The 69675-nt window shown below is 41.4% G+C and overlaps 3 protein-coding genes across 5 annotated transcripts; all 3 read left to right on the top strand.

Annotated features, from left to right (window-relative positions):
• The first annotated feature begins 30844 nt into the window (after nt 1-30844).
• CXH2orf80 (chromosome X C2orf80 homolog) lies at nt 30845-48645 on the top strand. Of its 2 annotated transcripts, none has more exons than XM_055122096.1 (8): nt 30845-30950; nt 34597-34678; nt 36941-37023; nt 38147-38234; nt 38940-39011; nt 45974-46061; nt 46352-46473; nt 48190-48645. In XM_055122096.1, exons 1-8 carry the CDS (start codon nt 30910-30912, stop codon nt 48196-48198), a joined length of 585 nt encoding a protein of 194 aa, XP_054978071.1. In that variant the 5' UTR covers nt 30845-30909; the 3' UTR covers nt 48199-48645. The 2 variants fall into 2 exon arrangements, with proteins under 2 accessions (XP_054978071.1, XP_054978070.1); XM_055122095.1 differs by lacking the exon at nt 30845-30950 and adding an exon at nt 31034-31257.
• Nucleotides 48646-51522: 2877 nt separating this feature from the next.
• On the top strand, nt 51523-53589 carry LOC101547110 (gamma-crystallin B). Its single transcript, XM_055121266.1, has 3 exons — nt 51523-51531; nt 51578-51868; nt 53314-53589. Exons 1-3 carry the CDS (start codon nt 51523-51525, stop codon nt 53587-53589), a joined length of 576 nt encoding a protein of 191 aa, XP_054977241.1.
• Nucleotides 53590-61337: 7748 nt separating this feature from the next.
• Nucleotides 61338-63955, top strand: LOC101559289 (gamma-crystallin C). Of its 2 annotated transcripts, none has more exons than XM_055122758.1 (3): nt 61338-61346; nt 61423-61665; nt 63683-63955. In XM_055122758.1, exons 1-3 carry the CDS (start codon nt 61338-61340, stop codon nt 63953-63955), a joined length of 525 nt encoding a protein of 174 aa, XP_054978733.1. The 2 variants fall into 2 exon arrangements, with proteins under 2 accessions (XP_054978733.1, XP_054978732.1); XM_055122757.1 differs by having other exon boundaries at nt 63680-63955.
• Nucleotides 63956-69675: the final 5720 nt, after the last annotated feature.

Genomic DNA, 69675 nt, shown 5'->3' with positions numbered 1-69675 from the left:
TAATCCTGAGTGCAGAGCCAGGAGTAACCTCTGACCATTGCCAGGTATGACTCAAAAAGCAAAGATGAAGCAAAAAAATCAAGGAAGGCTTAAAAGAGGGACATGATCATTATTTTATTTTTAAAAAGCAATCTGAGCAGCATTTATAATGAATTGTAGTAGAGAGAGCTGTGTGGTGTGCACAGTTAGAGAAAGAAGATTAGTACTTCAGTAGGAAAAGATAATGGGGCAATGACACTAAGAATAGACAAAGAATGGGTAGATCCTCCTGAGAAAAGAATATAGCCTGGATGAGATAGTCCAGGAGATGCCGTTCTGAAGAACAGGAACAAGTCAAAGAGGCTTCCAAATTCCTGACACTTTGCCAGAGAAAAGCTGGTTAGTATCCTAACTATGTATAATATAGGGAAGGAAACTGAGGCATGGAGGAGAGCTTTGATTACATAGCAATGGGGACATTGGCCTAAAAGCCAGGAGCAAGGGCTTACACCTACACATTTGCAGGTGTGGATAGAAAAAGAAAATGTTACTTGGAACAAAATAATGGTGTTAGGGGCCAACGCAATAGTACAGCAGGTAGGACCCTTGTCCCATGCACGGCCAACTGGGCTTTAATCCTCAGGATTCCATATCCCCTGCATCTGCCAGAGTTCCAGAGTGCAGAGACTGGAGGAAGTTCTGAGTACTGCTGGCTGTGGCCCCCAATCAAAGAGGGAATTAGATTGGACAGTTTTTTCTTTTTTTTGAAGTAAACATTGTATTTAGAGGGTTTTTTGAAGGGAAGGGGGAAAGGGAAAGTGAGAGAGAGTGCAGAGTAAGAGAGACAGAGCAACACACTCGAGAGAATTCTTCCAATGGTGAAGAGAGCCCCTACACATGCCCCAGCATTAGATAGGAAAGCATAAAAGTACACACCTCAAGAGGGGAAATGTGGGCGACACATGTGCCTGGGCTCTCGGGCACAAGCAGCACACAGCCTCGGGCAGCATATGCACCTAGATTGGACAGTTTGTCATTTGGAGAATGAATAAGTTAACAGCACTCTTTGGGTATAGGGCAGACTAAAAGAAGAAAGACAAGGAAAGTAGAAGGAAATCCTGAGAAAGTAGGGAGGAAAATTCCAGACAAGTTAGACTAGTTGGGGTATGTAGATGGAAATAGCCCAGGTACCTGGAGTCACAGTTCTTTCATTTTATGTACTTATGTTGTTTTAAAAAAAACAACTCTGCTAGCAATCAAAACTACATGCCGGAGGACTGGAGCAATAGTACAACGGGAGGGTGTTTGCCTTGCATGCAACCCACCCGGGTTCGATCCTCGACATCCCATATGGTCCCCTGAGCACCTCCAGGAGTAATTTCTGAGTGCTGAGCCAGGAGTAGCCCCTGACTATCACCGGTGTGACCCTGCAAAATATGCCAGGTATGTAGTCTGTCACTCAACCACATCTTTCATAACTAAACTTACAGGGGGCTGGACAATGGGTAGGGTATTTATCTTGCATGCAGTCAACCAGGTTTGATTGCCAGCACCCCATATGGTTCCCCCAAGCCCTACTAGGACTGATTCCTGGGCTTAGAGCACCAGGAATAATTCCTGAACACTGCAAGATGTGGTTCAAAAAAAAAAAAAAAAGACTGGATAGTACAGTGGGTAGGGTGTTTGCCTTGCACTCTACCAAGCCTGGTTTAATTGCTGGCATCCCATATAGAACTCAAAGCCCTACTAGGACTGATTCCTGAGCTTAGAGCATCAGGAATAAGCCGTGAGCACTGCCAGATGTACCTCATAGGCAAAAAAAAAAAAAAAGAAAAGTCAAAACTAGAGTTATGGAAAAACAAAAAGCAGTATACATATTGGTTCTAGGCAAAAGTAATGACCTGTGCTTTTTATGCTGACAGTTTGTGGTACTAGAGAATACACTGCTTTCTGGATATGTGGTTTTCGGTAAATAAGGTTAAACTTACACCAGGTTCAACTTGCAAGCTTGCAGTTAAACTTTGCTTCAAATATTTTGCTGTCAGTTGTTGGCACTAGAACACAAGTTCTTGCTGAAGCAATATATTCTGTTTTCATTTTCTAACGAGGATAAGGGTTGGTGGAACTTAAGTGTGACCCTTTTCTTTTTAATTCTTTTTTCCTTTAAAATTTTTTTTTGTTTTTTGGGCTACACCTGGTATTGCTCGTAGCTTACTTCTGGCTCTGCACTCACATTATTCCTAGTCTGTTTTTAAATTTTTGTCTTGTTTTTGTTTGGGGAGGGGCATACCTCAGGTGCTCAGGTTTACTTCTGGCTCTGCCTCAGGCAGGAGTCAGGGGGCCACATGGGATGCTGAGGATCAAACCTGAGCTGGCCACATGCAAGGCAAGTGCTGTACCTGCCTTACTTCTCTCCAGCCCCAAGTTGACAACCATTTTCACTGAATTCCCACTATAAGCTATCATAGCTTTTTAGATAGGAGGAAGCTGAGGCCCGGAGAATAAAAATGTTATGTCCAGGGTCTGCCAGTAAGTGGCAGATAGAAGCCAAACAGTTGTATTTTCAGTGCATTGAGACAAAAGTGGTTCTCAGTGTATGAACCAAGACTATTCAAATGAGAGGCATCTGGAATGAGCCAAATAATCAATTGGATATTCAAATATGAATTCCTGGCCTCTACCTACTAAATCATGTTCTGAACACAGGGCCCAGGAATCTCCAGGTTAACAAACTTGCAGATGCTTGACAAACTTACACATGCTTAACTTTGAGAACCATAGAAGGGTGCTAGGCCAAAGCTACCAGATGTAAGTTAATTTAAATTTTATTGACTAGGCTGGCATATAACTCAAAGGGATAGAGCACATACATGGAAACTCTGGGTTTAATCCCTGGCACAACATGGTACCTGGAGCACTGAATGCCTCCAATGTGCCCCCCCCCAAAATGCAGTTTATTACCACCTAAAAGAGGGTGGCACCTCACACTGGGGAGAATGGCATATATCAAAAAGACAGGATACAACCAGTGTTCGTGGGGCTGTGGTTAAAGGGAACTCACTTTCACTGTTGGTGAGAATGTCATCTGGTTCAACCTTTGAGGAAATTATGTATGAAGACTTCTCATAAAAGTAAAACTAGAGTTCCATATGGCCCAGTTATTATTCTTATTGACATCTACCTTAAAAACACAAAAATATTAATTTGGAAGATATATATGTATACACACACACACTCATGATCATTGCAGCACTTAGTACAGTAGTCAGAATATGGAAACAATTCAAACACCCAAAGATAGATCAATAAATGAAGAAGCAGTAGCATATATACACAATGGACTGTTATGCAGCTATAAGAAAAGAGGAAATCCTGCAATTTGCTGCAAGTTAGATAGAACTGGAGGGCATCATGTTAAGCTTTAAGTGATGGAGAAGAACAGATACCAGATGATCTCATTCATCTACAATATACAAATGAAACAAGAGAACAGACAAATGATGACAAAGTACTTTATTTTATTTTCCGATTTAAAAAAATTTCATCATCATAAAATTACAAACTCACTTATGATGGGGTTTCAAGCATACAATGTTTGAACATCAATCCCTTCACCAGTGTTCACTTCCAACCATTAATGTCCTCCTATCTCCATTTGCCTCCCACCCACCAGAAAAATGATGACATATTCTTGACCCTGGATTTCAAAATTGAGATTACCAAGCAAGGAGGAAGAGGTGTGCAGACTAAATGTCACATAAGGACTTTTGGCGTTATATCCAATAACAACAAAAGCACTTCACAGTGGTAGTGAGATGCAGTTAACTACATGATCATGATCTTGATCTTGATCTTTTTTTTTTTACCCACCCCCTTGATCTTGATCTTGATCTGATGTATATTGAGATAATAATCATTAACACTACCATAAACACATTACCTGAACTACACTAAAGAAAAAGAGGGGGGCTGGAGTGATAGATAGCACAGCAGATAGGGCATTTGCCTTGCATGCAGTCGACCTGGGTTTGATCCCCGGCATCCCGTATTGTCCCCCCAGCACCGCCAGGAGTAATTCCTGAGTGCAGAGCCAAGAACATTTTGGAATCCCCTGAGCATTGTGGGGTGTGACCCAAAAGGCAAAAATGAAAAAAAGGGATAATAATTATGGTTATAACTGCAAATAATCTCAAATGGATACAATTTAAGATATTTTGCCCCTTCCTAGTATCAGCATTTTTTTTTCCATATAGATTTTCTGGTAAAAAGTGTTGTTTACAGTTTCTTTCCTTTCTTCCATCTCTAAACCTGTAGATATTCTCAGGTAATGGTTCTGGGCTTTTGCCCTTGCCATTTCTTTAAGAACTCCCAATGGTGGGGCTGGAGCGATAGCACATCGGGTAGGGCATTTGCCTTGCACGCGGCCGACCCGGGTTCAAATCCCAGCATCCCATATGGTCCCCTGAGCACCGCCAGGAGTAATTCCTGAGTGCAGAGCCAGGAGTAACCCCTGTGCATCGCCAGGTGTGACCCAAAAAGAAAAAAAAAAAAAGAACTCCCAATGGTAGGGTCAGGAGAGTAGTAGTAGGGCTGGTGTGGGCCCCTTTGCAAAGCGGGATCATGTAAATCAGTAGTTCTTGGTCCCAAATCTCTTGGAATATTTGTCCTGCTTTTCAGAAAACTTTTCTATTAACTCCAGACTTATATGATAAAATGAATATGTGCATTCAGGACTACTTTGAATGTAAAAGATGCATAGATACAACCAGGACATATACTTCATAGCTTTGTCACAGCTGCTACAAAGATAGAATATGCTCAGTTATATTTTTAATGTCTTTCTTGTGACACCAAATAAAGAGCTTAAACATCCTGATAATGATGATGATGATGGAGTCGAATACTGTGTGTCTAACCTCCTAAATTTGTTTTCTCTGGAACCTCCTCATATTCCCATACCCCATACACTAACTTTCTCTCTTATTTATCTCTGTCTAGAGAAAGTAATATATTAATATGTGATGTATTGCATACAAGATTGACTGAGCTGAGTTAGCCAAAGTCAATCCAGATTTCAAGGTAACCTCCAAAAAAAAAAATACAGATCAGAGGCAAGGACCAGAACCTATGAGTTAATGATTTGGCATTTAAAATATCTGAACTAAGTAATTTTTCAAATGCTGGTTTCTATTGCAGCATAGTATTCTGCCCTGTCAGGCAGCTGGATTCCTCACTGGGGTGTGAGAAATGACCCCCCCTAAGATTTGGCTCAAGCACTAACCCTTAAGGCACTCTGTCTTTTTTTTTCTTCATAAAAGTAGTTCACAATAGTTCATTACAAATAATATTTAAACACCAATCCCAGCACCAAGCACTTTCCCAACACAAGAAGAGGGAGTATGTGAAGGTTGATGTATTTCATTCTGGAGCCATTTAAGCCCGAGTATAAGAGAATACATGCAAGTATGTTAAAATCAAACAAGTGTGTGCTACTTTTGATAAGTAAGTGAAGCAGAGTGTATGAGGTCGCAGTTCAGGCTGCACACTCCAGGAAGTTCTACGTCATTCTCTTCTGGGAGCCTTAGTTTATAGTTTCTGGGTCTTGGCTGTTGATGAGATTACATGGCCCCGGGTCACTTTGTGGGTGTGACTGCCAAGCTACTGGAAAACTGGGGAGCTGTGGGGGAGGAGGCCCAGTCCCAATCCAAGCGGGCTTGGAGATCTCAGTCACATGTTCCCACATAGCTGGGTTTTTCTGCCAGTCCGCTCTTGAGTGAGGTTCATCCCTTCTTGGGTGAGGCTTGTCCCCTCTTGAGTGAGGCTTGTCCCCTCTTGAGTGTGGTTGGGTTCTGGAGGTTTTTGGCTGACAGGGTTCTGCTTGGGGTGGGGAAGGAAACTCAATTTTCCCCACCTCCGAGATGCCCCGGTGAAGTCAGGACACTCTGCCCCTTAACCTCTGGTGGTCATCTCAGAATCCAGCCCGGACTCCTTCTAGTAAATTCTACCTCTCCTACCAATTCTTCCTTCCAAAGATTATCTGCTGGTTTTATTAAAAGGAACAATGACAATAATGACAAGGTTAGGAGGTAAAACTAGGATGGGAATAATAAACTAATTTGGGGGGGTCACACCCAGTGATGCTCAGGGGTTACTGACTGTTTTGCACTCAGAAATCCCTCCTGGTGGTGCTTGGGGATGCCAAGGATCGAACCCAGGTCAGCCATATGCAAGGCAAGCATCTGATTTTCTATACTATCTCTTTGGCCCACAATTTTAAAAAAATTAATGAGGTAGTAAAAATCAGGGAGGTTTAAGGATACTTTGAATTAGCACTTTGTGTACTGAAAAATAGCAAAGTCTGGTCTTTTATAATGCTATATATTACAAAACAGGCTTCCAAAATAGCTTGTGTTAGTTCAAGTAACTGATATTTTTCATAAAAGATCATTCTTTGATGCAAAAAGAAAATGATAAGATATGGAAGAACATGTCACTTCTTCTGTAGAGGGGAGATAACTTCCTAGAGCCATGCTTTATATTTAGAGTGTACATTTATCCCACAAGCGAACCAGAGGGTAGGGGTCATCTAAGGATATGCTCAAGATAGAAGCCACTCTTTTGCCAACTTCTGTGACTGGCTCTCCATCTCTGTGGATAAGAAAGAGACAAGTCACTTAGTATTATTTTGGACATGACCCAGAATGAAATAGGCTATTCTCTTCAGCTTGTTTGTTTTGTCTATTTGCTAGAGTTTACATACACAAATATGTACTTTACATATACAAATATATGACTATAGCTAACATTTATTAAACTTATACAAGCACTGCCCTAGATTTTTTTTAGATGATTCACCATTCCATGCTTGCACTCACCTCGTGGTTACTACCATTTTCTTCATTTCATTAATAAAACACTGTGACACGGAGGTGCCCAGGTCACAAGGGCAGTCTTCCAATCACCTTTCACCTTTTGCAGCCCAATGTACTATCTCAAAAACCATCAGTTTAGATCAGTGAGTATTCTATCATTGCTTCTAAAGGTTGACAGGGCTCAGCAAGGCAGTTCTCACTTACGAATCTCACTCCCATTACCAGTGCAGCTGGAGTTCAAACTGCAGTTCTCCCATTCCCTGCAATCAAGTGGCTGGAATCATCTTGAATAAATATTTTCTCACTTGTGTTGGCTAGAACCCTACTTGGGGGTGTCATCCATGGACTTCCTCATTGCATCATCACAGCTGGGCTGCAAAACATGCATCTCAAGAGGACAGATTGTACTCTGTTGTCTTTCAAAAACAAAGAAATAACCTTTGATTTTGAGCTAGTCATAAGCTAACATGAAGTCATAGAACCCCCCAAACCCTGCACTCAGCTTCCCCCAGTGATGAGGCTTATAATTGTGAACCAATGTCCTAGCCAGGAAGTTGACATTTGCACCACCAGACTGATGATTACCCAGACAATGGACTTCTGTCTTGCCAGTTCTCACATTCTCAGGTGTGTGAGTGTGTGTGTGTGTGTGCCTATTCTTTCTAACTTGATTTCATGCAAAGATGCATATAATCAGCACCACAATCAACATACAAATCTGCTCCACACAGAGACCCCCTTGTGCTATCACGATAGTCACACCCACCCTAGACCTGTGCCCTGGTTGCCATGCACTTGTTCTTCATCACCATGGTTTCACCATTTCAAGAATGTTCCATTAATGAGGTCCTAGACTATGAAACCTTTCAAGATTAGCTTATTGGCTGTCCATAAAGGCCCTTAGGTCCATTCAACCGTGCATAATTTATAGATCGTTCCTTTTATTGCTGAGTCAAACTCCATTTGGGTCTTTAAAACCTGGTCTTGAAGTCACATAGTTCAGTTTCTACAATAATTGCAGGGCTGCCAGATTTAAGGGATGGAAACACCACCCCCAATCTCAATGAGAGTGACATCAAGTATCTTTTTATAAGAAGAGCATGAGGAACTATTGGACCATTTTCTTATTTATTTATTTATAATGTATCACCATAAGGTATAGTTATAGACTTACACATTTTCCTGCTTACATTTCAGTCATACAATGATCAGTACCTATCCCTCCACCAGTGCCCATTCTCCACCACCAATGATCCCAGTATCTCTCCCCATCCCATCTCCCCCCAACACACACACCTCTGTTAGACACATTCCTTTTTGGTCTCTCTCTCCTTTTGGGTGTGGTGGTTTGCAATACAGTGGCCATCATATTGGATCTATAGTCCACTTTCAGCACACATCTCCCATCCTGAGCGGGCTCTCTAAGCATCCTTTACTTGGTGGTCCCTTCTCTATCTGAGCTGTCTTTTCCCTCAGCATGTGAGGCCAGCTTCCAAGCCGTGGAGCAATCCTCCTGCTGCTCAGGGCTCATACTCCCAGGAAAGCTCAGGTTTAGGCAGGGCTCAGGCGGCCAGATAGTGATTAAGTGCTAAGCACAGGAATCTTATCCATACACACGTGGTCAAGGCCGGAGACTGAGGAAAGCATATGAGACAGGACCTGGTCATCATTCACAGGAGATGAGTAGACTGCGTGGTATGAGACAGGGAAGTCATTCATGGGACCGGCAGTGTCAGGAACAGGTTTGATGATGTTGTTCACAGGTAGTAGAGAGGCCTGGACATCTGGGGAGGCACCCAGACCCATCTATTTTATCTGGAGAATAAACTAACTTTCAACCTTCCTACTTCTATGTGCGGATCTTTCATACAATTCTCAAGAATACACCAGCGCAGGAAAATCTGGTTTTGTGCTATCACTATGACCGCAGATAAATTAATTATCTCTGCACCCTAAAGCACTTTGTGTGAATTTTACAAAAAAGATCACCCATTCCTCTGGGCACATGCAACCTGGCACCAGATCTCGTGGCTTGGCTTTTGTGGTGTGAGATACTCAGTGGTGGTGTGGAAACTTCTGCCATAGGATGCTCATGTCCTGCCAAGCCCCGCAGGGCAACTGCCAAGCCACACGTGGAGTCTTCTTAATCATCACAACGTAGCAGCTGGGTTCCCCCACCCGAGTTCTTAAGAAGCTGTGGACTGGGGCTGGAAGGAAGAATTGCTCTTGAAAGAAAAAGGAAAGTTAGCCCTAACCCCTGCCCAGGTTTTCCTTGATTGTTGACTTTCCTTGCAGTAGAGAGTTTCAAGACAAGATGCCTAGTGAAGTCAAGTTTTTGTTCGAAGAAATATGAGGGGAAAGAGAGAGAGAACTGTGTTCAAGCTGAGAGGAAAGATCTTAGATTAAGACGAGGACACCTCCAAGATGTAGAATGTAAATCTCATTTGCCTTACACAGGTGGCTTTATAGTAGAACTGTTTTTCTGTATTGCCCTTGCCAAGTATGTAGTCTGGGCTTTATATATAATATGCTGCAAGGCATTGTTGATGGAAAGAGTCTAGAGCTTTTGATAGTAGTCTTCATTTCGTTATGGCCCTTCATTTCTCTTGGAGCATCACCTTTTCTTAGGGGGATCACACCTGGCTGGGTAGAGGCTCATTTTCTCCATTTCCAGGGAGCTCAGTGTTTGCATCTCAAGACAGTCTCTTTTCTGCTTCTGGGCAGCTCCAAGGAGAGTGACTCAGCAATTTCTTCTTGGTTTTTATCATTAACTTAAAAGCTAATTATTGAATGTGATCAAAGAGGAGAGAGAGTAAGGTTAAATCATCTGCTACATAGGCGAGGGGAGAGGTGAGATGGGGGTATACTGGGGTTCTTGGTGGTGGAGGGTGTGCACTGGTGAGGGGATGGGTGTTTGATCATTGTATGACCGAGACTTAGACTGGAAAGCTTTGTAACTGTTCTCACAGTTCGAGCGGGCACCAGTAACGTCTCTCATTGAGAGACTTATTGTTACTGTTTTTGGCATATCCAATAAGCACGGGTAGCTTGCCAGGCTCTGCCGAGCAGGCGCGATACTCTCGATAGCTTGCCCGGCTCTCCGAGAGGGGCGGAGGAATCGAATACGGGTTGGCCAAGTGAAAGGTGAAAGCCCAACCGCTGTGCTATCGCTCCAGCCCGTTCTCACAGTGATTCAATAAAAAACAAACAAACAAACAAAGCTAATTACCAGTGGGCCCCCATTCCCATCTACCTGCCTGCAACAGTGGCCCCAGGAATACTCCTGGCAATGTGGGGCATTGCCAGGGATGAAATTCATGGTCTCATATGTGCAAGGCAATCTCTCTCTACCAATTAGTCACATCCCAGACCCCCAGATTGTGTGTTGTTTTGGTTTGCTTAGGTATGCTTTGGTTTGTTTATGCTCAGAGCTTGCTCCAGGCTCTGAACTCAGGATCACTCCTGGTGAATTTGGTGGGACTAAATGAATGCTCTCTGGGGATTGAACTCAGGCTGACTGAATGTGGCAAACTCCCTCCTCACTGTACTATCTCCTGGACCTGTTTTTGTGCTTTCTTCTTCTTTTTTTAAATGGGAAAAGAAAGGGAAGATTAAGCAACTTTAAAGAAAACATTTGATTCTTGTTATATCTAATTCTTGGTTATACTTAGCTGGTCACTGAAACTCTACAAAGGAGAAAAAGTGAGCTAAATCAATTCTCAAACTAAAAACTGATAATCATCAGTTCTGATTTTTTGTTTGATTTGTTTCTTAAACAATCACTCCTGTCCCTGACCAAATGTCCTTAGTCAGCACTAAAAGAAGAAGAGCACATCTATTTAAGATGCAAATCCTGAGCTTTTTGGAGATGGAGAAACAAAGGCACTACCCACAAAAGGGTGAGACCCCTCAGAAAAGGAGAAGCTACAGGAGATTCTAAAGGTCTTATTAAGAATAGGATCATTGTATGACTGAAACGCAAGTCTATAAGTCTGTAACTGTACCTCACGCTGATTCACTAATAAAAATAATAATAAAAAAAAGAATAGAAAAGGCCTATCAGGCGTGCCAAGTTTCCCCTGTGACAATACTCAGATTAACTTTTAGGAATGCAGAGAATTTCAGATCAAGACAATTTGAAAACATTGTTTATAGCCTTCTCCCCGAAACAAGACAATTAAACATTGTTTATAGCCTTCTCTGCGAAATCATGCTCTGTAAACTGACACTTTCTACTTCCACTTCTTTCTGTACTGTTGTGTGGTCTTCTACAAACTTTTGGCTTAATGTTCTCTCAAAATTGAGGAATCTCAACTCCAACATTGTGGCCAGAGTGATAGTCCAGCAGAGAGGGCATTTGCCTCGCATGTTGAAAAGTCAGGTTGATTTCCCCTGGCATCCTAAAGGTCCCCTCAGTACCGTCAGGAGCAATTCCTGAACTTAGAGCCAGGAATAAACCCTGAGCACTGCCAAGTGTGGTCCAAAAAAGAAAAAAAAAAGAAACAAATGAAAAGCAAAGAAATTGCCATATTGGGACATTGTGTAGGAAAAAAATAGCATGCAAACTTGTTCCTTTTCATTTGTTTCTTCCAAGGTAAACTTCGGATTGTTAGCATATTCTTTTTTTTTTTCTTTTTGGGTCACACCTGGAGATGCACAGGGGTTACTCCTGGCTCTGCACTCAGGAATCACTCCTGGCAGTGCTCAGGGGACCATATGGGATGCTGGGAATCGAACTCGGGTCGGCCTCGTGCAAGGCAAACGCCCTACCCGCTGTGCTATTGCTCCAGCCCCTGTTAGCATATTCTTAAAAAAACAAAAGTGTTTGATTATAATAGATGCTGTCACTGTATCACTGTATCACTGTTGTCCCGTTGTTCATTGATTTGCTCGAGCAGGAGCCAGTAACATCTCCATTCGTCCCTGTCGCATTCAGGATCAAGGGAATGAGGCCCATTATTGTTACAAACTGCAGCATAGTTCAGAATATATACCTCATTTTACTTTTCCTTCCCATGGTGTTGATGTAGGATCCCTGTACATGCAAAATTAGCCTGTTAATTTGTCTACCGCTAATTTCATTATTTGAGCAGCCAGAGAAGAACTGAGCTGAGTGGGGAGAATTTTTTCCCCCTCATAACATGCCAATCACAAATTCTAAATTTTGTCATTTTAGATGGCAGATCTAATTCTGGAAGGTGTATAGATATGGGGGTGAAGAGAGTGTCTTTTTTTAAAAAAATACCATTGAATTCAGTCCTAGAACCTCGTTGTGTTTTGGATCTGCAGAAAGGATTTTGAGTTCCGCCTCTAAAGCAAGGCATAAAGTTTGCAAATCATGAGATCTTGGCATCTAAGATCCTACTGTTAATAAAGCTTCCCATAGATTGTAGAGATTCTAAGACTTCCAAGGGTTTCTTATCAATGGAAAATGCCATTGTCCTTCATAAAAAGTTTTCACCTAGATCAGAGCTTCTTTAGCTTTTCTACTGAAGACTCAAGAAATACAATAAAAAAAAATACAAAATAAAGGAATACACTCACGAAATACAGTGGTGCTCACAAAGGTGAGCACTGCCAGAAACACAGCAGATTTATTAAAAAGTTGATTTTGAATTAATTTTTGGTCATCATACATTCAGAAAACTTTCACTGTCACCAAATTTTACATGACCTACACATTTATTCCATGACCCCCCCACATGAGGTCAAGATCTAGAGTTTAAGAAGCTAGGTTCTAGAACCAGGTCAGAAAAGCATAGAGAAGCTACAACTACTCTGGATTATAGGCATGTCAAATACCAGCTTCCTGTTCTACAAGTTCTCTGAGTTTGGCCTTAAGGGCTGACAAAGTAGGTGGGCACTCTGAATTACAGCAACACTTCCAATTAATCCGAAGACAAAGTGAGGAGACATAGTTGTGGCCTTGGCAAAAACAGCCAGGAACAAACCTGACTGGGTGATTACAAGTTTCCTTTAATACTGAGGATAATGCTAAACAAAAAGGGCCTAGAGATGGTATAGCAGTAATGGCATCTGCTTATCACATGCCTAACCCAGGTTCAATATCTGGCGCTACTTTGTCTCCTGGGCATTACAGGGTATGGCCCTGGAGATCTCCAGCCCTGCTAGGGTGGCCCAGGTAAACCCTGGCACCACAGGGCCCAAGTAGCCTTGAACTACCAGCCTGGCCTTGGGAGGTCCTCTTCCCTCTCCCAATAAATACAGTTTCATTAACAATTGTGTTTGACATCCAAATTATGCTTCTGGCCTGACCAGATGGATCCACAACATCACCACATATATGCATTCAGAACTGCCACTTCACACATTCCCTTCTTGAGAAAGACAAATGCCACTGATCTCACTAACATGTGGGATTTATGGAGATAAAGCAAGAGGTAGACAATAGCCAGTGAATCCAAAACAAGTCCTACGTCTTTGACTACAGATATGAGGTTGCCAAGTGGGGATGGAGGGGCATGAAGGGGTTGGGAGGGAAGGAGAGGACTAGAAGTGACATTAAGGATCATAGTAGAAGATCTTTGGTCCATTGATGGAGGTAGATATACAGTAAAGTTATTCACCAAAAGCATAAACATTAACATTATTGTGCCACGATGATAAAAAAAATAGCAAAAATATTCTCCTCTTAATGAAGTACTAATGACATCAAACTTGATGGCCACAGATTTTTCTTACACAGTCTTTTTTTTTGGTGGGGGGAGGGGTACTCACCCAGCAATCTTTGGGGCTTATTACTGGCTTTGCACTCAAGAATTAATCTAGTCGTGCTTGGGTAACCATATAGGTGCCAGGGATTGAACTTGGGTCAGCTGCGTGCCAGGCAAGAACCCTACATACAGCAGTCTTGTTCCAGTCCCTGTTATCACACTTTATAAAGATAACATTTTCACATATATTTCTTTGCTTTTATAAAGACTTTATTCTCAAGGACAGGGTGATATATTGAATCCTTTTAATAATTTAAGAGGACCAAACAGCACTGCCTGGTACTAGCCATGAGGTTGCAGGTATAGCTTAATATACCTGGCAAAAGAAATTCACAATGGAATCATCTTTGGGCATAATTTCCCCACCTCTTGCACATCTTCTCTTCAGAACAGCTTTTGTAGCTCCCAGCTAAAATAGAAAAACTTTAATCCTAAAGAACATTTCCTTTGGATTATCTAATACAAAGATGAGCAATCTTTAATCTAGGTGTACAAAGAGTTTATGACAGAATTCATATAACTCTTACTCAACCAGTTGCCTTAGGAAACAAGCCAATGAAAACAGCCACATTCTCTTCTTGGAACAATTTCCAACCCCAGAGTCTATGACAGAATCTCACCAGCTCTGAGGCAGATTGTGTTGAACAAAACAGGGGGAAGATAGGAAGAAGGTGCAGAAGGGAAGACTGGAGAGAAACGAAAGAAATCTCTTTTCTCGGCATTGCCTAGCAAGTCCTATTGTCTGTCTATACACGATACTCCCACCTCTGGAAATCTGGGTGACTTCTCCAAGGAAACAGAGACGTGTTATGGCAAATGTGGCGTTTTAATGACCAGCAATAGGAAAAAGATGGAGAATCCTGAGACTGTGAAGGTGCTATCTGAGGAATAAGAGAGCACCACTTGAATTAGAGAACCAGCAGACACAGAACACTTGCTCTCCATTTACCCCTTGAACCCTGGGCAGTAATAGAGTTTTCATACCTGGAGATTGAGTCCAACAGAGCACTCTTGCTCCTTTGGTTCTGGGAAAGCCAAAGAGGGTGATTTAAGGTTGAAATATTGCCTCTGTTCTCTCTGAGGAAGAAAAGCGTTTCCTGAGCACAATATAGGGCAGATGTCTACAACTGACCTACTAACAGTTGTAATCAGACTATAAACAGAATACGAACTGCTGCTAAGGCTAAGAAATGTGCTTAGCAAGATTATTTATAATACAGAGCATTATGAAAGAAACCCAAAGGACATGACTAGAAACGCTTACTTCAGAAACCCCAAGTGCACAAAGCCAGTTTTCAATCTTTTTCCGGATCAGACTCTGCAGGGCCTTGAAGGATTGCTTCCAATAGAGAACACCACAGTCAGAAATATGTGCCAGGGGCCAGAGAGATAGCACAACACATAGGGCTTTTGCCTGTACACAGCCAACTAGTTTTGATTTCCATATAGGAATGTGGTCCCGAGAACATAATAATTCTTGAGGGCAGAGCCAGGAGTAACCCCTGAGTACCACCGGGTATGCTCCCCCACCCCCCAAAAAAAAACCATCTCAAAACAAAAATAAACACATGCTAATATCATGGCTCGGCTGCCCACACAAATTTCTGGTGTTCTCTGCCAGTCATACAGGGAATAGCCAAGGTTCTTGATATCCATTCAGGGAACCAAACAGAAGATAGTGGAGAAAGAGGCTATTATCACCTGTCAGGGAAGAGTTGTGGAAAAGAGTCATCATAATATTTCCAATCCAGATTTAAGTGCACCCACCCTGGGATTCAGCAATGATGCTATGAGAAACTTATGTTAAGGACATGCTCATTCAAAAAGTTAAATTTATATTTGCAGGAAAATGTGTCTATTGAATTACTTATTGCAGCAGTTACAAACAACACAAATTCTCTCCACAGAGGAATGTTGTCTATTATATAGTATTCGTATTTTGGAATAATATAGTGCTTTAGTGAGGAGGCATATTTACTTGTTCCAACAGAGACTTTTAGGAGAAATGTCATGAAATATCACTATAATTTCTTTAGATTAAAGAAGCAAATGCCATAGGTGTTTACATTTGGTTTAAAGCCATTTTTATGGTTTTTGAATAGTCATTTAGAATATTTTTTATTGAGGTACTTGGATTTACAATATTGCTAATCATACTTTAATATATCATTCCAAGACCACACCCACCACTGGAGAGCCTGCCTGTGCCCCTCCATAGGTGTTCCAAGGACGCCTTCAACCACCCCAGTGCCCCATGTAAACTCAGTCTATAGACAAAATCTTCAGTTCTTATGGCTTTGACCATTTGTTGTTCCCTTACTAGTTTTCTTTTTTATTTTACATCTGGGAGAAATCTCCTTTTTTTGTGACAGTGGTGACACCTACCCACATATAGGTGAATACAGGTAATCTTCTGGAATTCCAGAAAATTATGAATCAATGATCACTGTATCACTGTTATCCCATTGCTCATCGATTTGCTCGAGTGGGCACCAATAATGTCTCCACTCTGATACTTGTTGTTACTGTTTTGGGGTAGCTTGCCAGGCTCTGCCATGTGGGGGGGCAGGGGGGGATACTCTCGGTAGCTTGCTAGGCTCTCCGAGAGGGGCAGAGGAATCGAACCCGGGATGGCTGCATTCAAGGCAAATGTCCTAACCACCGTGCTATCTCTTCAGCAATGATAAATTGATAAATATTTTTTCATAAGCTATATTTTTTATGGGTGTATACATCTTAAGAATATTATGAATAAGTCTTTTTTATTTACATTAGAAAACTTACAAGAAGTAGATAAATCCTATAAATAAAAAGTTACAGAAGAGTGATGAGGATTCAGAAAAATTTAAAGGGAAAATCTAAATAAAAGATTAAAATTGAATAAAAGAGAATAAATAGAATAAAAGATTAAAATTAAAATGTAAAAGAATAACATTGTGTTTGATACTAAGAAGGAGAATATTGGCTTTGTGTTAAGAAATAAATTATAGATTCTGCTTAAGTGTCTATCAATAAATAAAAAATGACAATAAAAATCTCTGCAGATAAAAAAACATACTTAATCACACATAAAACATTTAATACACATGAAACATCAATTTATTACTGCAAATGCATAAAATTCCTTAGCAAGCTAGGAGTAAACATACCTTTCTTAATCTAGTAGAGGGTAACCATAAGCAACATGAGTAAACGCTTTACACAATGCCAAGTGCTGAGAAGTTTGTCTTTTCATATTTTTTATTTATTTTTCACTTTTTTGCTTTTTTGGGTCATACCTGGCGATGTACAGGGGTTATTCCTGGATTTGCACTCAGGAATTACTCCTGGCGGTGCTCAGGGGACCATATGGGATCCTGGGAATCAAACCTGGGTCGGCCGCGTGCAAGGCAAATGCCCTACCTGCTGTGCTATCTTTCCAGCCCCGATGTTTGTCTTTTTTAAAAAAAAAATTAATGAATCACCATGAGATACAGTTACAGACTTACAAACTTTCATGATTATATTTCAGTCATACAATGATCGAGTACCCATCCCTCTACCAGTGCCCATTCTCTACCACCAATGTTCCCAGTGTCCCTCCCGCCACCCACATCCCATTCCCTCCTGCCTCTGTGTCAGGCACATTCCCATTTATACTCTCTCTTCTTTGGGGTGTTATGGTTTGCAATACAGGTAATAGGTAGCCATCATGTTTTGGTCCATATTCTACTTTCAGCATGAATCTCCCATCCCAAGAGAGTCCTCCAAGCATCATTTACTTAGTGGTCCCTTCTTCATCCTGCTGCCTGTTCCTGTAGCATGTGAGGCCGGCTTCCAAGCCATGGAGTGATCCTCTTGACCCTTATCTCTACTATCCTTGGGTGTTAGACTCCCATTATGTTACTTTATATTCCACAAATGAGTGCAGTCATTCTATGCCTGTCCCTCTCTCTCTCTCTCTGACTCTTTTCACTTAGCATGATACTCTCCATGTCAATCCACTTATATGCAAATTTCATGATTTCATCTTTTCTAACAGCTGCATAGTATTCCATTGTGTAGATGTGCCAAAGTTTTTTTAATCAGTCATCTGTTCTTAGGCACTCAGTTTTTTTCAGGTTCTGGATATTGTAAATAGTGCTGCAATGAACATACAAGTGCAGATGTCATTTCTACCATATTTTTTTGCATCTTCAGTATATATTCCCAGAAGTGGTATTGCTGGGTCAAATGGGAGCTGAATTTCTAGTTTTTTGAGAAATGTCCGTCCATATTGTTTTCCAAAAAGGCTGAACCAGTCGGCATTCCTACCAGCAGTGTAAAAGAGTCCCCTTCTCCCCACATTCACGCCAATACCGGTTGCTTTTGTTTTTTGGATGTGGGCCAGTTGTCTGTGGTGTGAGATTGGTATCTCTTTGTTGTTTTGATCTGCATCTCCCTGATGATTAGTGATAAAGAGCACTTTTTCATGTGCCTTTTGACCATTCACATTTCTTCTTTGAGAAACTTTCTGTTCATTTAATCATCCATTTTTTTTCTTTTTTCTTTTCTTTTCTTTTTTTTTTTTTTTGCTTTTTAGATCACACCCGGTGATGCAAAGGGGTTACTCCTGGCTCATGCACTCAGAAAATTAACTCCTGGCGGTGCTCAGGAGACCATACGGGATGCTGGGAATCGAACCCGGGTCGGCCAGGTTCGAACGGGTAGGGTGCAAGGCAAACACCCTACCTGTTGTGCTATCGCTCCAGCCCCCTCATTACCCATTTTCTGATAGGATTGGATGTTTTCTTCTTGTATAGTTCAACCAGTGCCTTATATATCCTGATATTAACCCCTTATCAGAAGGGTATTGGGTGAATATCCTTTCCCATTCTGTAGATTGTCTTTGTGTTCTGGTCACTGTTTCTTTTCAAGTGTAGAAACTTCTTAGTTTAAGATAGTCCCATTTGTTCATTTGTTTCTACTTGCTTGGTCAGTGGTGTTTCACCTTTGAAGATACCTTTAGCTTCAATGTCGTGGAGGGTTTTGTTATAGATTCTCGTCTCATGTTGAGATCTTTAATCCATTTTGATCTGACTTTTGTGCATGGTGTTAGGTAGAGGTTTGAGCCCATTTTTTGGTATGTAGCTGTCCAATTTTGCCAGCACCAATTTGCCAGCAAGGAGGCTTTCCTTTCTCCACTTTATATTTCTTTCTTGCTCCCTTATCAAAGATTAGATTATTTTATATTTGAGTGTGTATAAGGATATTCAACCCTATTCCATTGATCTGAGGATCTGTCTTTGTTCTAATACCATGATGTTTTAATTATTATCGCTTTGTAGTGCAGTTTGAGGTTGAGGAAGGTGATGCCTCCCATATTTTCCCCCCAAGGATTGCTGTAGCTATTCATGGGAGCTTGTTTTTCCGTATGAATCTCAGGAGTGTTTGGTCAATTTCTTTGAAGAATGTCATGGGTAGCCTTAAAGGGATTCATTGAATCTGAAAATCTTTGAGGAGCATTGCCATTTTGACCATTTTAATTCTCCTGATCCATGCACAGGGGATGTGTTTCCATTTCCTCATATCCTTTTTATTTCTTGAAGTAGGGTTTTGTGGGTTTTTTTGTACAGGTCCTTTACCTCCTTCGTTAAGCTGATTCTGAGGTATTTGATTTTCTGAGGCATGATTGTGAACAGGATTGCTTTTTTCATATCACTTTCTCCTCTCTTATTATTTGCATATAGGAAAGCCATAAACTTTTGGGTCCATGATTGATTTTATGCCTGTGACTTTACCAAACAAGTGTATTGTTTCTTGAAGCTTCTTGGTAGAGGATTTGGGATTCTCTAAATATAGCATCATGACATCTGCAAATAGTGAGAGCTTGATTTCTTCCTTTACTATCTGGATTCCCTTAATATCTTTTTCTTGCCTAATTGCAATTGCAAGTACTTCCAGTATTGTGTTGAACAGAGTGGTGAGAGTGTGAATCCTTGTCTTGTCCCTGATCTTAGAAGGAAGGATTTTAATTTTTCCTTATTGAGAATAATGCTTCCCATGGGCTTGTGGTAGAAGGCCTTGACTATATTGAGGAAAGTTCAAAAGTCTATCTTTTAAAGAAGCTCCTTTAATGCTTGCAAGACTGATTTCAAGACTATGAAATCCACAGGTTTTTGCCTGTCTTTCAAGTTCTCTTGTTCCTTCAAATCTGAATAATAATCTAGCTGAATAGAGTATTCTTGGTAAGGAATTTTTTAATTGAGTTTTTATACTATATCCATCCCTCCATTCTCTTCTGTCCATTTGAATAGATTTGCTATGAATCATGCAGGCTTTTCTTTGTAAATTCCTTTTTTGATCTTGTTCCCTTCAGTATTTTATCTTCGGTTTTTGTCATTTTAAATTAAATGTGTCTTGGAATTTTCCATTTAAGTTTATTTTTACTGGGACCCTTTGGGCCTCCTGTATTTGCTGTGCCACCTCCCCAGTGCATTACTTGCAGTTAATCACTTTTTTTTTAAGTGTAAAATACTTTTACCTGCAGTTCCTTACTGTATGAAACAAGGAATCTGAGAGAAGGCATCTCAACTATAGGAAATTTGTGTTCATCTAGGATTGGAGCATATTTGCCCAGGACTCTGCCATATAATTTATTCTGGAATGGAGCAAACTCACAAAAGGAATCAACACCATATAAAGCCTCCCATACTTCACTCAAGGCTCTGTGACCCCATCTAAGATGAGAGAAGTGGCGTAAGCATATTTATGATGAAGAGGTCGTAGGATTATCCTCAAACACAAGGGTTTAGAGCAAAGTCTCACAGGAGGAGGTTGTTATCAGTGGTAGAATACTTGCCTGTAAGCTTGAGGTTGTTATCAGTGGTAGAATACTTGCCTGTAAGCTCTGGATTCAATTCCTGGTATGACAATAAAACAAACAAAACAACCATGGTCTTGCAGATAGAAGGCTTAAAACGCAGAACCCCAACCAACTGGCAAAATCAATATTATCAGATTTGTGAGTTACCAAGAGCATCAGACAGCAATAAATAAATTGTGACTTTCTTGGAGGTTGAGTTTGGATTTGGGGACCAAACCCAGTGGGACTTAGGGAGCTTCTGTCACTCTGACTAGTGTTTGGGGTACTATGTAATGCCAGGAATTGAACTGGAACAGCTACATGTAAGGCAAAGCTAAATGTCTTAGCACTGGACTCTTCTGCCTGAATTGTGAATCTGAAAGAGGAATAAATTTGGACTTGTTTGGGGGAAGATTTTTTCTTTTTTTTAAAATTTTTAAAAAAATTTATTGAATCACCATGAGATAGTTACAAGCTTTCATGTTTAGGTTACAATCTCACAATGATCAAACACCCATCCCTCCACCAGTGCACATTCCCCACCACCAATATCCCGGGTATACCCCCGATTTCCCACCCTCCCCCTGCCTCTATGACAGACAATATTCCCATACTCTCTCTCTACTTTTAGGCATTATAGCTTGCAACACATACACTGGGAGGTCATCATGTTTGGTCCATTACCTACTTTCAGCATGAATCTTCCATCCCAACTGGTTCCTCCAGCCATCATTTTCTTAGTGATCCCTTCTCTATTCCATCTGCCTGGGGGAAGATTTTTTCTACACCTGAGGCAGTGACTCTAGCATAAATCTTGTCCCATGGATTGGGGTTGACTTTATGATTGAGTCCTGAGAAGATTGAATCTTGGGCTGCATGGATTTAAGTGGTGGACAGGGTGCAAGTAGAAAGAAATGGTTGTGGTAAGTAGGGAAGCATGAAAGCAACTATAAAAGTGAAAAAATAAGAATAACAAAAACACCAGAAGGATCTTTCCAAGGTTTGGGGGAAGGGGTTGGGAAAAACTAAAGTTTCCTTGCCTCAATGATAAAGAACCAGATTATTAAAATTGCTCACTGTTATGATTAAATGGTTATAAGCTGCACAGCCTGATGTGGTTAAAGAAATGTAGGCTACATCTAAAAATGAAGTTACCTCAGAACTAACTACATTTCTGAATTCAGCTTCCTAAATTTAGCTTAGTGCTCATAGTTCAACTAGTACCTGATCAGGAAGAGGAGAGAGACTTATCCTCTGAAAAGATAAAATGTAGAATGATAGATAAGTGAGACAGAAAATTTAAAAGGGCTTCATTTTCTGGACTTCATGATTATGAGGTTAATTTCAGTTACTGTTCAACTAAATCTGAAGAAAATAAATTTTATCTACACGATTTATTAGATCAATCACTGAAAGGTAAGCAGAAAGTAGAAGCAGTAAAGCAAATATGAGATGTTCTATTGATAAAAGCAAATTCTGATTATTTTGTCTTTATTTGCGGAAAGTTGTAAGGATCTTGTTTTGATAACATCAGTATTTAAGGTAGGTGGCAAATAGTTCTGTTTAACAAAACAGGGAATGGTAACTCTAATATCAAATAAAACTTCCTAGTACTGGGCAGTTTGAACCAAGTGAAAGAAATGTTTACAATCAACTTTTTTTTTCTTTTTGGGTCACACCCAGTGATGCACAGGGGTTACTCCTAGCTCTGCACTCAGGAATTACTCCTGGCGGTGCTCAGGGGACCATATGGGATGCTGGGATTCGAACCCAGGTTGGCCGCGTGCAAGGTAAACGCCCTACCCACTGTGCTATCGCTCCAGCCCCTACAGTCAACTTTAACAAGCTTTTCAAAGGCCACAAAAGTATCTGTGTAATAGTAATGATAATAATAATAAACAACTTGACCTCAGAGTTACCATTCCTTGATAATAGGTTGACTGCTGGTCACATTTCTGGACAGTGTATTTAGTATGTGACAATAACAAGAGAGGGGAAAAAAACCTCCATTTCTTTGCTTTGTGGTTTTAAATTTGTTTGTTTTTTGAAAGTAAACTTTTCCTTAAACCAAAAGTTATTGAAACTGCAATTATGAAGCATTACCTAGGTTTTTTCTCAGTATTTTACGTGTCAGTGGCTTTCAATCTGATCTGCACCAGTGGAACCTCTAGGGCCTGACTCCTACACCCAGAGATTTCAAGTTAATTATTCTATGGGAATTTATAGCATCTACAGATAATTCTGAAGTGTATTCATGTGGAGAACTAATGGTGCAAATAGAATCCTGGTAACCTCACAACTCCTGTTCCCCAGACATCCTCAGATATGCTCAGACATGTCTAAATCCCACAATGCACACAATTATAGACCTGCTACCCTAGAATATTTGGTCTTTGGTTTTCATGAGTAAAAATCAAGTAGAAAAATGAAAAAATTATATGCTAATTTATACTGACTTATACTGACTTACCATATGTTCTGTATGTGCTAGAAAGATTCCCCCAAGACCTTATCTAAGGCAAATGTTCAAAACACTGCCATCTAGCCAATCCCTGCTAATTACTTGTTTATGGTCACTCAACCAATAAACTATTTCTACAAACAAATCCACATCAGCCAAGGTTATTATTTCCTTTGATGTGTTCAGAGCTATCAGGGCACAAAATATTTCCGATGTCAGATAAAATTGAGTGAATGCTTGATAAGCACAAAATATTATAGTGCATCATATTTAGAAGAACAAAGATTTTAAAAAATGATGTTTACACTTTAGGAGTTTATCATCAAAATAGATTAAACATAAACTCACTAAGAGAATACTTTTGAAGAGCAAAGATAAATAAACACACTCGAACAAACTGAAAACACCATAAAAGTATTAACTCCCATTTGTGAAAGACATAAATTTCTAGGCCACACACTCACACATGCATATGCACAGACACACAATAATTCTAAAATTTGGAACAGTCTATGAGTATAAAGTATATTGTCACTAAGGGCACACTATAAGAAAGGAAAGTAAGAAAAAGAATTTAACTCACTTACATCACATAGTTAAATAAAATGATGCAGAAGTTAAAAACCAGTTACTTCATATACTATATTGTACTGAGCCTTTTTTAATAACTATAATATAAATTTTGATGAAGATGAAAATTCTTATCAGTTTTCTACCTAAATGTAATTCTATAATATCAAGTCACTATATTATATTGCATATATCATGAATACTTTGGAAATTTTAACATATTTAATGGAGAAGAGTAAAATGTTTGGTGAAAATACAGTATCTAGAAAGTAAGAGAAATATTACTTTCTCCAGCAAAATATTCCCTTAAATCCCCTGCTTTCCTTATTTTTACATCTGCCTCAAAGATGTTATAAGAACTGAGAATTCCTTCCAGTGGAAAAGAAATGGTTTGGGCTGCTGTATTGTTTTGTCTTTTCATTGCAATGTCTTGAAATTAAGGCATATCAGGAGTGGGCTTCCTCTCACAGTTAAAGAAACATAGGTGGATGATTACCAATTTACTGGATTAAACTTTGGAGTATATGGGAAAGAGGCAGCCTGGGCAGTGTGGGTTGGAGTCACCTTCCATGCCCCAGTGGTGGTCCTGGCATTGTGATCACAGTGGTCATGGTAGCACACTCTTAGCATTACTTGCACCAATATTGAGTCTTCACAACAAGCAGTTCTTTAGGGCTCATTGTGCCCCTGGACCCCCGATTTTCCCCCAAGGACTGAGATGGGAAGTATGCACTGGACTGACAAATATTCAACTGACTCAGTTTGTTTATCTGTAGCAGTAAAAGCCTCTGCTAGGATGGTGGGGCTTGGGGTTGAGGGTGCCACAAGCGCCAAGGGATATTAGAGTTTTTGCCCGCTCGAGCAAATCGATGAACAATGGGATGACAGTGCTACAGTGCAATAATGCAATATGTTGTCATACCATACACTACTGCTGCTTTTTCTAACGATGTCCAGAATAAAGTCCTCTAGAGGTTTTCCCTGAGTTAGAAACATTCTAGCACAGAACATTATCGGGCAGCATTACCAACAAGGAGTTAGTAAGCTGAAAAACAACGTTGTTTATAATTAAAAGTAGATTGTAAACAGTCACATTCTCAAGGGAATACTGTTATTTTTCTAATCTCTTCACGGAGAGTAACATTACAAACTCCCATATTAAAAACTAGTAAAAGAGTAGCACCGTCGGCCCGTTGTTCATCGATTTGCTCGAGCGGGCATCAGTAACGTCTCCATTGTGAGACTTGTTACTGTTTTTGGCGTATCAAATACGCCGCAGGTAGCTTGCCAGGCTTTGCTATGTGGTCGGGATACTCTTAGTAGCTTGTCGGGCTCTCTGAGAGGGGCAGAGGAATCGAACCCAGGTCAGCTGCGTGCAAGGCAAAAAGTCCTACCCGCTGTGCTATCGCTCCAGCCCAATAAATTTAGGACCTGAAAGATGGTGAACTATGCCTGGGTAGGGAGAAGCCAGAGGAAACTCTAGTAGAGGTTTTTAGTGGTCCTGACTTGCAAATAGGTTGTCGGACCTGGGAATCGGGGCGAAAGACTAATCGAACCATCTAGTAGCTGGTTCCCTCCGAAATTTCCCTCAGGATAGCTGGTGCTCTCCCATGACCACCCACGCAGTTTTATCCGGTAAAGTGATTAAAAGAGCATTTAAGGAAAAAAAATAGTATATGTCAATTAGAAACAACAAATTAATAGTGTGATTTAAAAAATATTTTCATGTTGCTGTTATTTGCTAACTTTTAAAAATTTGTAGCTTGTGATAATGATTCTAAATAAACATTCAATTTTTTTATTCAAAATTTTTTGTTTTCTTTTGGGAGGGGAGGAGTTGGGCCAGACCAAGCAGTTCTCAGGGCTCTAAGCTTAAGTTACTCTTTGTGGTATCTGTGGGACCATATGCAGTGCCAGGGATTGAACCAAGGTGAACCATATGCAAAAATACATGTCCTAACTTCCAAACTACCTCTCCAATCCCTGCTCTCTTTTCCTTAAAGAGGATTTCCAAATTTCAAATACAGTGGGCTCACAAAACCTGCACTCCTCTGGGTACAGTCTAATTTTAATGTGAAGTGAACAATGCAGAGTCTATTAAAATTTAAATCTAGAGTTGTACTATCTTTAGTAAAATAAAAATCTTCAGTTTTACTATCTATATCTATCTTGGTGGCTCATGCCCAGCAATGCTCAGTGGGTATTCCGTGTTCTATACTCAGGAATGATCCTTGGTGGTGCTCCAGGGAACACATGCAGTGTCAGGGATTCGAATCAGGATTGGCTGCATGCAAGGCAAGTGCCGTAGCCCTGGTACTAGTTCTCTAGGCCTGAATTCTTGAGATATTCAGCAACTGAAAGACTAGGTAGGTGATGAAATGAAAATGGACACGAAAACTGGCTAGTATTGGTCATAGACTACCAGGCTTAGATTTGCCGGAACAAACTCTGCCTCTGTGCAGGGTCATGGAGGAAACTCATATGCCAAGGCTCAGGCGTCTAAACCTTATTCTAGTAGCTATAGGAAAACACCTGCAAGCTTCCAGCCAGGCAGAAAACGCTTAATATGAAGAGGCAAGTGTGCTCACAGGAGTGAGACAGGAGGACTTAGACAAAAGTGGTGGTCCTGTAGGACTTCCGATGCTCTCTTATCTGTATTCCCAAGGAGGATCACCCTAAGCGCCTAGGGGTTTTCAATATTTGTGAGGCTTCCCAGTAACCCCTCTTCAACCAGAGACTTTGAGTCTCCTATCAAGTGCTATTAAACAAAATAAAACAATAGCAAAGCAGCAACCCTGGGAAGATGGACCCCTCCCATCCTCTCGGCTTTCTGATGAATCATTTAGATGTGAAACTAAAGCCTACTCCAGTAAAAAGATACGTGAACTCTGGGTCAGGACCACAGTCCTCTTCCGAATCCATGACTTTGGTTTTTACTTATTTATTTTTCTCTCCAAGGTGTGTGTGGGTGTTTAAAACACATGATTTTCATGCAGTCACTGTTGCCAAGCAACCAACAGGAAAGAAAGCATCTGTTTTCCTACTGTCTGTGAGCTTCAGGCCCCTTGATGCTCAGATACGACTCCGGATCAGCGAGAGAGAAGAAAAACACTGGAATGGTGTCTGGTCGGTGAGAGATCCTGAAGGGGGATTTGTTAAGAGCCGGCACCTCATAAACCCCAGCCTGAGAAGCCAGCACCGATGAGGGGGCAGAGGGCTGCACTGTCTTCAAGGCATGATCTACGGGTTAAGAACTATGACTTTGGTGGGGCACACAGGGGTCTCTGAAGTAGTTTATGCCTGAGACAACTAACATCTTTCCAGCAGCTCATTTTTGTGCATTTCTAGCCAGACCCTTGTTTTCCTTAAAAGCTCTATAGATGGAAAAAAAATGGTGTCTGGCTGAATTCAAATTTTAAATCAATAAGTCCTGTCAATGATCCTCATTCAACCAGGAATTGCTACTGAATACATGCAAGTTTACGAGTTCCACAGACAGAAGGGTCCTCTCTGAACATTTAATACTTGTTATACACAAAAGCAAATTCACTTGTTTAATATAACACCGCTAAGTATGGTGTGACAGGATCTCCTTATCATTTAGGGGTAAGAGATGCTCAGATTTAAGATTTGTTTTAATTTTATTTTCCCCTTATACCTTATGTAAACAATGTGGTTTGTAAAGTTGTTTATGAATTGTTACAGACATTCAATATACCAACGCAAATCCCACCATCACTGCACCTTCCCGCCACCAATATCTCTAATTTTCCCAACCACCACTTAAGCCTGCTCCCATAGCGCAGGCCTGCAATAATTTATTTCATATTGCTTGTTATAATTTGCTAGAAGAATAATCAGAAAATGTTTCCTCAGAAAAAAGTTAGTGAAGATTGTATATCTCACCATGGAGCTATTAAGCTCTTGTATGTTGTTACAGATTATTCCTGCTGAGTTGATATTTTGTTAATCAAGATTTGATACTTTCTACATTACATCTCATCCAATCTGGTGTGTTACTCCTGAGGTAGTTTGGACTTTCTGGAGTGACATCTCAAATTGTACAACACTGATGACAATTTGAGATGTCACTCCATAAAGTCCAAAATTTTTAATCAGGTGATACAGCCGGAGTTAAATTGTTAAGCGGGTGACATTTTGGGGTGTGTGCATGATTGCCGGGGCTACTGGAAGTACAGGGAGATGGAAGTAGGTAGCCCATCCCCGGCTCCGTGAAAGCCTGGAGATTTCAGTCACAAAATCCATATACCTGAGTTTTTCAACAGATTCATTTCTGTATGAGACTCTTCCCGTGCAGTGGAGTCTAGCCAGGAGCATGGCAGCAATTGTGGAGTGTGGAATTTTTGGCTGCTGGGACTCTATTTGGGTGGGTACTGGGCTCATCCACCTCACTCCCGAGTCTGATGACTCAGCCTTTTGGGGGACAAGTAAAGAGAGGCTGCTAAAATCTCTCTCTGCATCTTGTTGATCTCTCTCAAGATTTATTTATTTCAGATTTAAAATTTATAGGACTGGAGTGATAGTGCAACGGGTAGGGCATTTGCCTTGCACAAAGTTGACCCAGGTTTGATTCCTCCATCCCTCTCGGAGAGTCTGGCAAGCTACCGAGAGTATCCCACCTGCACAGCAGAGCCTGGCAAGCTACCCGTGGCGTATTCAATATGCCACAAACAGTAACAACAAGTCTCACAATGGAGACGTTACTGGTGCCCGCTCAAGCAAATCGATGAACAATGGGGCGACAGTGCTACCGTGCAGTGCAGTTTAATCTCACATGCTGCTGAGTGGGGAGGTAGTTCTAAAAGAAATTATCTCAAAAACCAAGTGGCTGGATATTTTATAATGTGTAAGTCTGAAATTCACAAGGGTGACACAGAGTTACAAAATCAGAATGGGTTCCAGCAAACACTAAGTCTTGCTTTTGAGGAATCTAAGCTCAGGGAGTCTCCCAGATCTTGCCAAGGAATTAAGTAGGACAAATATTTAACCAACAAATGTTTCCCCCAAGTATTGCATGAGAAGAATAAACATAAACATAAAGGGCCAATCCTAAACTTCTTGGAACCATAGGTTAAGGGGAAAAAATAAAGCACTCTTGTGGCAATTAACCAGGCTCATCATTTGTTAGCTGATACCTGAGACTGGGGTGCAGAAGAGCCAAGAGAATTGGTCCAGGTGCCACCATGCACTGTTTATGCTGCTCTGGGCCAGAGGTCAGCCTCTTGTAATCAACTTCCCTGTAGAGAGAACATTACTATCTTTATGGTTAAACCATTTCCAGTAGGATATTCCTGCTTACTTTTCATTTTTAATTCATTGTTATATTTTTGGGAAAAAAAAAACGACTGGGTCTCCTCCACCCAGATCCCCCTTTTTCCAGTAGCTAGGAGTCACACCCACAAGCTGCCCCTGGTGCCGTGTAATCCCATCAACAGCCAAGATCCAGAGACTATAAAACAAACCTTTCAAACCTCTTATTGTCTAGTTCTCCCTCTCAGAGAACCCAACAAGCTACTGAGAGTATCCTGCCCACCTGGCAGAGCCTGGTAAGCTTTTCTGTGGCATATTCGATATGCCAAAACAGTAACAATGATTGCTCTCATTCTCCTGACCCTGAAAGAGCCTCCAAAACGGCACCATTGGGAAGGATAAGTAAAGAGAGGCTGCTAAAATCTCAGGGGTAGGACAAATGGAGATGTTACTAGCACCCACTTGAGCAAATCAATGAACAACAGGATGACAGTGATACAGTGATAGAGTTATATTTTTACTTTTTGGCTTATGGGGCACAGCTGGAAATGCTCAGGACTTATTTCTGACTCTGTGCTCAGGGATCACTTCTGGTGGTGCTCAAAGGGCCATATGTGGTGCCACGAACTTAACTTGGGTCAACTATGTGCCAGGTAAGTGCCTTACCCTCTATACTATCTCGCCAGTCCCTGGGGGCAATGATTTTTAAGAGTTCAGAAGGTAGTACAGTCACCATCCATGACTCTCTTCATGGATAAGTGACCGTAATATTCAGAGTCAATAAATGTCCAAAATTTCCCTTATGTTTGGGTATTGTAGTTCTTGAGAGAAATTGAGCATAGTTGTGTATTTGTACATAGAGATTTCACTATGTGTATATGTACCTAAAGATTAGCAAATGGGCTAATGTGCTTGTGGTTGCTTGGCTGAATCTAAAAGGATAGAGTGGCAGGCTGGAGATTCAAGGAACAGTTGCAATTTGAACTCCAAAGGAGTCTACTGATGAAACTCCTTCTTGCTGGGAGAGGTCAGTCTTGACTCTATTAAGGCCTTCAGCTGATTAAATGAAGCCCACCAACATAATGGAGGTTTAATTTGTTTCACACAAAGTCCACTGATACAAAGATTGTTTCATCCCAAAAATACCTTTACAGAAATAGCCAGAACAATACCTAACCAAATATCTAGACAAAGGGCCCACCAAATTGGCACATAAAATTAGCCATCACAATTTGCTTTAAATCTTTTAAATGAGGAGCCAGAGTAATAGTACAGTGGGTAGAGCACTTGCCTTCCCTGTGGCTGACCCAGGTTCAATCCCTGGCACTCCCATATGGTCCGCAGAGCCCTCCTCTGAGTGAACCCAGAGCACAGAGCCAGGAGTAAGCCTTGAACACCACTGGGTGTGCACCCTCCCCACAAATAAATCTTTTTTTAAATGAACAAAATATTGCAGATATAAACTTCCTTTGTATATATTTCCCTGGACACCCTGATTCAATAATGATAATTTTCTAAAAGGTAAACTCTTTTTCTTTTGTGACTTCAGAGCCCAATAGACCCCATCACCTAAATTCCCATTTCCGGTTCAGTTTTCACATCAGAGCTGAGCGTGAGTCTGTCTTAGGTTTGCCATAACCACATCTTCAGGGCCTCCAGACCATGGGAAGTTGTAACTGGGTTCCATAGAAAACTCCATAGTAAGCAGTTGTGCCTGAGTGGATTCATTGGAAATCACGGTGCTGATGTGCACAGCACACAAACATCTTGGCGATCATTCTAAACATATTCTGCCTAAATAGACTAATCCACTGTTTCATGAGCCATGTCTGCTCGACTTGCTGACTTACTGCAAAAATAATCACAAGGTGAATGTTGTGAACACTCTGAAGAAATAAGAATAAGATAAATTCAGGTTGCAACACAGCACCCCTCCTTTCCTCGCCCCCCACCCCCAGATTTTTAGCCAGAAAACGGCTGGAAACCTGCTGACTAAAAGCCCTGGGCAAGTGCATCCCCCTCAGATCCCTTCCAGAGCCTAGAACTCCATGACTGGTATTTGGAGTGATAGCATCCTTAACTCAAATTCTCTCTGATTTGCTGCTGTAGCCTGTAGGCTCAGAGAGGCTGGGTCTTCCCAGAGGATATCAGGGGCAGTGTAAGCTACAGCTACCTGCTCAGCTGGATGAGCCTTTAATCATGGAAAGAAGGCTCCTAAAGAAGGAAATTAAAAAACTCCTGTAAGTATGAAATGAGCATAACTTTCCTCTCATCCACTCGGCATTTGGCGGGTTTCATGACCTAGAGGGCCTGGGATTTGTAAGGGGAGAAGGGTAGTCGGGAAGCCTGAGAAGGAACCTATCACGGCGCTGTAGGAGAAAGCCAGCCGACAGCCTGGCCGCTGTCTCCCGCGTGGAGGGGCTCACATGTGGTGCAAAGCGGGATGCAGAGTCTCCTGGAGGATATTTCTGCGAGCTGCAAGCCGACCAGGGCATCTCCTTGCCAGAGCCTAAGAGCTGAGTCAATAGCCCAGCTAGTCTGTACTGGGTGAGCAGCTTTTGAATAAATTCATTGGCAAATGATAAAGGAGGGGTTTGGGGGGAGGGAGGGCAGAGGGGAGAAGTTCTTGAGGGACCAACATTTAAACTGCCTCTGCAATTGTTATCTTATTAACTAGATGGCTCATTTCCTTTTTCTTGGCATCAGTTGAACTTTCTTTTAACCATTTTTTCCCATTCTCCTTTTTTCATTTTGTGAGGGGAGAGAGGGTCATTCCAAGCAGTGTTCAGAGGGTCCTGAGGCCACTCCTGGGGCTGCAGTCAGTCTGCCAGCCGGCAGAACAGAGCCGGGGCTGTAGCTGTGGTACTGTTACTGCCCAGCAATGCTGGGGACCCCCAGGGCCATCTGAGTGGTGCCCATAGGATTGTTCTTGGTGATGCCAAGGTGGGATCCCAGGGCCATATGCAGAGATGTTCAGAGGTCACTGGGTTCCATGCCTGTAAAGCACCTCTACTGTCTCCCCAGTTCTTTCTTTTAATTTTTTTTTTTTTTGCCTTTTGGGTCACACCCAGCAATGCACAGGGGTTACTCCTGGCTCATGCACTCAGGAATTACTCCTGAGTAATTCAGTGCTCAAGGGACCATAGAAGATACTGCAAATTGAACCCGGATTGGCCACTTGCAAGGCAAACGCCCTGCCTGCTGTGCTATCGCTCCAGCACCTCTTTTTAATTTTTTTAATGAAGTAAATATCAAGTTTTCCCATAGGATTTTTTTTCCTTTTATAGTAGCTTTTCTTCAAGTTTGTATTTTGTTGAGAGGTTAATTTAAATCATGGTATATACAAAGGGATAGGGGAGAAAGATTGTGCCCTATTTTACTTATAGGTACAATTGTAATGATCTTTTATCAAAAAGCTATTTTAGATTTTGGAGCAATAGCACAGAGGGTAGGGTTTTTGCCTTGCACGTGGCCGACCCGGGTTCGATTCCCAGCATCCCATATGGTTCCCCAGCACCGCCAGGAGTAATTCCTGAGTGCAGAGCCAGGAGTAACCCCTTTGCACTGCTGGGTGTGGCCCAAAAAGAGAAAAAAAAATGCACTGTCTCTGCCGAGTAAGGAAATTATCTTTTTAACAAATCCTTCTTAAGTCCTGAAAGAAACCATTTTTGAATTCACATATGTTAGCAAGTATCTGTTTGAGGCTAACAAAGTCCAAATCAAAGCTTGCTCTGGAAAGGCAAACTTGCCTATTTAACTGAATTGGTGACTCCATCCTGGCTGTGTGCTCAGGGATCACTCCTGTGGTGGTCAGGGGGCGGTATGTGGTGCCTGGGATCAAACTCTGGCTGGCCACACACAAGGCAAGTACCTTACCCCCCATTCTATTTCTCCAGCCCCAGCTTATGAATATTATCGCAACCATAGAGAGCATCACAAAGGTCAAGAATAAGCCCTCCATAGTACTGGGATGTCAAAACTAACACATCTAATTTTATATCCAAAGAAAATATTCAGACGACTCTAAAAAATGTTTTAAAAATATTTTTTTATTGAATCACTGTGAGATAGACTCTTACAACCTGTTCATGATTAGATTTCAGTCATACAGTGTTCCAACACCCAGGCCTCCACCAGAGTACATTTCTCAGCACTAGTGATCTCTTCCATCACCCCCCACCAACACACCCCCAGCCTGCCTCTAGCAGGCATTTTCCTTGTCTCTGTCTCTGTTTCTCTTCCCCCTCCCCCCCACCGAGCTCCTCTTTGGACACTATGGTCTGCAATATTGATACTTCAAGATTATTGAGGATATCTTTTTACCTACTTTTAAAACTCAGATCTTGTCCAGTGTGATCATTCCAGCTATTATTGTCATACTGGAATTCAGACTACTTTAAATGAAATCTTTTTGAATCACAGAGTAAAATTGCAAGATTATTTTTTTAACACCAGAAAAACGTAATGACTCAGAAGAGCTGCTGGAAGCCGAAAATAAACTCATCACCCTACAATAAGTTGCCTAGTACACGACCTTGGCAACCACAACTGGCCTTACATAATTATGTACTTGCACACAAAACAGGTCCAGCTGGGAGACTCCAGAGTTCTTTTTCTTTTCTTCTTTTCTTCTTTTTTACTTTTTGGTCACACCCAGCAATGCTCAGGGCTTACTCCTGGCTCTGTGCCAGGCATCATTTCTGTTGGGGTTCAAGATTGTGCCAGGGACTGAACTGGGTTGACCATGCAAAGACAAACACCCTACCCACTATGCTATCACCTGGGCCCTCAGAATTCTTTGTCACTTCATTCTGACTTTCCTAAGTGAGCATCCATTGGCTTTCTCCCTGCCAGAGCTCTCTTTTGTCCTCTCCTTATTTAAAGTCCCTTTAGAAAAGGGGGTCTATAATCATAGAAAGATTGCACTCATCTGTGGAATATAACATAACAGAATAGGAGACTAACAACGAAGAATAGTAGAGATAAATACCAGGAGGTTGGCTTCAAGGCTTGGAAGCTGGCCCCACATGGAAGCTGGAGGAAGGGGCAGCTCAGATAGAGAATGGAACACCAGATAAAGTGTTTTGGGGACCCGCACAGGATGGGAGATGTGCGCTGAAAATAGACTACAGACCAAACAGGAGGGCCACTCAGTGTCTCTATTGCAAACCACAACACCCAAAAGGAGAGAGAGAACAAAAGGGAATGCCCTGCGAAAGAGGTGGAGTGGAGGGGATGGGGTGGGAGGTGGGAGGGATACTGGGAACATTGGTGGAGGAGAATGGGCACTGGTGAAGGGATGTGAACAAAACACAAACATGAAAGTTTATAAGTTTGTAACTGCTCCTCAAGGTGATTCACTAATAAAAAATTTAAAAAAGGTCTAATAAGGTATAAAAGTAGAATTTGTAATATATTTTTGTGCTTGATTTCTAAGGGTATTTGCATTCAAATGCATTGAAATGAAATCAAAAGCCTTAGAGCAAAATAATACATCTGTACAGATATATTGCTATAACTTGCCACTTTTGGAGTTTGAGTTTGAGTTAATTTGGGCCACAAAGGAATCTTTCAACAGTGGGCCTTAATCTTTTGCATTCTGTAAAACTTTTCCTTAATGTGGGAATCTGCCAGAATTTCCTGTAAAATCTGCTTCAAACATGTGAGTTAAATTTCCAGCTGTGTGATTTAATTTACTAATAGTCATATAGTTTAAAATGTCAGCCTTGCAGAATTCCATTTAAATCCGAATGAAACAAGAACTCAGCAGCCAGACATTTCTGGGTCTTCTTGGTGAAGGAGGGAGGGATCAGGGATGAGCAATTTTTTGCACATTAAATTCCCATGACATTCCCAGTGCTTCAATGCTGCTCTCTTGCTTTTAAGGGGAGATTATATTGGCATCAGACTTCGGGAAAATGAATTTGATCCAAAAGGAAGAAGGCAACTCACCTTTCTAGATGATATGGTAAAGAAAGGCGTGCTGATGGGGGTGGCATTTGTATCATTTGTGTATTAAGGGGGCAAATAAAGGACCTAGTATATAATAGAGAAGACTAATCATTGCCTCCCTCTCAGAATGTCCTCTTACTCATTTTCCATTCTAAGATCATACATGTGGTCTTCTCAATTCATTAAATCAAAGCAAAAAAAAAGAGAAATGAAATTTACGAGACTTTGGCTATTTGCTAGTAAAAAAATTAAATAAAAATGCAAGATTAAATGTTACATACATTTATACTAACGTTTATTTTAATTAGTTATCATGTGGTTTTGAAATGTTATACTTTCTACCTTTAGCATTGATGAAGGAAAGAATATTAATGAATTGAACAATCCTAAAGTTCTTTGTGTTTTTAGTCTTGTTGAAATTCAGGTTTGTGCTATGCAATGAAAGTTCACATCAATCAAAAACTGAATGTGAAATGTATGGGTCAAGAGAAATGAGTAACCTTTCCACTTTCATATGTTTACCTATTTGCCATTCTTGCACTAATAAGGAAGAAATTCTTCCTATCTCCCTCAGCTCAACTACTCCAGTCCCGTCTGATTTCCCTGGAGCCAAATAACCAGTTAAACCCTGGTACTCTAAAGTACTTCTCTGTGCAAGTATTAATTTGATTAGATAAGTGCTTCTCAAATTTTGATGAGGTCTTATTACTAGACTATTTTGATTTATGTGGTTTGGGGTAGGCCTGGAAATGTGCATTTCTGGTGAGCAAACTGATAATGACTGATGATGCTAGTATTGTAAACCCATGCATTAAATATCAAGTAAATTTCAATAACTGATCATGGATGGATCCTCTCTATCTCCTCTCATTTTCCTTTCTTCCCCCCCCACCCCACATCCCCCTTCTTTTTTGGATCACTCTTCAGTTTGGTTCAGTTCCCAGGAGAAAGAAATCATTATATTGTTTAGAAAATATTAGCATTACAACCTTACAATCCATGTAAAACCAGAAATATAAAACCACCCTTTTCTGGGATTAGGGGTAGGGAGGAGAGAAGGAATATTTTGATAGAGAAATAATGAATGTACTTGGAAATGAATAGGAAAGGTCAGTAGAAAAGGAATAAATATTCAAATTGGTCCACAGTTCTTGGCTGTAGACGAGATCCTGGGCATGTCACTTCGCCCCATGTCTACCCTAGTCCCATGATAAACCTGACCCCACGACCTTACCGAGGACAACCATCTCTACTCAAAGACATTTCCTCATTTTTCAAGTTCCAGCTCTGAGAAGGCCTCTTCGCTGAGGCTCCCAGGGTTCTCGGCAATTCCCTGTGTGGATATTTCTTTTCCCTGGACCCCCGGAAGAACACTGAAGTTCTACCCACGCTCCTGAAAGTGTTCCCTGCTTTCCTCTTCCCTCATTCTATTTTGAAATGTAGGGAAGCCGAGGCCAGTCACCTGAGAATATGCCGCCAGTTATTGAGGATTTCTAGATTTGGTCACAGATTTCTGATTCTCAGTTTAGGATTATTTCGAAGAATCTATTTTCACTTTTTTCATCCACATATATTTTCTTAAACCTGTTATTGTAGAAGGTAAAAATATAAAGCCTGAGGTCCCTAAGTCCCCTGCCTGATCATCAGGTTATTAGACATACTCACCAATGTGGACAGGACAAAATAGTAGATTAGGTTTAGCAATGCCATTGCTGTTGGGTCCCACTTAGAACAATGGTCTATCCATGGCTTCGAGGCTGGCCTCACATTCCGGGGAAAGGGCAACTCAGAGAAGTGATCACCAACTACATTGTAGTCGAAGGCCATGTGGGGGAAGGGAGTTGCGGGCTGAATGAGGGCTAGAGACTGAGCACAGCGGCCACTCAACACCTTTATTGCAAACCACAACAGCTAATTAGAGAGAGAGAACAGAAGGGAATGCCCTGCCACAGTGGCAGGGTGGGGTGGGGGGAGATGGGTTTGGGGAGGATGGGAGGGAGGCTGGGTTTACTGGTGGTGGAGAATGGGCACTGGTGAAGGGATGGGTTCCCGAACTTTGTATGAGGGAAGTATAAGCACAAAAGTGTATAAATCTGTAACTGTAAAAAAAAAAAAGGGATAAATATATAAACTATAGAAATAACTCAGACAAATTAATGTAAAAAACTGTTAAAAACCTAATTAAATAATAAATAAAAGGTGATACATGGTCCAGGCAAGAAAAAAAAAAAAAAAGAACAATGGTCTAAACAGGTTCCTTTGCTCTGCCTGCTTCCAGGCACACTATGACTTAGCCCTCAGTGTTGCTTTGCAATGGCTGGATTGTTCTGAAGACTTAACTTGGCTGGAGTGGGAGAAAGTGTAAGTAGAAATAGTTACTATTTTTTTTTGTAATATCTGACTATGAGAATGGCAAAGATAGAAGAAATCCTATCTGGTGCCTCTCATGCAACGGCACTTTGATATGAAACTGTGACAGGGTGAGTAACTCCCTCTAACTGAAAACCTGAAAGAAAAAAATAGTTTTCTATGTAAACAGAAATTATATTACTGTTTACATACTTCACATCTCTGTAATTGGGTTTCTGTCAAACAAAAGTCCTTCTTGAATAGAACGGTTTGCTTCAGAAATAGGATGGTGTGTTATTACATATATGTCCTGTTATTTCAAAGGTTAATTTTGTGGGGAAGGCCTATACCCTTCCTGGACACAATTAAATAAGCATTTATCTATACACCTAAACTGAGCTGTCTAAGTCACAGTTATTAGAATCCTTTCCAGGATGAGTGTCATTTTTTGCAATGTGTGTGAGCCAGACTTACCCAAATGGTATGAAGATAAAAACTGATGTGACAAGAGTTGAATATTTTATTCCAGAAATCAGTTATTTCTTCTGTTCCATGGCTCTAGAACACGATTTGGTCCTGGGTGGTTGAATAGTTAAGATATGCTTATAATAAGTTGAAAATCTAGTCTGAGCAGACTCAAGCTAAGGCAAAAAGGAGGAGGATATTGTCTTCATATCTGAAAAGCCCCTGATTGTACTGTTAGCATGATTTCATTTAAAACTCAAACCCTGTCACCAAGACATATATTCATGATCGGGTACGCATCCCTCCACCAGTGCCCATTCTCCACCATCAATGTTCCCAGTATCCCTCCTGCCGCTCCCATCCCCACCCCTCACCCCCTATTCCCCACCCCCGCTTCTGCGACAGGCACATTCTTTTATTCTCTCTCTCTGCTGCTGATGTTTGCTAGTTGCAAAAACATGGATAAATAAGAGTCATCACTGTTGGAAATTTTAAAATCTGAAGTGTGAACTTTACTGAGGAGAGATCAATCACATCAAGTTTGTAAAGACGTGGCTAGCACACATCTCTAGTCATTACAGATTGTGGATAGACTGATACTGTAACCTTAGGCGGTGTCAACAGAATAAAAATGCATCTTTATTCTTATTTATTCATATTCCTCTCTCAGGAGAATGCTACTTTGTGGCAAAACTATATACCCAAACCACAGAGAACGAGAAGCAATGATTTTATCATCTTATGCTGGAATCTTAATGGTAAGAAAAAGGAAACTTTACCAAAATTTGATATATACTATGAACATTTTTGTTTCAATAGACATTTCTTTTTTCAATAAATGTTTAAGATTTACTAATATAGTTTGCTTCTTTTTTAAATTAAATCACTGTGAGATAGACGTTGCAAAGCTGTTTTAGTCATACAGTATTCCAACACCCATCCCTCCACCAGTGTCCATTTCCCAGCACCAGTGTCCCCAGGTTCCCTCCCATCACCGCTTCCCACCACCCATCCAGCCTGCCTTTATGGCAGGGGCTTAAAAATTTTGTTTCTTTTTAAAGACACAATAAAAAGAATTCTCCATTGTATTGTATCTAAGGGTAATTAAATGAAATATAAATACCTGGAGTCTGGGTACTCTGATTTTATCTATTTATCAAAAGCTATTTAGTGTCCACCACTATACAGACATTATACTAGATTCATTGAAGCTATGTGCTCCCTTTCATAACTAAAAAATAAAAGTACAATATAAGAATACATGTTTGGTTTTGAGCTACACCTGGTAGTGTTCAGGGTTTATTTCTGCTTCTGCATTCAGAAATTACTCCTGATGGAGCTTAGGGGACATATAGGATGCTAGGAATCTAATCTAAGTCAGCTGCATGTGAGACAAGCACCCTACCCACTGTACCGTCTCTCCAGCCCCAATAATAATATATTTTTGTTGCTGTTGATAACAGAACAGCATCCCAATTGAAGAAGTTTTTAAAATTTATGGAGCTGATTCTTCTGCCAGTTCTGGTGCAACTAAGGTAAGAGTAGCTGAGACTACTAATATAGTTTTGGTTTTTTCTAGTAGATAACTTAATTAAAAACTTTATAATTTACTTTCAGGCATAAAATGATGTGGGTTTTTTTTTTTGGGGGGGGGGTTGTTTGCTTTTGGTGCTCATGGGAAGTTTGAGCCACACTGTTCATGGGTTGTTCCTGGCTTTGTGCTCAGGAGTGACCCCTGGACATACTCAAGGGAACATGTATGATGCTGGGGTCAAAATGAAGTCATTGATGTGTAGGCAAGAACCTTATCTTCTGTACTATCTCTCCAGCCCCATGGAATTACTTTTATATCAAAGACAACACCAAATGTAGCCATATCTTACTTTGACAATAGATAAGTGTTAAATGTTCTCCTTAACTAGACATCTATTTTTTTCTTTTTCATAGCAACCTTTATCATTTTATTTTATGTCTTGTTATTTTCTCTTTAACCTTTATTATTATTATTATTTTTTAATAAGAATTTTATTTTATTGAATCACCATGTGGAAAATTACAATGCTTTCAGGCTTAAGTCTTAGTCATACAATGCTGAAACAACCATCCCTTCACCAGTGCCCATATCCCACCACCACCAAAAAAAACCCACAGTACACCTACCATCCCGCCCACCCCCGCACCCCCCCACCCCTCCTTGTAACTGATAAATTTCACTTTACTTTCTATTTACTTTGGTTACATTCAATATTTCAACACAAACCTCACCATTATTGTTAGGAGCACCCCACTAGAGTCAGACCTGTTGTGAAGAGAAATGAGGTCGCGCGGTTTTGGATTTCTGTACTTTAACAACTAAGTCCAGGGAGATTTCTTCCGGATATTGGATCATTGCAAGCTTGTAAACCCCATCTGTGGTCGTCATAATATGGCGTTCCCCACGCCCTTCATCCCCGCAAAGGGAGAGGCGAGGGAGAGAAATACCTTTCCCCTCCTGGGCGGGCATGGTGTCGCGGCTAAATTCTCAGGCTGGAGACATTCTGCAAGTAGCTGCCCATGTCGAAAGTGGTTTAGCTGGGTCTGGATTCACGCTCGTGCAGCTGCGGAGGGGCCGCACATGCATGCGGCCCCCAGGATCACATCTCGGCAGCGGCAGGAGGGGCCGGTGCCTCCCACCTTCCCAAGAGCACCCTCGCGTCCTTTTGCTGCAGTTTTTGTCATAAAATACCATCTGTGGTCGTCATAATATGGCGTTCCCCATGCCCTTCATCCCCGGAAAGGGAAAGGCAAGAGAGAGAAATACTTTCCCCTCCTGGGCGGGCATGGGTCTAGACATCTATTTTATACAACAAATATATGTTGTGTAAGACTGTGTAGAGTGAATAGAGCCCAAATTTAGGGTTTAGGTTCTGTGTCTGTGGCAACCCTCCTTTGATGATGTACTGTAGCAGTAAGAACTAGGGCAAGATCTGCAATGCTCACTCTCATGATAAATCTTCTATTTTACTGAGCCCAGAGACAAGACTTTGAGTTCTGACTCCACTTCTGTGAAGCTGATGAAGGAAACTCTCTCAAGAGCTTTCATTCAGCACTTTCTCAGTTCAGTTACCTAAAGTCCCCATTCTTATCAGTGACCAATGATCCAAATCCCAGATAGACTATCAGACCATGTAATGACCAGCTCTGAAGAGAAATAGATAAGATTCTTATAGGGGAACTTTCCTTGGAGACCTACATTTGCTTTATCATCACAGGATAAGAGCGTTGGCTCATTGGTTGGTTTTAATATGCAAAGTAGTTTTGTGTGTAAGAGTTGAGCACAAGGATTCTAAAGCCAGACAATCTGGGCTTGGATCCCAACTCCATCAACAACAAACAATAATTCTGGGCAATTCTTTCAACTTCTCCCAATCTCAATTCATTTGTTTAAAAAAATGGCCCCAAGACAAGTTATTGTTGAAAAGTAAAGGGAATTGGTTCCATTAAAGCCCTCAGTGATGTTGGTAAGATGATTAATACCATAATGGGATCCAAGTACAAAATAAAATTTGATGCAATATATTTTAGATTCCAGAGTTGAAAACTTGTTGTTGTAAATAAGGATATAATAATATAAACATTTTATTATATTGTACTAAAAATTTTTTTTAAGAAGAAGCTCTTTATTTATTTGCTTTTTGGGGTCACACCCAGCGATGCTCAAGGATTACTCCTGGCTCCGTACTCAGGAATAACTCCTGGTGGTGCTGGGGGGACCATATGGGATGCCGGGGATTGAATCCAGGTTGGCCGAGTGCAAGGCGAACATCCTACCCACTGTACAATTTTACTCCAGCTCCATATTAAGTGGTTTTAATTTCCTTATTTACATAGGTTAAAGTCATATAGCAATCAGAAACTGGCTTTTACTGATTTTTTTTCAGTTATTCTACTTGCCATTTCTTTAAGTTTTGTTGGAGCAAGCAATATAAAGTAAATTTGGTATGTGTCTAAGGGGGCAGGTTGGGGTTGGGAGGGAAACTGGGAACACGGGTGGAAGGAAGGTCACTCTGGTGGTGGGGGAACACTAAGTGACAAAAGAGTTGTATTATGAACAACTTTTTAAATCACAGTGTTCTAATAAAAATAAAAAAAATAATAGAGCACTTAGTGCCTGGCACACAGGAACCTCAATTTAAAGTTCTAGTAATCAGACTTTCTCCACCTTCTCTAAATCAGGGTTTCTAAGATGTTGATCTTAGACCAGGCCAGTCTTCATGTGCAGGGATCGGGTCAAGCTATCCCGTGAATCGTGAATCGTGGGATGTTTAGCCACGTTCCTGGCCTATAGGGCCTCACAGTTGTGACAACCAGAGTCTCTAGACCACAAGTTTTTCTAGGATGCAAAATCACAGATGACTGAGAACCATTGTTATAAATAGTCCAGAATCAAACCGAAGAAGGTCAGAGTGATAGTACAGCAGGTGGGGCCCTCGATGTGCACATGGCCAAGCTGGGTTTGATTCCCACTATCACATATGTTCCCCAAGTCTCCACCAGAAGGGATCCCTGAGCACAGAGCCAGGAATAAACCGTAAGCAGCACTGAATGTGACCAAAACAAAACAACAACAAAAAAGAGCTCTGGAATCTCCATGGCAGATCTCCCAGGGGGATCAAAATCAAATAGCTCATCAAGCATCTCTGTGGATAACAAACACAATATGAATTTTTCATGATAGCACAGTGGGTAGGGCATTTGCCTTGCACACGGCCAACCCGGGTTCGATTCTTCCATCCCTCTCAGAGAGCTCGGCAAGCTACCGAGAGTATCCTGCCTGCACGGCAGAGCCTGGCAAGCTACCCGTGGCATATTCAATATGACAAAAACAGTAACAACAAGTCTCACAATAGAGGTGTTACTGGTGCCCGCTCAAGCACATTGATGAACAACAGGACGACAGTGCTACAGCAGTGCTTTTTGGGTCACACTCGGTGATGCACAGGGGTTACTTCTGGCTCTGCACTCACGAATTACTCCTGGTGGTGCTCAGGGAATCATATGGGATGCTGAGAATCGAACCCGGGTCAGCCACATGAAAGGCAAATGCCCTACCACTGTATTATCGCTCCAGCCCCAAATTTTTCACATTTTAGATTAGGGCTTTTTGAACTTTTCACTCATGAGCCTTTTTACTTCATCTTAGATATATAGTTATATAAAACAGGTCTACAAACATTGAGAATAAATAATAAAGTAAATTTATTATTCCTTATAACATTTTCATTGGGCTGGAGCAATAGCTCAGCGGGTAGGGCATTCACCTTGCACGCAGCCGACTCAGGTTCGATTCCTCCGCCCCTCTCTGAGAGCTCGGCAAACTACCGAGAGTATCTCATCCGCACGACAGAGCCTGGCAAGCTACCATTGCCATATTCGATATGCCAAAAACAGTAATAACAAGTTTCACAATGAAGATGTTACTGGTGCCCGCTCGAGCAAATCGATGAGCAATGGGATGATAATGATAGTGAATATTTTCATTAAATTTTTTTTTTTGCTTTTTGGGTCACACCTGGTGTTGCACAGGGGTTCCTCCTGGCTCTGCACTCAGGAATTACTCCTGGCGGTGCTCAGGGGAACATATGGGAGGCTAGGAATTGAACCCGGGTCAGCCGCGTGCAAGGCAAACGCCCTACCTGCTGTACTATCTCTCCAGTCCCTCATTAAAATATTTTTAAAAATTGAAACAATTTTTGAAACAATCTGCACATTCCCCTTCCCCTCCACCACCACCACATTCAGTCAACATAATCCACATGGGTTTGTGACCTACAATTTAAGGATTTGGGATTACGACAGTGTGAAGATTAGGACAACCAGTTATGACCAAGAGGCATGACATGACTTGAGCTACAGATCTAAGAACCTGGGGATCATTTATTTCTTTGGGCCTCACAAACCCCACCCCGAACTCCAGTCCTTCTTCTGAGGATACACTTTAGCTCAGCTCAGAGAGAACTTATTTTTCTGATAGGAGAAAAGGCACCTCTCAACAGAATCATGGCAGTTCGAAAACTATATTGAACACCTGAGTTTAAAACTATCCTTTGCGGGTAGACATCATTTCAAAAGAATGGATTTAACTAGAAGATGGGGGTGTTAAAAAAAAAACAGGAACGGTTATTCCTAATGGTCTTTTCTAAATGGCCATGTAAATCGGAATGACCTTTGATTCCTCAGGAAAAAATATTTCCTTAGCAACAGCTAAAATCCTTCCGTAGCAGCAGTTTAAAGCCTGTTGAGTACTAATCAGATAATGCGGACTCTGGCCACTGGAATCTCCATCTGCTACAACACAGGCTATCTTCTGGGCTATTTGCTGCCACCTGGTGACAGAGAGATCCCAAGCCCCAGGACTGCCCACTGAGCCCGGTTAACCTCAGTTCTACCCCAACAGGAAAAGCTGTTGCTGACAGAGTTTTCTGCTGACAATCACAAACCCACAGAAAGAACCCAACCTTGCACAAGTGAGCGTTTCTTTCCTAGTTAACTTCAGATAAATATTAAATGTCCTCCTCAATTTTTATTTTTAGTTAAGTATGATAAATATTTTTAATTTGTTATTTCCTTTGTATTTAATATCCTAGTTCACTAATCTTTGCATACGTCCATTCTGGTATAAACTCTGCCTAATTAATTCCTTTTTGAAACTTTTATTATTATTTTAATTGTTTTATTTGTTTGTTTGTTTTTTGCTTTTTGGGTCACACCCGGCGATGCACAGGGGTTACTCCTGGCTCATGCACTCAGGAATTACTCCTGGCAGTGCTCGGGGGACCATATGGGATGCTGGGAATCAAACCCGGAACAGCCGCATGCAAGGCAAACGCCCTACCTGCTGTGCTATCTCTCCAGCCCCCTTTAATTGTTTTAAAAAGACATCATGAATTACAGAGGTACACGTGACTGAGTTTCAGGCACACAATGTTTCAACACCAATTCCATCACCAGCATCAACTTTCCTTTACCAGTGTCCCCAGTTTCCCTCCAAACCCCCCACCCTCAGTCCCTACGACTGTGTTTTTAAGGTGCTGTGGTTTACAATACTGTTACTGATAGGGTTTCATGCTTGACACGGTCCATCTTGGCACCCTCCCACAGAGTGACCACCTCTCTCCACTGTTGTCTCAGTGTCCTCCTCTTCGTCCTCCCCCCACCCCCTGCCTTGTTTCCCCTGTGGTCTGCATCCTACTGGAGGCGAATTTTCAGTTTCTGTTGCTTTTGGGTAATTGCTATTTCTCTACGATGTTTTTGTTATGTTCCTCATATGAGAGAGATGATTCTGGGTTCTTCCCCGTCCTTCTGACTCACGTAACTCAACATGACACTCTTTCTGCAACATATAAAACAAGCCTGACAGAGAAATTGGGGATCGGTCGTGTGGAGATGGAAAAAGAATCAATAAAAGTTTGGTGCTGTAGAGGGAAGAAAAATAACTGGGAGGGGAGACTAAATTTTAGAACTTCTGCTTTTCTAGCCTTCCGGTTCATCTATCTATATACCTGGAACAACTCTCTCCAGCTCTTCTGATAGCTGTGATCCCACAAGTCTCCACGAAACCATTACTTCCTTCTAAAGGCTTTCTCTGTTCATTCTATTTGAAGTGGTTGTTGCTCAGTAATGCCCTGGAGAAGATCTTGTTTTGTTCTCCGGGGAATTTAATGAGTTTAAAACTTATTAAAGTATATAGTTGCCCTTGTCATGTAATAATTTATTATTTGTCTCTTCTTAGCCCCAGAAAGGCAGGAATCTTTGTCTGCCTTTCTAACCACAGCACTTAAAACTAGAGTGGCCTTGAAGTCTTGGCCTTGAAGAAGTTTCCACTGTAATGAAGCAGACAGCTGATATAACTAACTATAATACATAGCTCTACATGACAACATGGTTAGAGTTCCAGATCAAAAAGTTCATAGTTTATGTGTGGTAATGGGACAGGGGAAAGAGGGGGGGGAGAGAGAGAGAGGGAGAGTGGGAGATAGAGAGATAGATAGATAGATAGATAGATAGATAGATAGATAGATAGATAGATAGATAGATAGATAGACAGAGAGAGATTTGGGAGTGCCAGCAAGGAATAATAGAAGTGGAAAGACAAAAGAGAAAATTTTCTCAGAAAAAAATGAAATCTCATCTATAACTCGAAGGAAAATGGGGAAGATTTGGACAGAAAATAGAAGAGCTTCTTCCAGGTAAAGAGAACTATGTGAAGAGTATTCTGGAGTAAAAGTGAGTCTTACTCCAGAGAGGAGAGGAGCCCAGCATGGGAACAAGAGCAGGGTGTGAAAGTTCAGGATATGGAACTTTCTAAAAGTTCAGGTTGTGCAACATGAGCTTTATTGGTAGTCTGTTAGTCCTGTATAAGGGTGACGGTTGGTTCAATAGACCAAGTTCTACAATTCATAAATGTAATAGCCCAAAGGGTGTGCAGCTTTTAAAATTAGGACTGTTTTCCTTTCAGGTTCCCCGAACTCCACCTTTCCGCCTTTCTTTGCATCCTTTTGCAATGTTAACAGCACCCAAGGCAGCAGAATATGCCCGTAAACAGAGTAAGCCTATATATTTCCTTCCACTTAGAGGAATTGAAATAAAACCAGGAGAGAAATTTGCAAATAAGGTCAAAGGTTTTATTATAATCAGCTATTTCTGATAGAATTCAAAAAAGTACCATGACTTGATTAATGACTTGATTCTCTCCAATCTTGAACTCAGGGATTTCTTACATCTCAAACTCTTTGGTGATGAGAGCAAAGTCCTCTAGAAGGAAAGGATCTAAGACTATGGGTTGGTTCATTTTATTTTCAATTGATCTACAGATGTAGACTTATATGTATTATAGGTGTCAAGTTAAGGAGAGGAACAATGAATAAAAATGCCACCAGCAACTCTACACGGGAAGCTCATGCCATGAAGTGGAAATCATCAAAAAAATTATCTTTGGACATGCAACTGAAGAACAAAGTAGGTCTAAAACACAAAATGAACTGATACCAGGTGTTTGGGGAATAGATTGCTTCTATGGCGGCTGAAAGTCTAGTCCTAAAGTTAGTAGGTCAGATTTTGAATCTAAGCTTCACTACTTATTGGACAAGCCACATAACTTCTCTGTATCTTAATATTCTCTGCAAATAGGAAGCATAATGATACCTATCTCTTCAAGCTGTTCAGATCATTCACTGAGAGTATGCATGTTGAGAGGTTAGAACAGAGCTGACACACAGTAAACCTTAACTAAAATCAGCTTACTGCCTTTTAATTTTTTCCCTTTGAAAATCTTTGTTTTATTCATTTGATTATTTTTGGTTTGGGAGCCACACCCACCAAGGCTCAGGGCTTAATACTGGCTCTCTGGTGGTCTTGGGGTTTGAAAGTATGTGGTGCCAGGGACCAAACCAGGGATGTGCAAGGCAAGCACCTTAACTTCTGTATTATCTCTCAGTTCCTCTGAATGAAAATTTTTGTAACAAAACTACAAAAAAAAAATACAGACATTGTCAGACTGGATCAAAAGAGCAAGACTTATTACATGCTTACTACAAGAAACCCACTTTCATCATAATAGCTGTACAGATAATATAGATAGATTTAAAATAAATGGGGGTTGGGGATGTTGGTCTGTCTTAGAGTACCTGTGAAGCTTATTTGATGCCTTGGATTCACTCATTCAATTTCTCTCTCTCTCTCTCTCTCTCTCTCTCTCTCTCTCTCTCTCTCTCTCTCACACACACACACACACACACACACACACACGGATTGAGAAAAAAATATACCAGGCTAACAACAATCAAAATAAAGCAGAACTAAGGGCAGTTATCAGGAATAAAGAGTATTACGTAACAATAAGTGGTTTGATTCCTTAAGAGAATAATAATTCTTAACATTTATGTACTGAACAATGTTTCAAAATATTTGAGATAAACATTTAACAAACTTCAAGGAAAAACAGATTAATTCACATTCATAGTTGGAGACTTCAAACTGCCTTTTTCGGATATGGAAAAGGAGTAATTAAATTAAAACCAGTATATAATTCAGGTTAACATACTACAGGTATAATAAGGACTGGGCAAAGAAATTATTAGCTTTGTATATATTTACTCAAAAAGGATATTACTTTTATTATTTATTATTATTTAAATATTTATGGCTTAACATTTTGAAAAAATATAGAGAATTCTCATAGAACTTTCAGATCCAACAATTATTGATATTCACTTTGCCCACCTCTCTCTCCATTTAGCTAAAAATTTTTCTGAGTCATTGAGGTTACTTACACAATTTTATTTTGCCTTTATATAGTACAGTATGTATTTTCTAAGCACACTTGTTCTCTTAAATGACCACTCCAGAAAATCTAATATAGCTATTTTTATCTCATGTAATCTATGACAACTCATTTTTCACCGAATCCAATAATTTCCTTTTAAAACATTTCTATTTCTGCCCAGGATCCAATATGAACTCATAGACTACATTTAACTGAGAAAATAATTAAATTTCCAAATGTCTCAGACTAGGTTCATGAAACTCTTTTTTATTTACATTAGTTTTAATCCATTTTTGTTAGTAAATTATACTTGAAATTTGAGCTTAACTCCCCATAGACTGAAATTTAATTTGTATGTGTCCAGATTAAATTGATGTGCTTGATACCAAAATCATCTTTTTATTTTGCAGGTCACATAGAAAGCAAGAACTGTAGTGCGGAAGTTTATAATAAAGTTTCTGGGAGAGTAATAGAGACATCTTCAAACTACAAGTATGGACAGCATATATTTTTCTTTTCAGTTAGCTTCTAATGCAAGATCATTGAAATGTTAATTGGGGTACTGAGCTTTTATTCATAGAAGTATATGTATGGGCACATTCTAATTTTTTTAAAAGTGCATATCATATGATATTTCATTGTGACCATAAAATTGCTGATTGTAGAATTTCAAGAACAAATGATATCTCTGTCATAGCAGGCCTGTGAAGCACTTTACAAATGTTTACCACTGAATACTATAAAGTGGTAGCATGAGAGGTAGTTTTCCAAAGTCTAAAATCCAAAATAAAATTAATCTGTCATGAATTGCCTTAACTCTGTTATAATATGGAAACATTTACAAAAACATTTTAATAAAGCATTAATAAAAAAAATGTGTGTAAGTTTTCTTCAGTAGACTATAGTGGCTATTATGAAAAGAAAATGTCCCAGGCTTTCAGTACCTTTCCAAAAATCCTGTTAGGCATTTGTTTTGCTTTCAGTTAGAGGAGTTTGGGGTTTGTCATAATTTGCTTGCCTCTTAGCCCATCAAATCCTTCTAGAATGCATAGGATTATCAGGACTTAGCCCAATGGAACCCCAACCTCATCTTAGCAGTGTCAATAGGTGTACATTATGAGATGCTGGGCACAAAATGTATTTCTGGAGTTGCATAGGATGAGAGGCTCACCTTCCATCTCCAAGATCCTCACTGACTTCAAATCCTTTCACAAGCACTTGTGAGGAAACTTGGAGAGCCAGTGAGAATGTGAGGCCCCTGCCCACTATCCAGTATCTATATTAAATTAAGGAGAGAACATAGAAATCCTTTCAAGTACTACCCCCCAATTTTTTTGTGTGTGTTGTTCTTGCCAACACAGCAGAGTACATACCAGCTGTCACTCTTGTCCCCATTACACTGGAAGCTGATCATCCAAAAGCCAAGGATAGAACCCAGGTAGGTTGTGTGCAAAAAGCAAGCACACTCCACGTCCTAAGAGCTCTCTGGCCCTGAATGATAATATTTTTTACTATTTGGTATTGGGCTGGAGCGATAGCACAGCGGTGGGGCATTAGCCTTTCACGAGGCTGACCCGTGTTTGATTGCTCCGTCCCTCTCGGAGAGCCCGGCAAGCTACCGAGAGTATCGCGCCCACACGCCAGAGCCTGGCAAGCTACCCATGGCATATTCGATAAGCCAAAAACAGTAACAAAGTCTCACAATTTGAGACGTTACTGGTGCCCAATCGAACAAATCGATGAGCAACGGGATAACAGTGACAGTGACTATTTGGTGTTACTTCAGAGTTTACCATATGCTTCCAAACCTGTTATGCTTTGAGATTTTTCGTTGCCATTCTTATTTTATAAAGGAGAAACAGGTATGGGGATTTTAAGTCACTTTCCAGAAACTGCAGAAGTGAGGTGGGTGTGTATAACCATTGTTCCTGGAATGGGTTCTCTACAAGACGTATCTACTCAAAAATTTTATGGTGCTTGGTAGCACTGTGGAGGAAAACACGAGGAAGCAGTGTGAGCACCAGGCCCACGTTAGCTGGTCTGGGTAGTGTTGTATGCAAGTATTTGCTCTTCATCCAAGCAATGGTGCAGGCTACAAGAGCACCAGTTACCCCTCTCCCCCTTCCTCCAGCTCCCAATCAAACCTAGGTCTCTGTTGTCTTAACATAAGCAAAGGACTGGTCAACTGGGAGAACTTGATTCTAGGACTATGATTTAAGGCCCAGATAGGCTTTGTTATTACTTTGGAATCAACAAATAAGGCTCATTCTCACCAAACACTTGAGTCAATGTCTTATTTTTAGATATTTTATCTGATCCATAATATGTCTCAACATAAATATTTGCCTCGGAGTTCTTTTAGGACTGCCGCTGGTTTTGTAAGAGGTTGAAGATGAATTCTACAATGTCACATAGTACAAAGAATTAAACTGGACCCAGACTTTTATAACCACTCCACCATACTCTATCACTTGGAAAGTGATGCTATGACCTTGGCCTCCACCAGATACTGTGTTGATTCTATTCCAATTAGGTTTTCCCTTGTATAGGAAGAACCTTGGACTATAAGTCTATTATAGTCTCAGCACCTTTTTTTTATGAATGATGGCCAATGATTTTCAATGCAATGATTTTCAAGGCAATAGAAGTTAATGGCATTGCTATATATTTTTTTATAAATCTCTTTAATCATTCAACTTCTGTTAAAACTCCACTGTATACTCATGAAGAATATGGACATAAAAATTATATCTTGGTGTTGTTATGGAAACTGCTTTGTTTCTAAACCTCCTGACAATATCTCAGCAACCCCAGCAGTCTCCACACCTGTCGTAAGATCCACATATGAAGAGGCTGTGTTTGATACTATCTAAAATCTCAAAGTCTGAAGTCATGGGCTGTGTGGAACTGAAAGGAACTCTACTTCATTTCTTCCCTGAATTCAAATCGCCCTTAACAGGAGTTTTCTCGCTGAAGAGGGAAGAAAAAACTCAGACATCTGAAGAAAGGCAAAGAGTAGACAAGACCAAAGAGGAGCGAGCACTCAGAACAGGCACACACAGAAGGTAGACGTTAGGTTCCAAGAGGCGAGAAAGGGAGGAAGGTCACAGTATTTGCCACCTTCTCCCAGGTCAAAGCCACGTCATAGGACCTGCTGTGTGCCAACCATGGACTTTGAGGCCCAGAGGTAGACGGCACACATGAGAAATCTCACCCTCCAGCAGCTGACACATACCCACACAAGTGTCAACTCTTCTCAAGAAAAGCCTGAAATAACAACTATGGCACAATCACTGATTTGAACTAAGCTTTTTTTTTTTTCAAATCATTTTCACAGATAACTTCATTACAATTCCTAATCACAGCTAATCACAGCCCCTGGAAAGAACACATTGTTCAGAATTTGTTACCTTTGAGAAATCATGCGGCGTACACTAGAGAAGTGTGGATTTTTCTTATCCTTTTGCTCAATCAACAAAAACTTCATTTTGGTGGCAACAGCTAACAACGAGAATTAGAACCGCCGAATCTCCCAGAAAGAATGAGAGTAAACCATTCAACTCACTCTGATGAGTAGGGGTGGGGTGGGGGAAGAGGGAGCCTACAAATCCCCTTACTCACCAAAACCCAGGCTCTTTTGTGTGATTTCCTGCGGAGGCAGCAGTCAGGGCTGCTATATATACAGGGGCGCTCCCCCTTGCCCCCACATCCCCTGCTAGCTGCTCTCGCTCACTCGCTCCAAAATGGGAAAGGTAAGTGCTGGGCATTCCCCTCCTTTGCCCTGTCGCGGCCTCTTAGGGAGGAGGGAGAGTCATTGCGTGCAACCGCCCAAATTTCATTTCACAGATCACCTTCTACGAGGACCGCGCCTTCCAAGGCCGCTGCTATGAGTGCAGCAGTGACCACTCCAACCTGCAGTCCTACTTCAGCCGCTGCAACTCCATCCGCGTGGACAGCGGCTGCTGGATGCTCTACGAGCGCCCCAACTACCAGGGCCACCAGTACTTCCTGCGGCGCGGGGACTACCCCGACTTCCAGCAGTGGATGGGCCTCAGTGACTCCATCCGCTCCTGCCGCCTGGTCCCGCAGGTGAGTGGGCTCAGTCTCTGTTCTCAGTCTCTTTGGAAATGACAGACATCACTCACGGATATCACTAGTCAGCCTCGTTAAGAGTGGAGGGAGGTTGAGGACTGTCCTTGGCTCAATAGACATGGCTTGGAATGGCTCAGGTGGAAAGCAATTTACCCTGAACTACGTGGTGTTTATGGAATCAATGACCTGTTCCCAGATTTTTTTCATTTAATTCCAATAAAAACCAAAAGACTGATCAATGAAATAGAGGAGAGTTTGCCTAGTGGGTAGGGCGCTTACCTTGCATACTGCAGACCTGGGCTCAGTCTCCTCAATCCTCGCCAGGAGTAATTTCTGAGCAAAGTCAGAAGTAACCTCTGAGTTGTGCCCTTTGCCCCCAAACATAGATGCAATTTTTTGTTTTGGTCAGACCCACACGTCGTGGTGCTTGGGGTTATCCCTGGTTCTGCTCTCAGGGATCACTCCTGGTGGGCTCCAAGGACCATATGGGGTGCCAGGGATCTACCCCAGGTCAGGGGGGACCTCCAACAAGGAAAAATGCCTTACCTGCTGTACAATGGCTCTGGCCCCAGGTATAAATTTCTGTAGTTATTTCAAGATATACAGTTCAGGAATCCAAAAATATCAAGATTTGTAAAATCTCGCTGTTTAAATAACAGAGATACTTTTGCTTGCTTTGACTTACTTTTCTAATTTGATTATCCTTTCTGAGGCTGATGTTACTGTTTTCAGCTTTCTTTCTAACTTAGTGATCAATATAGGTCTAATTTAGGAAATATAAATTAGAAGAAAAGCCAACTTTCCAAAATTAAGTTTGTGATTCAGTATTTTAAAAATACCCATTTAACATGAGGAACACAGCAAATGAGATTTAGTTTTCCAAGGACTCTCACATTTCTCTTTTGAGAAAAACCCTCTCTAATGAGAAGGACTAACGTGATCTACCTTCTTGTAGGTAAGCCTTAATTCCCAAGAACCAGAGACTGGTGGAGTCTGACTTTCATGCGAGCTTTTCCCAAAAAATAATCAGTCAGGAAAGCATTTGAACTCTGTACCATGGCTCTTCTGGAAGCAAACTTAGATTCAGAGAGCTTTGGAGCAGGAGTAACGAATAGGTCACTGTCACTGTCACTGTCATCCCATTGCTCATTGATTTGCTCAAGCAGATGCCAGTAACGTCTCCATTATGAGACTTGTTGTTACTGTTTTTGGCATACTGAATATGCCACGGGTAGCTTGCCAGGCTCTGCAGTCCAGGCGGGATACTCTTGGTAGCTTGCCGGGCTCTCCGAGAGGGGCAGAGAAATCGAACCTGGATCGGCCAGGTGCAGGGCAAACGCCCTACCCCCTGTGCTATCACTCCAACTCGACAAATAGGTATAGGGCTATAATTTTTATTTCTATTCGTGTTTGCTTATATTGCTTTTCTGCCTGCCTCCTAGCACTCAGGTACTTACAGAATGAAGATCTATGAGAGAGATGACTTCAGAGGACAAATGTCCGAGATCACAGATGATTGTATCTCGCTTCAGGATCGCTTCCACCTCAATGAAATCCACTCTGTCAATGTTCTGGAAGGCTCCTGGGTCCTTTATGAGATGCCCAATTACAGGGGAAGGCAGTACCTGCTGAGGCCGGGGGAATACAGGAGATACCTTGACTGGGGGGCTGTGAATGCCAAAGTTGGCTCTCTCAGAAGAGTCACGGATCTTTGCTGAATGTTTACTTTCTCCACCTTTCTCCTTTAGAATCTAATAAAATATTTAGTTTGTGTTTCTGGCACTTACAAAGTTCTGCTTTTCTTTCAGACGCCTATGTCCTCATAAGCAATAACGGTACTTGGCCAAACATAATGACAGTTTCAAAAAGAAAAATGATACCTCTATAAAGGGGAAAAAGTAGAGAATGTTATTGCCAGCATTCTTAAAAGAGTAAACAATGTAGATGCAGAGAAGTTAAGTTATTTTAGGCTAAGGCCATTGTGGTTGGTCTTACAAGGATACATTTGATGGTGATGAGGATGAATTAGTCCTTATTAAGACATTCTAAGTTTTCTCTCCAGATTATGGCCCTCATCTTCTGGGTGTTGTCCCAGTCTTGATTGATGAGGAAGATCTTTCTCATCATCTAGACTCACCACAAACTAGTTACACTCACATACTAACTCCTTATTCTTCTAACAGCTACCATCTCCTTTATCTCAATCCTATTTCCAAAATTCATTCTCATGAGATTTATAATCCAAATATAATTCACTCTCCTTAGAGTATGTAGAAAGGTTTTAGGATTTTTAGGGGTGGGTGTTTGTTTTGGGGCCATCTTGGCAATATTCAGAGGTTACTCTCGGCCTTCAGCTTTCAGGAATTACTCCTGGCTGTGCTCAAGGGCCATATGTGGTGCTGGAGATTGATCCCAGGGGGGCTGCATGCAAGGCAAATGCCCTACCTGCTGTACTATTGTCTGGCCTCAGATTCCAGGACTTTTATTATATGTGATGTCAAAGTAAGCACAGATTTCAGGACTCTTAAGCAAGCTACTTATTCACAGGAAACAGCCTCCTGTCATTTTAATAAGAAATATATTATCATAACTCTACAGAGAGGATGGAAAAGGGGGGGAAGGAAGATAATAGTAAGTGGAGAGTAAGAAATCAAAATTTTCTCAAGAAGTTCATTGACTGTATATTTGTTTCCTTTACTCTTTAAAAATAGATGAAGATTTCAAATAAAAAAGCTACAAAGAATAAATTAAAGCACCTAAAGATAGGTGGATGAAGAAGTCAGATCAGAGGAAAAACAAGAGCAAGAGAGTGAGACAGGGAGAGAGTGAGAGAAGGAGTCAGGAGCAAACTTCAAGTCCAGATCACTGGCTACAAGGTGCTTTGATGAGTAGAGAGGTCCAGATTTGGACCAAGAAACTTAGAATCCCAGGCAGAGAAGGGAACAAAATTAGTTTTCACTCACATAACTTAAAATATAAGTAAGTTCAAGACAGATCTAATCAGTCCCAGTATTATCATCTAAAACAAAGTTTTCAGGTTTTATTGATCTGATAAAGAGGTCATTGGATTAACATTTTCAATAACATATTTTCAATAACATTTCAATATCATATTTCCTGCAGTAAATATGATTCTTAGATCTGTTTCTTACTAAGTTCTTCAGAGAAGCAAATGTTCTTAGGTCAAACTTCATCAGAAGAACTTTGATTTGTTAATGAAATAGTTCAGTCTATCTAAAAGGAAGCTTATCTGCCTATTTTCTTCAACATATTTATACCCATCAGCTTGCCTCATGATATAAAAACACAAAACAATGGAACAGAAAAAAATAAAACCAAAAAAAAAAACCCTTGGGTTTTTATTGCAGAACTGAAGTTATCATTGAAAAAGTCAAAGGGAGATCAACAGATAAAGGTTGTCCACTAAACTATGCAAATGGGTTACCATTACGTTTGTGGTGGATATGGTTTGGTAGCACCTATTTGAAGAAGTTTAAAACTATAAACTCTTAAAATGAATTCAGCACTGTAAACTGTTACTACAGCAAAACAAGAGAATAAATTAATAGAGATTAATTATATATTTCTGTTTATACTTATTAGAATACTCACTGCTGCTTCTCCTGGAAGGGAGCATAAAATGAGGCCCTCCATAACCATGCCACCAGACTCCGCATCAGGGTTGCCTCAGAGGGGGGCGGGTGAGAGTCCTTCCCACCTCAAGGGACTCAGCCCTGGCAGCTGACCTCCACTACCCCACTGCTGCCACACTCCAGGCTGCTTTCCACACACTCGGGCCAAGCCTCACGCACGAGTGAACGTATTCCTGGACCACGCGGCCGCAAAGGGAAGTCATCATAAAGGGAAATATATATATATGTGTGTGTGTATATATATGTATACACATACATACATACATATATATGTATATATATGCCTCTTGGAGAGCCTAGCAAGCTACTGAGAGTATCCCACCCACACGAAAAAACCTGGGCAAGCTCCCTGTGGCATTATTCAACATGCCCAATACAGTAACAATAACAGGTCTCATTCCCCTGACACCTGACTCTAAAAGATCTTCCAGTCATTGGGAAAAACAAGTAAGGAGAGCTGCTAAAATCTCAGGGCTGGGTTAAATGGAGATGTCACTGGTGCCCGCTCAAGTAAATGGATGACCAACAGGATGACAGTGATACAGTGATACTTATTAGAATAAGCATGTAACCTAATTTAAAACTCCTGGAAATAAAATTTAAAGGGTAATTTTAGGAAGGCATAATCTCAATTTGTATTTGACTAATGTTACTCATCTTTTATAGAAGGGCTTAACGGCTCCTGGGTGAAATACAACAATCTTCACACACTTCCAATCTTCACAAATTTCACAGACCTTTTCAAATCTATTTTAGCAGATTATTTATAACAAGCAATACAAAATGAATTATTTGGGTTCTGCTTTGGGGGCAGGGCTTAGGGTTCTGGATGGAAACATCAGAAATATGGTGGTGGGGAGGTGTAATGGTGGTGGAATTGGTGCTCTAATATTAAATGTAATCAATATTGTGGAAAACTTTATAAAAATAAAAGTTTTTAAAAGTCCTCTTTAATCCGTGCTTGAGAACGAGTATGGAAACTATTTTTCTAGTAATTCATAGCTCTGTTCTTTCACAATGAATTAGCTTTAATGTCCTAAATACTATTAAAAGATCATTAAAATTGGTTTGTTTCTCTCCAAAACCTTGATACACCCAATGAATTATAACAATATAAATAAAGCTCATTAAAATATAAATGATCTTTTTGCTAACGTTAACACTATTGTTAATTTTATTCTAATTTTTTTTTTTTTTTTTGCTTTTTGGGTCACACCTGGCGATGCACAGGGGTTACTCCTGGCTCTGCACTCAGGAATCACCCCTGGCCGTGCTCAGGGGACCATATGGGATGCTGGGATTCGAACCCGGGTTGGCCGCGTGCAAGGCAAACGCCCTACCCGCTGTGCTATCACTCCAGCCCCAATTTTATTCTAATTTTTTACTAGATTTTTAGTTCAAGGAGGCAGGAATTATTCCTTCCCTCTTTTTGCTCTTTTCAGTATATTGCAATAATAGATCTGATATCTATGGGTTGAATGTTCCCTCAGGCAGCATCTATTTGTAGTAGTCTAGCCTGACTTAGCACTTCTCCAAACACTTTCATTTTACTTACTCTTCAAAATATTAGTATAATTGAAGATGTGCTTGAGATTTCATTAAGCTAATATACAGAAAGTATATCCATTTGCAATATGTTCACTTAACTATATGATATTTGGTGAATTAGTTATCCTCTCTAAAACTTATTTCCTTCATTTTAAATTTTTCTTGTATTATATATACCATATTATTCTTGCTATGATCACTAACAATAATAATAGGACAGCATTAACAATGTATTTTACTCCATGAAAAATAAAACCACATTCTCAAAATATAAAAATAAATAAATAAATAAATAATAAAAGTCATCTTTAAGGAGGGTATGGCTTATAATGCAATTGCATTTATTTCTTAGTTTCTTTTTTCCTTAGCTATATATAACTGATTTTTTGTCAGTTTATTTATTTTAAATTTTTAAGTTGAATCACTGTGTGATGCACAGATAAAAAGTTATTCATGATCTGTGCTACTTTCTATAGAGACTGAACCAGTTTATGTTCCCACCAATAGTGAATGAGGGTCAGCCAATGACCTCTGGTCATATTACCAAGAGCATGTGTGATATAAATGATATCTTAATTACTAGGAAACCGGAAAGTGGGTCATAGGGTCAACTACTGACTGGACTCCAGACTGGAGCAAAACAGTGGAATTGGCCACTGGTGTTTTGACATTAAATTTGCATCTCAAAAGACATGAAAACTAGACAGAATTATTCCAGAGTGGAGGAATTAGAAGGACAAAACAACATCACTGAGTTTTCTCTTTGGCTTACTCCTTTCTCCTGTTAAAAAGACCTATTAAATGGATCATATACAGGATGCTTAGGTCATTCTATGCCTTGAAAGTTGAAAGTGTTAAATTTGATTTATATATGCCTGTGTATGTTGAGCATTTGAAACAGGTACCATGAACTATTACAAAGTTTGGGGAACAATATTCATGCCACAGGCACTTAAAAAGTAATATGTATGTTCCAATTTTTGTTTTGTTATTCTATCAATTGGTAGAAATACAAAGAACAATATGAAATAATCCCTACCTTCATGCAGCTTGACTTATTTCAAGAAAACAAAATCTAAACAAAATAATCAGATAATAATTATTATCAGATAATAATTATTACTGTGTCAACACAATGTTTGGAAAGCCAAGTAAGCAGTATTATATTTAGCTTGAGAGATTAATAAGGAAGGAAATATTTATAGAGGTTTGACATTTGATCTGAATCTTTAGAGCAAAATTTCTCTGGGTGAAGCGATCACCAACTACATTGTAGTCGAAGGCCATGTGGGGGAAGGGAGTTGCGGGCTGAATGAGGGCTAGAGACTGAGCACAGCGGCCACTCAACACCTTTATTGCAAACCACAACAGCTAATTAGAGAGAGAAAACAGAAGGGAATGCCTTGCCACAGTGGCAGGGTGGGGTGGGGGGGAGATGGGATTGGGGAGGGTGGGAGGGACACTGGGTTTACGGGTGGTGGAGAATGGGCACTGGTGAAGGGATGGGTTCCAAACTTTGTATGAGGGAAGTATAAGCACAAAAGTGTATAAATCTGTAACTGTACCCTCACGGTGATTCTCTAATTAAAAATAAATAAATTTAAAAAAAATAATAAAAAAATAAAAAAATAAAAAATAAAATAAAAAAATAAAGTGCTTTACAATTATCACTCTTTAAATATTGGTAAAAATTTAATAATTTAAAATAGATCTTTATGCATGTGAGGGCGATCTGGCTGCAATATCTGGCTGCAATATCTGTCACCCCACTGATTGCCAGGGTTGATTTGGCTGATCTGGCTGGCTAGGCGGGTGTCTCCTTCCTACCTCACCACTTCATGTGCATCCCTCCCAAAGCTGCATGCTCGGCAAGAGGACAGCCTTCCTTCCCTGAACAGAGACGGAAGGGTATATGAGTAGCTGCACTCCCCTGCTAGAACCTCCAAATAAGTTCGCAATTTAATAAAACACAGAATATATAGCACAAAAAAAAAATTTCTCTGGGTGATAGAATTAAGAACTGAAGATTCAGTAAAAAAGGGTCAATACACTCAAAAACAAGAGGAGTTTGAATAACACTGTGAGTTTGGGAAACGATAAGAGATTCAATGTGAATAAACAGAATGCCCGGTGACAGAACAGACAGAGGTCAGATGTGTCGACCATGATAATGTGTGTATGTGAGTGTGTATGTGTGTGTATACCAAAAAGATATAAATATACATGTTGGAATATTGGAAAAAATCAATACCACACCTCCCACCCTATATAAAATAAAATGGGTTTTGAGCAATTTCATTGGAGTCTCAAAGATTAGGCTACTCCTGATGAATTTTGACCAAAAGTTCTTAGTTTCACTAATGTTCCATAATGTTCACAAGATGAGTCACTTAAGGGCTAGTATTTTTGCTTTGATTCTATAACAAACTACAGTGAGAATCCACAGCATGGAGTATCTGATTATTTCTAAGTACAAAGACCCTATTGTGGGATTTGTATTCTGAGGAGGCCCTGAAAGTGTGGGGTTCATTCCAGATGAGTGTTACTAGAAAGTGAAGGTGTGCTATGATTGGCTACTTTAATAAATCCACTCATGAGAAAGGCAGCCAAGAAAAAGGAGAGCGATGTCATGGGCAGAGATATTAAACAGAGGGAGTTACTCGTTTTGGTTGAGAGGAGATGCCTGGAATTTTAAGCAAGGCACATTGATTTTGTTTTGGCCTGTGCTTAGACAAAATGAAAGTAACGTTATTTTATCTCATTTTATCGTAGACTGAGAATAGCCTTGTCTGGAGTTGGCATTTTGTGAAATTGTTTATGTCTTATAGGGGAACAGCACAGCCCAGCTTTGAGGGCCAGACTGGCTTCAGATGTCAGAGACTGCTCTTCCTCTCTCTTTGTTTATTCATAATGTGTTTTTTTTCATGAGATAAGTACAATAAAATGTTCATGTTCCGAGAAGTTATGTGACTTACCAAATTCATGACATGACTCTGATAGAGACTTTCTGAGTTGGCAGTCTGAGTTGAAAGCTTATACTCTTGCAAGAAATTAAAAAGAAATTTTGGGGGCCACACTCAGATATGTTCAGGGGGTTACTCCTGGCTCTACACTCAGGAATTACTCCTGATGGTGCTCAGAGACCATTTGGGATGCCCCAGGGTCAAACCTGCATGGATTGCATGCAAGAGAAACACCTTACCTGCTGTACTTTTGCTCTGCTCCTTTTGCAATTTTTTTTCTTTTTGCGTCACACCCAGCTATGCACAGGGTTACTCCTGGTTCATGCACTCAGGAATTACTCCTGGTGGTGCTTGGGGGACCAAATGGAATGCTGGGAATCGAACTCGTGTCCACCGCGTGCAAGGCAAACACCCTACCTGCTGTGCTATCACTCCAGCCCCTTGCAAGAAAATTTTAATACTTTCTCAAGCCTAGAAAAGAGGGAACAATTTATAGTGAGCTAAATTCATTGTCTGGGCCCAGTGATCTGTTCCCTGGATTCTTATCAGATCCATCCTTCCAGTGATTGACTTTCATTGATGAACATAAACATCTGAGAAGTTAGTAACTACAATTTAAAACACAGTGAGCACAATCTGAACTAGCCAAGATCAGAAGCCAGATGGAAAGGGAGATTTCAAGATACAAAAATAGTCATCGTTAGTTTGTTTGTTTTGATTTGGGGGCACACTCGGCTGTGCTCAAGGCTTTCTCCTGGCTCTGCACTCAGGGATCACTCCTGGCAGAGCTCAGGTGACAGTATGGGGTGTTGGGGATCAAACCGGGGTCAACACCACGTGTGAGGCATGCTCCTTACCCATCTCTCCAGCACCCAAACAGTCAGCGTTTGGGGCCAACTATCTCTTTCACTGACAGTGGTTCTGGGTTTCTGTAAACACATAGGCTTTCCCCAGAAAATGCAGGAGGCATAATGGAATCATCACATGCATGGAAACATGATTTTGAGGTCGAAAGTTCAGTCAATGTTGTGCTGATAAATTCAGAAAACGCCAAGAACCCCAATACAAGCAATTCTAGGCCTCGTTCTCCAGGACAGCATTCGAATCTACCAGAGAATGAGGGCAGCCTCCACAGGCATTTCCACTGACCGCAGCATGTAAAAGGGAGCCACAAAATCCCCTTACTCGCCCGCTGGGCCCCTTTTGTGCTGTTCTTGCCAACGCAGCAGCCGTCCTCCTATATAGACCCTCTGCGTCCGGGCGCCCTGCGCAGTGAACTGGCCTCACCGGTGTCGACCAGCCATGGGGAAGGTGAGCAGCTCGAGCTACTGGCAGCAAATGATTTAATTCGGAATTAAATAATTGAACATTCATCCCTCCTTTGCAGATCACCTTCTATGAGGACCGCGCCTTCCAAGGGCGCCGCTACGAGTGCAGCAGTGACCACCCCAACCTGCAGTCCTACTTCAGCCGCTGCAACTCCATCCGCGTGGACAGCGGCTGCTGGATGCTCTACGAGCGCCCCAACTACCAGGGCCACCAGTACTTCCTGCGGCGCGGGGACTACCCCGACTTCCAGCAGTGGATGGGCCTCAGCGACTCCATCCGCTCCTGCCGCCTGATCCCCCATGTAAGTGTGGCTTGATTTTGGACCGCCCGCCTGTCTCGCTCTGCAGTGCTGACGAGGCTCCAGGGCTCAGGGGGGTTGAGGATTAAGTAGAAAGATTTAGAGATATCCCCCGAGCCCGCCTGGGTACGTGTGCAGAAACTGCAGAGAACAGGAAGAACTCACTTAGGGCCAGAACCCATTTGAGTTTTCATTTGAATTACAGTGCCAATCGGAGAGTGCCACAAACACAATATTATAATGGGATATAAAACAAGGCCTGTGAAAGAAGCTGGTTGGGCACAAGAAGGCACTTTTTTCTAACACAGTGATTTTTACTTGAGAGGAATTGGTTGTGAATGAGTTAGATTGGAGTTTGTGAGTAAAGATTTTTTTTAAAATTCTGCTGAGATAGATTATTCAAAAATAAGAACCAATCTTGGGAAAGACAGTTTTTCTTAAATTGGAATATCAGTTTGAGTTTTAGTTCAGGGTGACTCTCCTCCCCCCACTCCCCACCCCTGCCCCCACCCCCAGCTTTTTCCTCAGTGATGGGGGAGGGGGACTTACTCCTGAGCTCATTCCTGGTTGAGGCTATGGGTTGAACCAGCGCTAGGGTTCAAACCTGGGTTGGTGTGGCAAGGCAAGCACTTTACCTGCTGTACTATCTCTCCGGCTCCCCAAGTCACCATTTAAATCAACTTCCCACTGAAGGTTGTATTTTTAAATGATAATGTGTGGAAGTTTGGGTGCTTGTCTTGCGTGTGACTGGATTCCTATTTGATACCTGAGTACCACCAGGAGTGAATTTAAACAAAGAGCCAGAAGTCAGCCCTGAGCAAAGCTGGGTGTGGCTCCCAAACCGATAATAGACCATCCCAAGTAAATGGCTACTTGGAACCCCAATTAATTGCCTATTTCTTTAATATTTTACTAAATATTTTATTTTATAAGAAATAAAATACTTTATTTCTTATCTATAAAAATAAAGACATCTTAGACATTTCAAGAATTTTAAATTTCATTTGCCTCTTTTTTTGTGATTCCCCAGTTTTTCTAAAATAAAATGATGTCATCACTGTCATCCCGTTGCTCCTCGATTTGCTAGAGCGGGCACTATTAATGTCTCCATTGTGAGACTTGTTGCTATTGTTTTGGGGATATCAAATACGCCACAGGTAGCTTGCCAGGCTCTGCCGTGGGGGCGAGATACTCCGAGAGGGGTGGAGAAATCAAAACCGGTTTGGCCGTGTGGAAGGCAAACTCCCTACCGGCTGTGCTATCGCTAATCACCCAGTGGAGTTCATGCCCACATCTATCATTTTAATCAATGACTGAATAAATAGCAGTCCTCCTACATTTTAAAAAAAAATAATCACCCATCCTTGAGGCTGGAGAGATACTACAGCAAGAAGGGCTCTCACATTGTACACAACTGACCCAGGTTCAATCCCCACCACTGCAAATGGTTCCCTTAACTCCACCAGGAGTGATCACTGAGCATTGCTAGTGATCACTGAGCACTGCTGGGTATACTTTAAAACCTAAACATACACAACACACACACACACACACACATATAGGCAAGCTACCAAGAGTTTCCTGCCAGCATGGGAGAGCCTGGCAAGCCCCCCATGGCATATTTATATGCCAAAACCAGTAACAATGATGGGTCTCATTCCACTGACCCTGAAAGAGCCTTCAATATGGCACCATTGGGAAAGACGAGTAAAGAGAGGCTTCTAAAATCTCAGGCTAGGACGAATGGAGACGTTATTGAGACCGCTTGAGAAAATCGATGATCAACCAGATGATGATGATGATGATGATGATGATGATGATGATGATGATGATGATATGTATATATACACACATATGTATGTATATAAGCTCATTCTTAGAGAAGAAAGAAATGAAAAGCAAGATTATTTGCAGAAAGCTAGTAGGAGACACATGGTACACAGCCTTCACAATCCCATGACCTGAGTCTCCGAGTTCATCTGTTGTTTCCTTATTGTTTCCTCCCCTGCCCGCCCAGCAGACAAGCAGCCACCGCCTGAGGCTGTACGAGAGAGAGGACCACAAGGGCCTGATGATGGAGCTGAGCGAGGACTGCTCCTCCCTCCAGGACCGTTTCCACCTCAGTGAGGTCCACTCCCTCCATGTGCTTGAAGGCTACTGGGTCCTCTATGAGATGCCCAATTACCAGGGTCGGCAGTACCTGCTGAGTCCCCAAGAGTACCGGAAGTACCACGACTGGGGGGCCATGGATGCGAGGGCGGGCTCTTTGCGGAGAGTGACGGATTTGTACTAACAGAGGTTCACACTACCAAAGTTTCGATTTGGAGCCTAATAAAGTGCTTAGTCTGTGTTGCTGGCAATCACTGGCCTCTGTTTTTTCTTTCATCGTGGGATGGTTAACTCGCTCTGCCAATGAATGGGAAAAGATTCCAGGCCAAAAGAACTTCCAGTCTTGAAGCTGGAGTCTTGAACAAAACTCAGATGTAGGGAAGGTGAAAGGAAGTTGCTTGACTAATAAATAAAGGTCTTTACCCATTGGATCTCCTGGCTGATCTACCCCTCACGCCTCTGTTCTGTCACTGAGAGCAGAAACTGTGCAAAGTGAAACCACCCTCAAGCGCTACAGAAGCATCTAAAAGCTGTGCCACCCTGATAGAACAAAACCCATCTCAGACCCACAGCCTCAGGGTTGCCAGCTTTCAGGCTGGAGAGAACGCTGGGGAGACACGCCAACAGGCACCTCACAGGTCTGCCTATTAACTCCTCTCCGCCGAGAAATGCCTCTTATCATATAACCCCACAGAACCATTTCAAGGAGCCTGGAGAAGTGAGGGGAAGTTCCAGCAATGCCTAAACTCATTTATTCCCTATCCCAATGGAATGAGAAGGGCTGGAACGATAGCACAGCGGGTAGGGCGTTTGCCTTGCATGAGGCTGACCAGGGTTGGATTCCCAGAATCCCATATGGTCCCTCGAGCACCACCAGGAGGAATTCCTGAGTGCATGAGCCAGGAGTAACCCCTGAGCATCTCCAGATGTGACCCAAACAGAAAAAAATAACAACAATGGAGTGAGAGTTCAATTTTTTTAAATCCTCTGCATTTTAAAAATAAGGAAAGTGGCGTGTCTAATATATATATATATACATATATATATATATATACACACACACACATAATTTGCACTGACATCTACAGCAGCTAATGTAAAGAAAGGTTTAGAACTCAGTGGTATTCAGAGTCACAATTAGCTGAATTGATGACCGACAACGAGTTTTCCTTTTTTTTCTTCATTTTTTTATTTTATAAAGTAGTTCACAATATTTCATTACATTTTATATTCAAAAACTAATCCCACCACACCCATCTTCTTTCTCACTGACTCCTGTTCCTCACAGATTCCTTCACTACTCACTTCTGGCTCTTCTAATTAAAATTTAAAAAATCAAGTGAAAATTTGCAAGTGTTTTTGTTTGTCTTTTTTTTTTTTTTTTTTTTTTTTTTTTTTTTTTTTTTTTTTGCTTTTTGGGTCACACCTGGCTATGCACAGGGGTTACTCCTGGCTCTGCACTCAGGAATTACCCCTGGCCATGCTCAGGGGACCATATGGGATGCTGGGATTTGAACCCGGGTCGGCCGCGTGCAAGGCAAACGCCCTACCCGCTGTGCTATCTCTCCAGCCCCTGTTTGTCTTTTGAGTCACACCCAGTGGTGCTCAGGGTTTACTCCTGACTGTGCTCAGGGATCTCTATGCGTTTATTCTATTCACCTCACCCTCCATGATAAACTCCTTTCAAAAATTCACAGCAAAATAAGTCAGGCAGAGAATGGTTTCATTCAGATGTGGTATTGAAAGAGTTTTCTCTTGCCAGCTGCTGCAAGCAGCTTCAGTTTATTTATTTTTTGTAGATACTTAATTTTCTAATTGACATTATAGATTTCAGTTTAAGCCAGAACAGTTTTTCCCAAAATGGGGACACTGTGCCCCCAGAGGGGCCTTAACAATCTTTTGGGATACTAGTAGCTTCCTGTGCAGTTGGCCAACTTTCTTTACTTCTTTTAAGCAATAGCACAGTGGGTAGGGTGTTTGCCTTGCACGCAGCTGACCCGGGTTCAATTCCTCCGCCACTCTTGGAGAGCCTGGAAAGTTACCAAGAGTATCTTGTCCGCACAGCAGAGCCTGGCAAGCTACCTGTGGTGTATTCAATATGCCAAAAACAGTAACAACACGTCTCACAATGGAGACGTTACTGGTGCCCGCTCAAGCAAATCAATGAGCAATGGAATAACAGTGATGATGATGAAAACAAATTTTATTAAAGACCCGTGATTTACAAAGTTACCGATAGTTGCGTTTTAGGTGTACAATAATTCAACACCAATCCCTCCACCAGTGTCAACTTCCCTCCCCCAGCGTTCCCAATTTTTTCCCCATCCCAACCCTTACTCCACCCCTACCTGTCAACTGGACAGGCACATCACAAAGTTTCAGTGCTTGCAGCTTAGATCTCATGTCTTCAGTGCTGTTGAGTTTGTGTTTTGGGCATATGGCTATACCCCTCCCTCATATCACTGGTATAACTGTGGTCCTGGTGCCTGTTAACCCATTTCTTCTTGTTCTCTACTTCCTCCTTGATTTCTTTCCTTCTCTGTCTCCTCTCTAAATACTGGGCTCAAGAATGATCTAAGCACTACCTTTTTTTCTACAATACACTTCCTCATCTATATCCCACAGATAAGTGAGATCAGATCATCATGTGTTCGTCTCTCTTCTTCTGGCTTATTTCACTCAGCATGATATCTTCCAGTTCCAGCCATGTTGCAGCAAATTGCATGATTTCATCATTCCTTACAGCTGCATAGTATTCCATTGTATAACTATACCACATCTTTGCAACTCACTCATCTTTTGCTGGACACCTAGGTTGGTGCTTGGTAAGCTATTGTCCTGAGTGCAGCAGTGGATAACGGTAGAAGCAGCTTCATTTTAGCAGTCCCCAGTCCACATTGTAAACATTCCTGCAAATTCCTGGATTCTGTCTGACACTGGGAAAATTTACAATTTCCCAAGACCATAATTTCTGTCCCAGACCTTGGGATCACAGGAGACTAATCACAGGGGCAATACCTGAACACATGGTGAAATTTGTAACCTAAAATGTTGGAACTAGGGGCTGGAGCAATAGCACAGCGGGTAGGGTTTGCATGCGGCCGATCTGGGTTCGAATCCCAGCGTCCCATATGGTCCCCTGAGCATGGCCAGGGGTAATTCCTGAGTGCAGAGCCAGGAGTAACCCCTGTGCATCGCCAGGTGTGACCCAAAAAGCAAAAAAAAAAAAAAGTTGGAGCTAAACAGACAGTCCCCACCAGCCTAAGTGGGAATGCAAGATCTTAGCAACACAAATGGGCCCTAAGTTAACAAGTCATCTCTGGGAAACAAATGGGAATCCTCTGATAGTTTGTTTGATAAGTAACATAAAAGACCCAGCTTTCCTGTAAGAATTCCACAACAATGAGCCATATTTAACTTGGTCCTATACTAACTTCTGCCCTGCTGGACAGTTTCTTTCTCCTCTATTTACTTTCCAATAATGATTTTTCTACTTTCTAACTCTGAGTCTGAGCATCTGTATTACGAAGAATTTTCCTTCTCAGAAATATTGCAGAATCTGGGAACTGAGTGCAGGGTGGAAGACAGGTTCTTCGTCCTGCCATAATGGTTTTGGCATCCAAATCTGGAGACAATAAATATGAATTGGGACAAAAAGGACAACTGTGGTTGATTTTATTGATGCATAACTGGGCCCTATAAAGTCATAATGTAATATTCAGTCACACAAACATGCACACACACGACACACACACATACTTCTAATATAAGAACAGCAGGTTTGTTACTTTCCAAATTAAAATCCTGACATTGCATATGCTGAAAAGTCTTCAATAGACAGCCTTAAATTAACACTCTCCCTGCCCTTATGACAGTCCTTGTTGCAAGTGTCCGGGGGCAGAGCTAAGGCTGAAGAGCTTTGCCAGTGAACTTAGCGGTTGAGTCTTAGGCAGCTGAGCAGCAGGGCTGGTGGCACTGCAACCAAGGCTGGGAGCAGGCAGGCAGCCTTGTTTGGAAGCGTGAGGGCCACAAAAGTACGGGCGTGGCAGCCCTGTCCCCTGCTAGCCAGGGACAGAGAGCCACAGAGGCAAAACCCAACTGCACAAAAATTCCAAAGTGGAAAGTGTGATGTGTGTGTGTGTGTATGGGGGGGGGTGTGATGGTGTGTGTGTGGTGGTGGTGGTGGTGGTGGTGGAGTGCAGATGAAACAACAACAACAACAACAACAAAAAAGGTGAGGGAGGGCCTGGGGGATAGTACTGCAGGTAGGTGCAGCCCACCAGGGTTCACTCCCCAGCACCATCTACGGTAGCTCAGCCCAGGAGAGATCCCTGAGGCAGAGCGAGGAGTAAGCCCCGAGCACTGGTGAGTAGAGAGCCAGAACAAAACAAGCACAAGCCAAAGCAAACAGTGTGAATTGCCTGGAGGTAGGAGCAGGGGTTGGCAGGCAGTTGTTAAAGACAGCAAACTGGATTGGGTGAACAACACATTTTTCTAGAAGTTTCTTAAACTAGTAGGCAGATTGATTCATTTACAATTAAAATTTTTCTCTCATAGTAGCAGATAGCATAGTGGTTGGGCTTTCGCCTTTCACGTGGCCAACCCGTGTTCGATTCCTCCGCCCCTCTCGGAGAGCCCGGCAAGCTACCGAGAGTATCGAGCCCGCACAGCAGAGCCTGGCAAGCTACCGAGAGTATCGAGCCCACACGGCAGAGCCTGGCAAGCTACCCGTGCATATTGGATATGCCAAAGACAGTAACAATAAGTCTCTCAATGAGAGACGTTACTGGTGCCCGCTCGAACAAATCGATGAGCAACGGGATGACAGTGACAGCAATGACAGTGACTGACTGAGTAGCCATTTATTATGGCCATGCCTCTGTTTGGGAATGTTCACATGAGGACTGTTTGGGATGTTGTTGGGGTACCCGGGAAAGCCCCCTGCCCCTCTGGGTTCCTCCTGACCAGAACAACAGCAGACGGGTGAGCAAAGGGAGAATCAATTGGTGCACAGGACACTTGAGTGACTGAGTCTGCAGACCCCTCCCCAAGTCTGCAGGAGAAGAGCAGGGCAGGGCCTCTAGATGGCGGATGTGGGGCAAAGGGGAGAGGAGGGACAGAGTGGACATGACAAGGAAAGCGGGGAGAGGACCTGGTTTCACTGAGAGTAAAGATGAGATTCTCAGATAAAGGACAGATGTACAGATAAAACTGCAGCTGGGTGAAACATCCCACACTACATTCTCCTAGGAAAAGGGAACATGCTTAGGAACTAAGGGAAGGGTGGAAAGATCCAGTCAAGGAAAAAAAAACTTCCCTTTGGTCTTTAAAGTCTGCATTGGTTTGCTCTTAGTTAAAAAAAAAAACACGTTTATGGCACAACATTTATTTTGGTTTTGATTTGGGGCTACACCCCGTGGAGCTCTGGGTTTCTGGATGGCTCTGCCCTCAGGGCCTACTCTTGACGGGGTTCAGGGGACTATATAGGGTGTTGGGAATGGAATGAGGTTGGCTGCTTACACACAGAGCAAGATCCCTACCTGCTCTATTGTCACTCTGGTCCCAGAGCAGGGTGTCTTAAGGACACAGTTTGTGGGAAATCAGAGGAGATCTGATTTGGACACTTTCAATTTACACAAACTGAACAGCAATTACTTCTGGGAGGAGTGGGGATTAGCAAGAGTGGCAGGACGTGGGGAATGGACTTCACACGATCCAGACTTGAAGAGCATTTCCCAGTACTGCACTTCATCCCCTGAGCACGGAGCCAGGAGTGAGACCTGAGCACAGAGCCAGGAGTAAGCCCTGAGCAAAGTCAGCTATAATCCAACTCCTCTGTCCTCACCAAATTAGGAAGACTTTATATATTTTGAATATTACTTATAAGTATAATGAAATACTACT

This window comes from Sorex araneus, chromosome X (genome assembly GCF_027595985.1).
Source record: "Sorex araneus isolate mSorAra2 chromosome X, mSorAra2.pri, whole genome shotgun sequence".
NCBI lineage: Eukaryota > Metazoa > Chordata > Mammalia > Eulipotyphla > Soricidae > Sorex > Sorex araneus.
Note: the sequence above shows the minus strand (reverse complement) of the source record. Positions and strands in the feature narration are given on the sequence as shown.

Excerpts from the sequence above, each read along its gene's own strand:
- CXH2orf80 (XM_055122095.1), top strand. The coding sequence starts at position 31,154 with ATGCAGAGTCTCCTGGAGGATATTTCTGCGAGCTGCAAGCCGACCAGG. Across the intron at positions 31,258-34,596 it reads GCCCAGCTAGTCTGTACTGG|GGGAGATTATATTGGCATCA; the intron begins GTGAGCAGCTTT and ends CTTGCTTTTAAG. Across the intron at positions 39,012-45,973 it reads CCAGTTCTGGTGCAACTAAG|GTTCCCCGAACTCCACCTTT; the intron begins GTAAGAGTAGCT and ends TTTTCCTTTCAG.
- LOC101547110 (XM_055121266.1), top strand. Across the intron at positions 51,869-53,313 it reads CCTGCCGCCTGGTCCCGCAG|CACTCAGGTACTTACAGAAT; the intron begins GTGAGTGGGCTC and ends CCTGCCTCCTAG.
- LOC101559289 (XM_055122757.1), top strand. Across the intron at positions 61,666-63,679 it reads CCTGCCGCCTGATCCCCCAT|CAGACAAGCAGCCACCGCCT; the intron begins GTAAGTGTGGCT and ends CTGCCCGCCCAG.